This window comes from Molothrus aeneus, chromosome 2 (genome assembly GCF_037042795.1).
Source record: "Molothrus aeneus isolate 106 chromosome 2, BPBGC_Maene_1.0, whole genome shotgun sequence".
NCBI lineage: Eukaryota > Metazoa > Chordata > Aves > Passeriformes > Icteridae > Molothrus > Molothrus aeneus.
The window spans coordinates 28,187,368-28,243,854 of NC_089647.1; the positions used below are offsets into that span (position 1 = coordinate 28,187,368).

Sequence of the window (56,487 nt, forward strand, 5' to 3'; positions counted from 1 at the left end):
ACCGGCACTACCTTAGTTAAATTCAAGCAGCTACTCTCAACTTATATTTGCTCTGAGATTTCAATTTGCTTCTATTTCACTCTCAGAAGAACTTGTAGACTCAACAGTTTGTCCACTTTTTCCAGCTGGCACAGCTGAACCTAAAGAAAAGTAAAATTCTGGCTTTACTCATAATCTTTTCCCTGTTTTCAGATCTGCAAATAAAAACATAAACAAAGAATATAGAGAACACCTTGGAAAAAAAATCTGCCTTTCTGCACTGCTGCTGCCCAGCAACTCCCCTATCACTCTTCCTGCAATCTCCTGCCACAGCTCTTCTTCATATATTTTTTTTTATTGCCTCTCTGTCTTGCTTTCTATTTCCCAGGCCTTGCTCTGCACTTCCACCAGGACTCACAATGGAGTCTTTCTGATGCTTCAGAGGTTACCAGCACACTCAGGAGATTATCACAGAGCTGGAGGAAGACGTAAAAACAAGAGGAAGGTGTCATAACCATCTTGCACTAGCCACAAACACAGATGACCTGCACACATGGCTTTACTCCTCAGGTGCACCTAAGCCTCTTGAAAAGGCTCACAAAAGTTTATAGATCTCCCCATGGCATGCAAGAGGAAAGTTACACAATCTGCTCATACACCATTTTTTTTTGACCATTGCATTTTACAGGCCCTAGTGGGACTCCAAAATGTGTTTCAAGAAAACATGTTTGTGATAGATGAAAATACAGCTACAGTCCAAATTAGGGTATTAAATGACAATAAAGAAAAGAATAAAAGCTGGAACAACTGTCAACCCAGATGGATATCTTGTCCAGTCAGGCTTCTATTTTTCTCCCTCCTCTTCTCAGTTTTCTCTCAGGTCTGCCTTTCTCTGCATTTATTTATTTCTCCTGAATGCTTTTTAGGATGAAGAAATACAATTCCTAGCCTTCCCATCCTACTGCCTTGATAGTGAAAGCTCTGAGAGGCTGGTAGGGAGGGGGTAAGGATGACTGAAGACTCACACTTCTCCCATGGTTTGGTCCCAGGAGATTTAGAACCTGAAATAATCCAAGTGCTACTTATCAGCAGTGACAATCTTAATGTTCCCTATGCCCCGCCCACACAATTATCAGGCATCATACCAACTTCTGAGGCTTCTGTTTATGCTAGAGCTTTTTTTGGTTTTTTCTGTAGCAGGTTTGTCCTGAAAGATCTAGACCACTTCATGACCTCACTATACACAAGCCTTGCAGCCCACCAGCAGACTGCAGCCTCCTCTAGAGTGAAACACCACGTCTATTTTTTCAACCCTGCATACATAGACATTATAGCAGATGGTGATGCAGAGCTCTCTGTCACCCCAGACTGACAGGAGTGGAATTTGCTGAGGCAGAGTTATTGTTACATAGAACCCTGCATGCAGATTAGAAACAGTCATTTAACAACAAATTAAAAATAATATTCTGTGCTAGAGAAAGCCCAGCCCAAGAGGCCCACAAGTCTGTAAAGAAGATAATAGAAAAGATAGCCTATGGGACAAAAGAAACTATAAAGATGAAGAAGGGAGTTTTAAAGGAGGAAGAGGAGAAAGGTGACAAAAGGATGACTACTTAATACTAACACAGTCTCTATGAGAGAAACACAGAAGCAATAAGAGACAAAGCACCGAAGGGCATCAGGGGATGAGAATCTGGACAGGAAGATACAGCAAGCATATTTTGCTTCAAGCAATACCTTTAGATGGAGCAAAAAAGAGTGAAAAAGCAGGAAAAAGACTTCAGTAGATGTCAGAAAAGGCAATGGCTTCTAGATGAGAACAAAGCTCTTGACTAGGACATTTTATTAGACAAGATAACCACGGAGGCTTCAAAGAGCTACAGGAGGCAATTAGAGCTTTGGGAGAGAAAGAATGCTGTGAAAAGGTCTGGGATGAGGGAGGGAGACTGGAAGAAAAGACAGCTTTTATAGGAAAAGAAAGAAATAGATCATGGACTGAGGCTTGAACAGCAGCAAAAGATAGAATTTTAAGCTGTGCAGAGGCACATATTAAGCCAGGCTGGATATGGAGACACAATGGCAGAGAACTCTCAGAGGACACTTGAAAGAAGGGTTGAGTTCACAGCAAAAACTAAAAAGAAAAAGGCCAGAAAGTTTAAGGGCTTTCATCATGGAGAAATAACAAGATAATATGATGATATTCAAGTGGACATGTACTGACTAATACTAGACTGAGTAGAGCAGAATTGACAGAAACAGGGCAGATTTTGAAAATCATCAGCTTTTGATAACTCAAGAAGAAAGAGGCAGAATGGGGAAAAAAATCTCACAACTGGCATCAGATAAATACTTACAGGAACACAAGGACATGAAGGAGCCATTGAAGCAGATGTTGGAATAGAGGAATTTGGAAGGAAATTTGAACAGATCAGGATAGGGCAGGATGGCAGTGCAGTATGACATGATATGACAATATGATACGCCATGACTTGGCAAAAACCAAATGAGCTTTAAAGGGGCGGGGTTATGTCCCAGTTCCAGAAACAACCTGACTGTGACAGTCTGCACAGAGCACCATGTCCATGTTGATGACACCACCCAAGGTAAATTACTTGTTAATTCAAGGTTGTCTTGTCCTATATCACAATGTGGTCACAGGATGGAACTGAGAGCAAAAATAACAAGCAGAGAGACCTAACCCAGCAATAAGATCAAGACATAAACTCAGATGAAAGAGAAGACAGCAAAATTTGGTTTTATAAAAGGATCCAAACTCATTCAGTACTTTAAAGTGAATCTGACTGTCTTGGTGAGCTCTCAGGTAAACACCACCAGGCTTCAAAACTCAAAACAGAACAGCCTTTAGTAGAATAAAAATAAGATTATTTGATTATTTTAAATAGAGAAAACTTCAAGCATGGAAGTCAGAAAGCACAGAAATGAATATATAGTCTACGCACAACTCTCCCTCACCCACTATGACCTTGGTTGCAATTAAGTTGATGACCTTCTGAGCTGCTAAAATTTTGTGCTTACACTCTATTGCCTAGGAGATTGTTTCCATATCTCCACAGCTTGGATGCCTCCTCCCTTACAGCTGCCCCCTTCTAAAATTGCAGCCCTCAATTCCCTTGGTGATTCTCTACCCTACAGCACCCTGTAGCTTCTATTAAATAATTTCTTCTTTTCATCTGCCAAAAGGCATTCCAAATGAAGAGGTGTATTACTGGTGGGGTAGAAAAGTGAATGTCTCATCTTAGGATAAACCAAGAACAAACTAAATAGGCACAGTGTGCATGCAAGTACCAAAAGAAGGAAAAAAGCAATTACAGAAAAGTATTAGGCTGCTGAGAAGGAGAAAACTTTTTCTGACTGGATTGTGCATCCAAAAGCAGCTAAAGTCCATGAGAACTAGCAAACACTCAATTAACTGATTGAAGGAGATTCAGTGGATTTCTTATTTTCTAGGAGAATAATTTTGCATCACATTCTCTGATGTAGCCAGCTTGAAGATATTTTTAGCAGAAAGGACGAAGGAACATCTAGGAAATACAGGCTTTTCTCTAATGATCAAAACTTATTAAGGATACCTCTAAGCCAGTAAATTTGTTATTATTCCAGCACAGAGAATTTGTAGCTTGTGCCTTTCTTCCCCTTCTCCCTGTGGATTGCTTGTTGCACAGGTCAAATGAATAATTGCCCATTAGATCTGTCAGTCATGCTATGACTCACAGCCTGACCAACACCATGAGGGTGGAAAGAAAGAGCACTGATGAGCTGTGCAGATCTGGCCAGCCACAGGCTCCTGAGTTTGAACTGGATTTGGCTAATTTCAACTGGAGAATGAGGATTCTTATGTAAAATGTGGCCAACTATGAAGATGTGTGGCCATAGTTGAAAGGTTTAGGAGGAGGAACTGGCTTGTGAAGGGAAGATTTTTGGGAAAGTTTCAAGGACATGTTTGTGGTGTGCATGAGTTGAGGTTGGTCAAGAAGAAGGAACATGAGTATGGACAGAATACTGCAGGAGGCTATGGCTAGGATTAGAGATATGCAAGAAAAATAATTTCTTTTTCCTGATATATGTTCCACTTTCAAATGCCTGAAAAGTAATTTATCTGAAGCCCTATGATCTATGGATCTCTATGAGACTGAACACATTGCCTATTTTAGGGCACTTGAGGAGCAGACTTGTTGAAAAGGACAGTCCTAATTTTTTTATGTACTGGAACTAGTGATCAAGAAGCTTGATGCAAGGAAAAAATTAATTTTCAGCCAGGTCAGCTCTTCATTCCTGCTGATGCATGGCCATGTGAATGTCAGTAAAGAAGGGATCAGGAATACACCTAGAAATGAGAAAAGGTTCAGTCTTTTCTGATTGCAACAGAACCCTCATCCACCATAAAAATTTTCTCAGTAACACTTGGCTCTTGCTTACATTTCAGACTCTTGACATGGTTAGAGCAAATGCTATGAAGTGCTTGCATGAGCCATGGTTGCTAAGTACAAATTGTTGGCAACTCTGGCTTGTCCTGTCCCATCTCAGACAACTGAGATACAGGATATCAATAGAATGGCTGTAGCACAGATGTGTTATCACTACCATTGAAGATTTTTTTAATATACTTATTTACTAGGACAGTTGTAAATCCTGAAAAGTTTTGACTAAGGTTCCTCTTTTCCTTCTCCTTCCCCCATCTAAATGCAGATACCCATACAAAAACACTTAACCTTCCACCACAGCAGGGGTCTTGCCTGTTTTCCATGAAACAATCCCTGGTGGTAATACGAGATAAAGACTAAGGTAAACAGAGGAAAGATAATATTTCTCTTGGCAGCCAGAATAATAAATCCATCCCAAATGAGGGCAAAGAAATTCCCCTGCAGCAATAACCTTTGCTGTTATCACTGGCTGCTGATACAGGGATGATAGTGAGAGTCAGCATGACATTCACTGGACTCCCTCCCTCTTCTGTCTTCTAGCCCCTTGCTTTGACTTGCAGGAAGATGCTGGGGGAAGGGAAGAAGAAGTGCATCAAGCAGGTGCATCCAGGTTCAAGTACCGGGCCACTCTTTGGCCTGAAGGCTGCAAAAAGTCTTCTCTCTGTCAAGGTTTTTAAACTAGAGCTGCTGCACACCTATTAGCAAGAGCCAATTTAGATTGTCACAAGGGGGAAAATGTGCAAGAAGTACACCAGGGCTACAAGGGGATACAATCTCCAAGTGTCAAAGAGACAGGTAGCTTAGTATATTAAGCCCAGGACAAGACAAATCAGCAGAAGAAATTGCAGGACATTCCCCTTAAATGGCATTGTGTCCCAGGGCTGGCATTTAATGTCCATGACATCTAAAAATATTAAACCTGGAACAGGAGTCCAGTAAGGGGCTATAGGTTGACACTGGAAACTATTGACCAAGGTCAGGAATGGTGGAGAGATAATGGTCCAATGAAGAGGAAAGTGCTGAGAATAAATTGTGGAAACTATTCTTACTTTCACTTATGTTGGGAGCTGAAATTAGTTCTACAAGCTGCTAAACTCGGACAGTTCAGGAGAAATTACAGATTTTTGGATGTTGTGTTTGTTCAAGACCATTGCTCTCAGTCCTGCTCCTGCATAATTAGATGTTCAGAAACAGCAGCAATGCCTAAGAGTACTTGCCAAGCACTGCCCTTGGTCTGGGGTGGACATAAAATTTTTCTTGTCTATATCAGAGCCAGATTCTATTCCACATTATATTTATAGTATATTTTGAAAGGAATAAGTCAGTAACAGAAAAAAAAAGAAAAGAGATGGACTTTGTGAAATGTTTCAAATCCCACTCGCTCTGGTGGGTTTTCTTGCATCAGGAAGAGAGTTGTTGCTCTCTGGCAGGTGCACTGGCTGGGCTGGGGACATTTACTTAGGAGGAGAAGGACAGAAATGCCCCAGACCACTGTTTTTTGGGCACCATGAGGACCACAAGCTCACACAAGTCTGCAGGCTCCTCAGACCCATCATGCTGACAGACAAGCTATGCCACGTGCTGAAGACTCAATGTTCTGGGAAGAAGATGCAGCCAACCCTTGCCATGGTAGCTTTCAACCTGCTCTTCATCAAAGAGGAAAGGGATGCAGAGGGTATTGCTGTGGTGCTTCCCCGTCCCACAGGGACCACAGTTCTGGCTACAGAACTTGCTGGTAGAAAGCACAGCTGGCCCCAGTGGCTCCACCACTGCCAGCCAACGGGTTCCTTACCCTCCTTCCCTCTCCCTCCAAATAAAACTGCTACAAATGCCATCATTAAATCCCATGGGATGGCAGTGAGGTCTCTGTCGGGGCAAGGTAATCTCCTTGCTCTGGGCAGGAGGGTTCTCCATTGTCTTCCTGCAGGAGATCTTCACCAATCTAACTGTACTTTGTGGAAGGACCATGAACAGATGTCTGTCTGTCTATACAGTTTCATACTGAGCTTTGCCACACAGATCATTACAGACCTGTCCTCCCTTGACCTATAGTCTTTTGTGCTGGGGAACATGATCATTGCCCTGAATCAGCTGCTGAGCATTCAGATCTGCTTAGAAATGCATTAACATCTTCAATATCTGTGTTCTGATACCAGGTCTGAAACATCATTTTTATCAAGATGCCTTCCTCTGCAGTCCACAGTCTGTCCACAGGAGGATCTGGACCCAGCTTTGAATTTTTCTTACAGAGCTGCATTGGAAATAAGAGGCAGATCTCACTGCGAAGGCAGGAGGTCAGCACTCTCTAAAGGATTCCTAGTACACCCTCCAACCTGATAATAAGCATATCACCTGCATCCTGGCAGGGGACAGCACTCATGTGAAGGATCTGAGGCAGACTAAAAAAGGACTGAGGACTTTTTGTGTGGACCTGTGTAGCCATGATATTTTCTGAAAAATCCTTTCCTTAGGATTTTTTGTCCTGAGAAGCTGAGAGGCCTCAGGAATGAAATGTAAACAATGGTTATCTGCTGCTGTGGAATGCAACAGGTGCATCTGTGATTGGTCTCATGTGGTTGTTTCTAATTAATGGCCAATCAGAGTCCAGCTCTCTCGGACTGTCTGGTCAGTCACAAGATTTTATTATCATTCCATTCCTTTCCTTTCAAGCCTTCTGATGAAATCCTTTCTTCTATTCTTTTAGTATAGTTTTAGTAAATAATTTTCTTTTAATATAATATATATATAATAAAATAATAAATCAGCCTTCTGAAACATGGAGCCAAGATTCTTGTCTCTTCTTGCATCCTGGGACCTCTGTGAACACCACACGTTCTCTTTAGATACCAATCTGGTATCCTTCAGTAACCTTCATATCTTCTGGAAATGTTTCACTTTTTTGAACACTTCTCTTAACAAACTAAAGAGCTTCTTTGTTTTAATGTGGCTTTCCATTTGATCCATTCTAGTTAATGTTTTAACCCTTGCTGTTTCCATGGGGGCATTGACTCTAAGCACATTGTGGTCACCATGAAGTAAGTAGTGGTTTCAGCTAAGAAGCTGAATAATTGTATATCAGGTTCAGCTGCAATACTGTTATGGAATCAGTTGTGTCAGTCCTCCATATTCAGTAGCAAAAAATTATCAGCTGGTGATTGGTCATTCTCTTTAGAGAAGATCCATTTACCACAGGACCAAACACACTGATCTGGAAAAGTGGAAAGAAGAAGAGAGAAGCCGACACATAGAAAAAAGAGTTGGGTTGGAAGCAGAAATCACTAGAGGTTCTGAGAGTGAAAAACTTTGTGGAAGGATTTGGAAAGGGTATCTTAGCATATTCTGTTAATCCACTACACTATTATTACACTACTTATTTGCTACATAGCATTCAAGTGGTTCCCCCAGTGATGGAAAAGTAAAAGAGAATAAAGATAACATATGGCAGCTCAGGGCTAGAACTAGTGGGGAGTGAGGAGCCCCAAGGGGAAGGACTACTCCTTGTAGGTATTCTGACTCTTTCTGAGGCTTGCATTGAGGGGCTACTAGTGGAGCAATATGCTGTACCTGAGCTCTGCACAGAAAAGGCTGCCCGTCACACTGTGCACCTGTCTAATCAAAAGCCAGTGATGCATCAGGCCCTGACCTTCTTAGTCTCCCTTGTTCCACATTTCCAGACAAAGTGTCAAGTCTAGTCTTTTATCTTTTGGTATGAGGCAGTTATAAGGAAAAAAAAAGATATTTTCTAGGGTCATGGCATAAGAGTAGTTGGTACTGTTTTTGAAATACAGCTGGGTTAAAGAAGAGAGAACACACAGAGATTCAAGATTTTTCAGCATTGGCCTGAACTGTTACAGCTGTCTCAAAACTGAGTGCCATGAAGAAAGGATGGTCGTATTCCCTTCCTTGCACCAGCTCTGATATGTCTGTCTGAGCATTGTGAAAGGTAAACTGATGGAAAACACTCATGTCTTCATGCAGTTAAGTGCTCAGAGTCGTGCTCTGAGTGAGTTCACTGCAGGTCAGGGAAGCAGCATTTAAGAACAAAGCTGTTCGGGTGGCTGTCAATAGATCATGTCAGCCAAAATGTACATGCACACATGCAGCACTAAAATACATGTGTAGGCAAGAGAACTTTGCTTAGCCCTGGCTTCATCTTCCCAAGAGTAAGATTCCATTAATCTCTAGAATAAAGATCCTACACCATGCTGACTGTTTCTTCTGCCACTACCCTGTTGCATAGCTGCTGTGTGTTTAATCCTGCTTTTGCCTTTCCCATTCCTGGAAAGCCTAGGTGAACCTGCAGCTCTTTTGCCCTTTGAGCCTGGAGCTTTATGGACTTCAAACTAATGGAAATGAGGTTTCCAACATGCCCTATTTCTATATGGAATTGGAACTAAAAGCAGCCTGCCCTCAGTACCATGTCCCCTATGGTTGATAACAAACTCGATGCCAAGAAGAATTAATATCAAATACCTCTCTGGTCTGGATGAGGGCTCACAGGGTGCTAGTAAGCTATTCAGAGGAATAAAAACAGACTGGCTGAAGAATTGTACAGGGCTTTAACAGGATGATTGAGCAATAAAATTACAGATGAAAAGTCACAATAAATCTGAAGTGATTAAGGAGGAACAGACATTCTAGCTTTGCATATACAAGAACTGTTAAACCATGTAAGCCCTCAATATGTAAGAATAAGACCTTGGGGTTACACTGAATGATCATAATGACCTCTTTAGCATTTATTTAGAACTATCATTAAGAAGTAGGATAATAATACCTAATTAACTACAATGTGCAAGTACATCTGAATAATGTTTGTTTTCTCTTTCCCCAAGTCTCAAAAAGAATACAGTAGAACTGGGAGACTTTTAGTGGATGGTCAAATAATGGAATAGCTGCTGTATGAGGAACAGTTAAATGGAGTAGAACCTCCCAAGCTGGAAAGGACAATGAGGTCTGGAAAATATTGAGCGGTACGAAGAAAATTAACTGGGAAGGTTAATTTGGCTGTATCTCAGGAAGTAGGGTCTTGCTCTATTGAAGTCAAACTCCTTGGAATTTAGATGCAGGCAAACAGTTTTAATTTGCTTTTCTGTAATAGAAGTAAATGACAGTTTTGCGTGAGTCATTTAACAACAAGGGTAGATAACAGAGTTCATTACAGACAAAGAATTAAAAATACATTCTGTGTCATATTTAGAAGACAATAATCTTGTAGACCAGTAGGTAATTTGCACTGCTGTTCCTCTGAGTACTTAAGTTAATCACAGAATTACAGAATATTTGAGCTTTGGATGGGACACCCGCTGTCTTGTCCAATACCATGTTCAAGCCGTGTCAGCAGGCAAACGTTGCCTTGGGCTGTGTCCAGACAGCTTTTGGATGCCTTCAAGGATGCCACAATCACTCCAGGCAAACCTATGGCAGTGCTCAGTCATGCAAAAGCCTCTTTCTTTGTGTTCAGACAGAAATCCCTGTGTTTCAATTTGTGCCCATTCCGTCTTGTCCTGTGACTGGGCTCAGCTGAGAAGAGAATGGCTCCACCATCTACAGTCTACCATAAGATAAGAAGACCTCCCCTGAGTCTTTGCTGAACAATCCTAGCTCTTACAGCCTTTTCTCGGATGTGAGATGCTCCTGTCCTTTCATCATCACTGCGGCCTTTTGCAGAACCATCTCCAGTAACTCCATGGATTTTATGAACTGGGGAGTTCAGACCCAGGCACAGGACTCCAGGTTTAGCCTCACCACAGCTAAGCAGAAGGATGTGCTGCTGATCACAACCTTTGGAGCCCTGAAGTTCAGCCAGTTTTCAATCCACTGCAAGGTCCACTTGTCCAGCCTGTACTTAATCAGCTCACTATGAGGATGTGGTGGGAGACAAAAACATTGCTAAAGTAAGATAAACATAATCCACTACTCTTCCTTCATCCACCAGGCTGTCTCACCTGATCACGGAACTGTATGTTGGTTAAATGTGATTTTCCCTTCACAATTCCTTGCTGGCCACTCCCAATCATGTTTCTGTCCTTCATGTGTTTGGAAATGGTTCCCAACATGAGTTGCTCTATCACCTTCATGGGGATTGAGCTGAAGTGAGTCAGCCTGCAGTTTGCTGGACTTCTTGCTCCTTTTGAAGATAGAAGGGACATTTGTTTTTTTCCTGTCCTCAGTTACCACTCTGAATCCCTATGACCTTTGAAAAATTAAATAGAGAGTGCCCTTGCAATGAGATTGACCAACTCCCTCATGCTGGTGGGTGCATCCCATCAGGTTCCATGGATTTGTGCATTCCCAGTTTGTTTAAATGTTCTCTGACCTCATCCTCCTCCCGTGAGAGTCCTTGCTCTCCATCATCTTCTTTAGAATCAATTTGCCTTGATTCTTTAGAAGAGGGCCCACGTTTTCCATTGCCTTAATTTTGCTGCTGACACCTGTAGAAGCCTTTCTTGTTGTCCTTCATGTCCCTCACCAGATTAAACTCCAGATGAGCTTTGGTTTTCTTAACCTCATCCTTTAAAATGTGGCTGGTGTCCCTAGAGTCCTCCCAGGTCACTTGTCTGAGTTTTGTCAGGATCTCCTTCCTAATTCATGCAGACCTCCTGCCTTTGCTTGATTTCCTGCTCATAAGGATGGATCATTCCTGAGCTTGGAGGAGATGATTTCTGTACAACAACCAGCTCTCTCATACCCCTCTTCCCTTCAGGGCCATTTCTGATGGGATTCTTCCAATAAGATCCCTGAAGAGTCAAAGACTTCTCTCCTGAACTCAAGGTTTGAAACCTTATTTTGAGCCCTCCTCCCTCCTCAGATACAGAAACTGTCCTGGATGTTTACATCTCTAACCTGTCCTTCCTCCTTTTCAAGTATCAGGTCCAGCAGAGCACCTCCTCTTACTGTCTCTTTGATTATCTTGTTATGAACTTGCTGGCAATGCACTCCAGAATCCTTAGGATTGCTTGTGCCCTGCTCTTACTGCTGCAGCAGGTTTGCTTCCAGGGACTACAAACATGACCTCTTCCAATGGTCTGAAGAAAGCATCGTCTAATTCTGAAATCTGTTTGCAGGACTGTGAGTAGTCCTGGCTGACCATACACTCAAAAATGGATAGTTATTTTTCTGTAGCTGTTAAAAGCAGTGTGTTCCTCCTCACAGTTAAATACTTTATCAGTCTCTGTGACTGGTCTTCAGGCAAATTGTCTCCTCTTCAGTGTCCCAGTAGAGATGTGGGAAACTCCAAGTCTCAGGATATAGATATCTATAGTCTTATAATAGTTTACATGTAATCAAAGGATGTGTATGCCAGGCTACACACAGGTAAGACTAGTTGGACAAACTTCCATCTGAAACAGACTTGAGGGTGCACAAAGTAGTTTCCTCATGGCACCAAATCACAAAACAACATATTACATGTAGTTTGTCAGAGTTTTTAGAGCTATAGGTATTTGACTTCCTTTGAAAAACTGTAGGTGACGCTCACACTCACAACAGCACTGTGCAGTAGATGAAGGTGCTTTGTATTTTTATGTGCTTCTAGAATCCACTCTCAGTGCTGAGAGATGATGGGCAAACATTCCTGATCCATGACCTTTTACAAATATGTCATGGAAGTGGATGACTAACAATCCCAACAGCCACTTGGTTCCCTGAAGAATGAGTAAGAATCAATTTCTTCACCAAGAGGCAGGAATTTGTTCAAGAGATAAATGCCTGAGTTTTAAAGATGTGAGCAAATCCTTTAACTCTGACTACGTCTTATCAAGGTCCAAAGACCAAAGTGTTTGTTGCAGTCACAATGTGTGGAGGATCTCTCTGCTGCCTCTATGTTCAGTTCTGAGAATTGTGTGATTAACAAATACAAAAACATTATATGCCTTCCCATGCAAAGAAACAGCAATGAAATCTGGTTCCATCAAGAAATTCTATGTCAATTAACAGTAAATATGAACACTTAAGATAAGCAGGTTCTAAGAAGGTAGTGTCCAGCACTATTAAACTTCTGTCTGTCCTGCCTCTGCATGAACAAGTTAACAGTGATCATTTTATCATACAGGTACATGGAAGCTCTTCCATCCATACTGACAGCAAAAACTCCCTGCTACTTTGCTAAAGTAAACACTGACAAAATAACTTATTTTTATGTCATGTTTACTGCCAGCTTCTCTTCTGCATGCCCAGGTTCTCTGCTGTGATTTTGTGGAGATTCACAACAGTAGCTGACTTTACCCTGAGGAGTTTTATTTGCTGTGAATTTCGGTATTGATCAATTATTTCTCATCTACCATACTTTGTATGCCACCTGCTGTACAGCTGGGGCACTAATCTCTGTACTCCACTTGCACCTCTGTTGCCATTGTTGAGAATTATACTAGCAACAGGTCTGTCTTTTCTTAATGTCAGGAATTCTTGCACAAGGTCTTCCCACACATGTACCCCCTATCCCAAACTTGCCTGAAATAATTGAATCAGCTATATTGCCAAAGCAGCACGCACCAGATGACAAAGCAATCATGTATTTTCTTTGTCCATATAAAAAAAGCTTATAGCATGCAGCTACCCTATTAGGTTTCACACAAACGGGGGATACCCCCATGTGCCATTTACACATGAACTAGTTTTTTTCCCTTCTACAGCACAAGATCAATGGCAATGTTTAGACTGATTGGCATGCTGCCAGCCCTTGGAATTTATTTCTTTGGCCAGGAGGCCTGTACAATTCGTGGAAATGTAATTCTGGACACCTTCAAAACAGAGCCCAATACCTGAATTATTTTGGAAATGGGTTTTAAAAAATGCTTTTCTGCAAGTAGCAGAAAAGGCTCCTTGCCCTCCCTGCCAGGATGATGCAATCCAGAATGTGGTGTCTGCAGGCAACCTGCTCCTGTGGGGCTGTAGCTGCTCCCATACCAGGACAATGTGGGCAACAGTCAGGCAAAGTAAAGCCTTTAGTACCATTTCTGTTGCATGTGCTACTGTTAAACTGAATTTTCTCCATGGGAAAGGTGTTTAAGTCAGGAATATATAGCACAGGTGTGCAGTTGTGGGTGTCACCTCAGGAAGTCTTGCTCGGATGGTTGTCTGGAGAAGCTGAAGGAGCAGGGTTTATTCACCCCAGGGAAGAGAGGTGCAAACAGCAAATGCCAATACACCCAGAGGGAGGGTGTAGACAAGGCAGCACCAGGCTCCCCTTTGAGAGGCACGAGGAAGATGCAAGAGCCAACAGCCATGACTTGAAACAAGGGGAATTCATAACCAAGCAGGGGGCTGGACTGGATGCTGCCAATGTTTCCATCATTATAGATCCTTTTGTGATCCTTGTGGTTTTGCTTTGATGGCAACAAAACCAAAATACTGGCAGGCAAACTTCAATTATTAATAGAACGATGGAGACCAGACCCGCTAGCAATACAAACTGGAAATGAGAAAATTTCCTCAAGAAGCTGCTAGTTCTCACAGCAGAGCTTAAAATCACAGCAAAATATAGCAAAAATTCCTATCCCCATCTTTTAAACAGGTAGGGTAGCCCTGAACATCTCTCCCATGCAGAGACTGAAGGAGACTGAAGGGACTGAAGAAAGAATTCCTTTTTTTCTTTTCTATTGTCATTGTCTGAAGCCTACATCTTGCCACATACAACTTGGCCCCATGTTCATCTGCATCTTTTGTGCTCTCCAGCTTTGGAACTGGCAATACAAATCTGCACAAGTGATCTTTCTCATGACCTCAGTTCCCCAGATCTCTTCTGCCTTCTAACATTACTTTCTGTATGATTGACAACACCTTCAAAAATAAAAAGAGGAGAGGGGAGCTGGGGAGAATCCCCCCTCTGCCTTGGGACAGCACAGGGAAAGGGTCACATGGGATATTTTTAGAACAGAATCCAATGGCAGTGATGTGAGGAAGGCACAGAGAAAAACACAGCTGTGAAACCTAACACTCATGTGTACTGAGAGCAAGTGGAGCAGAGAAACAAATTGAGGAGACCAGCAGAGCACAAGAGTGAGGAGAAGGTATGTGAGAGCAACAAGAGAATGGTAAAAGAGTAAGTGACTAAGAGGCATGAACACCTGGGAAACAAATAGTTAAAAGAAATTATTGGAAATGGCAAAAAAAAAAAAAAAAAGGAAAAGAAAAAAGAAAAAAGAGAAAAAGCCAGGAGCAGAAAAAATTAGTAAGATGGCCACAGTATATAAACAATAACAGATACTTAAATCATAGAAGGGGCTTAAGAACAAGAATTGGTCAGTTGATTCATCAGCATGCTCATGTAGATGGTTTGTGACCTTGAAGGCTGACCAGCATGACCAGCAGCTACCTCATCTACCCTCTCTCCTCACCCCAAGATGTACAGGCTTCATAAGTGACTTTGCCCGTGGATTGTGACACTGCAATAGATTTTCTAAATCAGAGGAAAATAGCAGTCATTCCTACAGTCTTTGGAGCCAGGCAATGACCTACTGTCTGTCTTTTATGACCAAGCAGCATGCCCAGAGAGCAGTGGTAGCTTTATGTCTGAAAACTGATGTGTGCAGCATTAGTTCAGAAGTGCTCTCTGCTTCTGTTCACTCACCAAACAAGAACGAACCAACATGACTGAGTACATGGAGTGAACAGATGTAATGCTGATACTTGAGAGGAGCCTGTTCCTAAAGATAGCATTTTAAGGTGTAAATTGCTAAGATACTCAAGTCCTGAGAGCGTCTGGCAAAAACACTTGAGGCAACAACATCCAGAATTACAGTCCTTTTTTAAATTGCTACATAATCCTTATAAATGTTCTTAATTTTGCTTGTTTTGAGAAATAATTTATCTTCAGTTGAGATTAGTGATGCAGTGCCTTCTTAGCACTAATGCCTGGATTAGATCCAGCAAATAGCTGCTCCAGTAACTAGCTGCTACTCTGCCTAGGATCCCTAAGGACTTGGGTATATATGGTCATTCTCAAAGAATTCCTAACTTTAGAGTCATCTCTAATCAAACAGGTCCTAGCATTGCTGCCCTCTTATCAGGGATGGGGATGACTTGAGTTCAACAAAGAACTAGTCATTTGGGATTTACCTTAGCAGGTACTCAAGGAATCAGACATAATTTATTACACAATCCTGTCCTGTACGGAAACCTAGAAGAACTCTCAGAGGCAAATATATGGGATAAATTTATGAATTAATTAATATAATGCAATACATTGTATGTCTTTCTCTCACAAATAGCTATTAAGTAATGGACAAATATTTTGTCAAAGATTTGCCTTAGCTCAAGTTATACGAATCATGCTCTTTGAACTCAAGAAATCTGGTGCTAGCTGTGTCTTCCCACAAGCATTCAAGAAAACTCTTATTAGTCTATTTACTCTGATTAGTCTAGTTTTACACCAAAAACCTAAAACTGAAAATTGTAGAGATCTATGAGTTTGTTATACCTGCAGAAGAAATAGAGCCATTTTATCCAAGTAGCATACTCACTTCTTCTGCATCTTGTGCTGTTTCATGCTCTCTTCCTTACCACTGCTTTTGTTTGGGTTTGTAGTATTTCCTTACAGTTCAGTACCTCATGCAATCATTACTTGTCTGTTTATAGTGCAAACAATAAAACAGATCATGGCAATCCCTTTATGTCCTATATTAGGCTCAGCCTCGATGCTCTACTGTTGATACGACTCACTTCTGACGTTTATTTTTTTATATTTGAATGCAGAAAATCAGGCCAAGAAAGATTAAATACATCCTAATCCTTCCACTGTACTGATTGGCTCTTTTGGCAATGTTAATACTTGATATGTGATAAATAGCATTCTTAAAAAACCACTGTTGAGTTGAGGGCGTGTGCTTGTGATGTGCCTACGTGGATCACTGAGAAATTTACCTTCATTGTGTAAGTCTGGATTTGGAAATTAAGATTTCAGTCATAAAGGGCTATATGATCACACTGAAGATCATACAGTCCTCATTCATCTCTAAGGTACTCTGTCATACACATAAGCAGTATTCAGCAGCAGAATGTTTTTGACTAAAAGCCATTCTCCAGTTCTTCACCTCAGCCCACTGCTCCCAAATATCATCCCTTCCTTCTCCATACCTTCTCCTTACTAAACTAGGTGCTCTAGAAACAAAAACCAGAATGTGTGGCAACACCCTGCATCCAAATACCTATAAAACAAAGCAGTGCAAGACCCTACTCAGATGTGGTCAAGAAATGCCAGAAAGAAACATGTAAAAAAGTCTCTATCTTTCTTTGCAGCAGCTCAAAGAAGATGAGATTTATTTTTTTCCCCAGCCCCAACAGAGTCTTACATCTCTCTAAACACTGCTACCAAAACTTTGCATGCCCAGGCACAAAGAGGCTACTATTCATTTTTAAAGGCTGGGATATAATCCATGGTGGTTCTTAGGCACTGTGGACGGTATGATGCTAATTCTCACTTCAGGGACCAAAGGAAGAAGCTTTTTAGGCACAGGACAAACTGCTACCTCCACTTGTCCAGTAAAGTGTGAGGACTCACAGACATGCAATGAATCACATTTCTCCTAGTTAGCTTTTAAAGTAGCTAAAGCAGAAAGAGGCTCAACAGCCTGCATCCAAATACCCATAAACAAAGCAGTGCAAGACACCACTGGATGCTCCCAAAGGATGCCATAGAGCATCATGCTCCATGTTCTTACAGCACCTGTAGCCACCACTATGGCAGAATTCTAACTGCTTCTTCTTGTAGGAGCTGTAACAAAGGGCAGGGAATGGCTTCAGTGCCTTATCTGTGGTTGTCTTGATAAGAGAAACCCATTCACAACCAGCAGTTGCATTTCTGTGTAGCTCTGCAGACTCAGCTCTGACTCATGCCAGCATTTTTTAACCTGCCTGGTGTTGAAAATTTTTCACCTCTGAGGATTAGGAATTCAAGGAGCACATGGGCACATTCTCCCTTGAAGGAAGCCACTATTGGAGCATGTGCTCAGGCACATGTCTCAGGTAGTTTGTCTAATGCAAACAGGGAAAGATATTTGTAGGCAAAGAAAGTTTTCAGGCCCTTAAGCAGAGAAGGGAAGCCAGCTGTCACATAGGAAACGTTCTGTGCTGCTGCAGGTATCGTACTCACCAGAGTTTCTTGGTATCGGAACGCTTTCGTTGGAGAGGCATCCCCAGTCATATCCCCAGAGACAATGTCCTGTGGAGCAGGGCTTGTTCAGGGCAATGTCCTCCTGTCTGCCCTCCCCAGCAAAATCATGGAGTGGAACAGGCACAAGGCTTCAGCTGAAGTCCCTCAGAGCACCCTGAGAGAGAATGTTACTGGTGAGGGAAAGCCACAGAGGGAGAGTGTAACCAGAGACTCCCTGCCCCCTCCTGTTCTGTCTGCTTCCCTGCTTTAATCTCTCTCTGCTGTCCTGGCAATAGGACAGCTCAGTAAATTAACAGGAGGTAACGTTTCCTCCTCCTCTCTCAGGCAGTGTCATTCTTCACTCCATTTGGAAAGGGTGGGGAACCACAGAAAGAACTGGTACTGATGGCAGAGAGAGACTAAGGAAGAGAAGGGTGGAAATGACAAATTACCAAAATCACAGACAAGAGAACCATCCTGCAACTTTGAAGAGGATTATTTCCACAACCTCTTTCAGGGACAATTTTGTGAAGTGTCAGCATCTGAGAGAGGAGGTTCTCTAGCAGGCCTTGGAAGACAATTCGTTATATGAATTACTGTTATGCTGTCCTCACATTCAACATAATTTTTCTTCAAGCATACCCATTATTGCTGTTTTTTTTTTCTTCAAGCATACCCATTATTACCTCACCACAAGTAAACATTACTCCTTGCAGTTTTCGTACCTTCATGAACCTTCATCCACTGGCATAGATAACACTCAGGATCTTTTATATCCAGAATCACAGAATGGCTGAGGTTGGAAGGGAGCTCTGGAACTTATCTGGCCCAATTTCCCCACTCAACCAGGGCCTTCTAGAGCCAGTTGCTCACGACCATATTCAGATGGCTTTTGAGTATCTCCAAGCAAGGAGACTCTGCAGCCTCTGGACAACTCCTTCCAGTTCTCAGGCACCCTCATGGTAAAAAAGTGTCAGATGGAGCCTCCTGGGTTTCAGTTTGTGCCTTAACCAAATTTCTACACATAAAACCAATTAAATCTGCTCAACAGCATTGTCAGGAAGAGTTTGTGGGCTGTTGAGGATCCTGGAACATCTGTAGGGGTGCAAAGTAGAGAGGTCTTGCCCCCTGCCCTTTTATGTGTCTGGGCCCTTGCCACAAGAAAAGCAAGAAGGAACTAAGAGTGTAGAAAGGACAAAACCAGGGTGCTGCTGTGGGTTACTGCCTTGAGAAACAGAGCACTGAGCAGCTGTGGCAACAGCTACGTCCTCAGCTGAGTCACAGCTACTGTCTGCTGTACCCTGAGGCAGCAGCAAGCACAGAAGTTTGTGGGGAATGGAGCAGATAATATAGGCCACAGTTCTTTTCACAGACAACTGTTTTTTTTTCCTATCATCTGATATCTGTAAAGCTTTTCATTGAGGGAAAAAGAAAAATTCTATATCTAGGAAAGCAGTTACTTAGTGCAGCATCATCACTTCCTAAGCTGTTTCTCCCACTAAATAAAAATGAGTTATGTAAAAGCATGTGAAAGGTGAAAGTGATGCCTTTATTAAGGTTATCCAGTCAGGGAGCTTTCCAATGCAGATGGGAAGCCAGAAATAAAACCACCCAGGACTCAGGGACAATGGGGAGCAGAGATCACACAAAAGACCAAATGTCTGCAGTCACTGTTTGACAGGCCATTAATAAAGTACATTCACAGCTTTGGAGAGGACCAGCTTGGAGTTTGTAACTATTACAATGAGGGAAACAAGGAACATAAGGATTTGAACTTGGTCTGTGGAGCTATGCAAAACTTGTTAAGGAAGATGGCTGGGGAGGAATAATGAGGGGAATAGATGGAAAAGGACAGCCTTCATGAAAACCAAGGCTGGTCAGTGTCTGTCCTATCTTCATTTTAAATGCTGTCTTAACTATCTTTCCATGAAATCTCATTATCCCACGTATGTGAGTGCTGTAAGTTTGAGGTGCCAGCAGCTGGTGAGACTGGCATGAGTGAATTTGGCCCAGCAATTACAGTCAGATTGGGGTGCAGACTGGGGACAGGAGCTGAAGCAAGTGTGGCCTCAGCAACAGTAGCTGGAGCAGCCACAGCTCTCTGGACCAACTAAATGAGTGCGTGGCATGCTGCAGCTCAGACCTGTGTGAGGAGACTTGGCACCAGGAACTGGTCACACCAGGAGTGTTGGCACCCTGGTCTTAAAAACAGGAGTGGAGAAGTGTCTGCTCCAGCCTCTAGGCTGGGACCAGCACATGTCCTGAGTCAGCTGCTAAGGCATGGAGCCCAGGGTTTCTGGGCTGGCCAGGAGGAATAACCAAGCCAGACTTGCAAGAGGCAGTGGCAGTTTATAAAATTCCTTAAGTGTTTATTTCTGTGTGAATCCATTTAGAAAACTTAAGCCTATGCTCAGTGTGACCTTTCCCTCTCATTCTTTAAGTCACTTTACAAGTGACTGAATACCAACAGCTATTAAGTTTGTGTTTTTCTTTACCACCTGAACCTAACAAACCCAGATCCAGATCCAAATCCAAATCCAATTATTTTTTCAATTCAGTGTGAACTTTACCTTTGTCAAAACATGGTTTCTATGGCAGGTGTTACTGTTGCTCCTTTTTTTTTGGCAGCTTCAAATAAAAACTTTTAGGAGTGACAAAGGAAAATTAAAATTAAAAACCAAAAAACCACAAAAAAACAGCCTAAACCACAGCAATTCCAGTGACTTTTCTAAGTCAGAGAAATCTGAGTGCAACTCTGAGCTCTTTGAAATATGTAGTAAATTACACAGATGTCATCTTCAGAATTTGTGCATGCAGGCAAAACGGTTTATGCAAAAATACAGTCTGAAGACCAAGTTATACATAGCAGTCCCATAAACAAGTAACAAATGCAGATGAACAGAAACAAAAGAATATCAAACTTCAACAGAAAAGTATTCTATGAGAAGCGGCAAAATCAGCAATAGCAGGCCAAATTGCACTGAGTAGGACATAGCTCTCATTCCTAGTGAAACAGACTCACCAAAGCTGCTGATCCTGTGACAACAGTTGATTGTAACTTCTCTGGAGATTTCCATTTCATTCCCTTCCTTTTAAAGAAACTGTTCTCTGTATGCATACGCTGATGACATAACCTATTACATAACAGTATCTTCTTGCATTTCCTTCTCCTAACTTAATAATTTACTGGGGTGATATAGTGAAGAATTCTTATACCCTGAGGGGTAAGAACAAATTATATAAGACAGGTGAAGTCCATGTCAGGAGTCTCACTTGGCATAAATTTTATATGATGTATTAGAGACGTTTAGCCAACCCTTCTGATGTTTTGGAAGCATACGCTCTCTTTCAATACCATTCTGTATATCCTAATTTTTAAGGGGACTAATGACTACTTGTACAAAATCAAATCTTTGACTATCTATCAGTAATCACAGATAGGGAAACAAAACCAGTTCAGAATTAAAATTGTATTAACTGAATTGTGCTTTTAATAAATGTGATTCTCATGCAACTCAAGATTTTTAGGATACATTGGGTTCACTGTTTTCACTCCCCATCTCAAATAAAACCCTCAACATTATTCTTCTGGTTTCCAGACAAAATGTGAACCTGCTAACATTGCCATGCTATCCCAGCTATTAAAAGTAATTCCTTAAACTATGCTAGTAGCTCCAAACTTACCAATGAAAATGCAAACATCTTGTTTACTTCATCTTCTGGCCTGCTAGAATCACTTTCTGCACAGGTAGATGTTGGTCATTCCAGTTCTAATATCATACTAGATTTTCTGTATCAGAATTCTATATTTTTAATAAACCAATGTACTCTTTCACCAAAAAGAGATCACAGAAGACAGGAAACAACTCTTCAAGGTGTCATGGATGAAACAGGGTAAATGGCAACCTCTAGTGGATCTGGAGGCTGGGGATTATTTTTAGAGCTTACAAGAACAGAGCTTCTACCTTCTTATTTCACACTAATTGACTTTCTCACAGGTGCATTACTTTGATCTCAGCTTCCCCGCCTAGCAGTAAGATCATGGCTTGTTTGTGAAGGGGAAAGAGAAAATTCTGTGTACAGCTGCTACAAGCCTTGGGCTTTATGCATCAAGCCTCTAAGCATTCTCTGGGATTCCTTCCCATGCAGCTTTCTGATCCCCTGGACCTTCCTCCACTTCCAGAATCTCTCTGACTGATGGGATCTTCACTTTCTTTTCAGCCTCTTCCTCCAAGGCTCCTTTTTTCCAGGAACTCTTCATTTTGACACCAACTTTTCCTTCAAAAAGACCAACCCCAAATTTTCCCAAGGTGAGTATTTTATCTGCTGAAGCACAACAAGAGCCTCCTACTTGGTGGTTCTGCCTCATCTCTCCTTATTAATGTATCAGTCTTTGTTTGGCCAGGGAGTTACCAAAATTCACAAGCAGCTCATAGTGGTTGCAGCTGTAAGTAGCAAGCTTCTGCCTGAGAGTTCAAAACCCCCTCTGGGATGTCCTATCTCAAGAAATGACACAAAATTCTGTTTATGTAGAACCTCCATTTCTGCAGGGGTCTAATTCTCCAAATGGAAGACACCGCGCAGATTAATCAAACAAAAATTCTTTATTTTGACACCTCAAGGCAGTAAAATACAAGTGTACAAAAAGATATATAAAAGTGGCAGTGATAATGCAACTTGATGCAATCCTACAGAAATTTAATCCATCAGAATGGACTGCTTCATCAATAAAGCTATCTGTAAAATATTGCACCACTTTGTAGAGGGAGCACTCAGGAAGACAGTGTTTATACTCCAGGGAGGTACACGAGCCCCTAAACTGGTGTATTAGACTTCAGAGTAAGGCACCAATTGGCAAGTATGATTCTTGTTCTGTTCATCACATTGTGTGTAGGATAAATGCAAGATACACATTAATGCTGCACCCTTGTGAGCTGGAGGAAACACAGCCTTCATTTACCAGGCAGAATAATAAAAAGAGCACATGCCTAGTTTTCCAGCCTCCCTCCATTTACCTTTGTGCTTCCCATTCATAATTCTATCCTGAAAAATATATCTTAAAAGCCATACTTACATTAAAAAAAGCCAGGAACTATGCCAACTTAGCGCTACAAAATGGAGAGACTGAGACTGAAGTGAGCCACCTGTAGTCCACATGTAATCCAGTATCTCAGGATTTAGGCTCTACCACAAAAAGAGAACAATGCCCATCTCCCACATCACATCAAGTGGGAGTAACTGCAATTGGACACAGCAAGACACAAATTACAGCATGAAGAGACTGTGGAAGAAATTTCCAAAAGAAGTGCTAGTTTATGCTTTTAAATGATCATGGATTAATAAAGAAAACTCACAGAATAGGATAATAATATAAAACTCTTCCCTCTCATTTAAAAGGGAAAAAAACTGCAGTGATAAATAACCCAAGCAACATGCTCAGACTGTAAAGAGCTGCCTTGAATATTTTTGTTAATTAAAAAGATAAAAGATCCTCATGTACAAGGCTGTAGAGCTTCAGGGCTTTAGTTGTACAGTGCAATTTATAAACTCCTGAGAAGCTGGTGGAGTGAATGTCTGTTGTGACATGTAAGTACTATGGTAAACAAATTCCTCAAAAGGAATATTCCATGCAGTTGTTCACTCTTGGGACTAAGGGAAGTTAATCTAGAATTTCTAGATTCAAAACTATTTCTGGGGCATTTTATGCAGGCATATTTTTCTGAGTCTCTACATGTTTTGCTGATAATCTGGGATATATTAGAGTTCTCTTGATAACTTGGCTATAGAAGGAATGTAGAAAAATAGACTTGTAAGTGATCAAAATGGAAAGTGTTGAGTACTGAGAACAATAACCTTCCATTTTAGGGAGGGGGAAGATCCTCCTTCATAAGAAGCCCTTTTCTAATGTGCAGAGCAGTCGACTGTCCTGGATGAATAACCATGCAGAAAGTACTTAAAATTGTTGAAGTACAAGCATAAGATAAGTAGCATCTTTTGACTGATTTTCCTTTCAGAAAGGCTTAACTTAAAAACTGTACTAGTAGTCCATTTCCATTTTCACATTCACTTTGTTTACAAATGTCCTTATGTCTTCTTCCAAAGGATGTTCCCACTTCTTTCCAGTTCCAGTGCTGATCCTCTTTCCATCACTTTCTATACATACACACCCAATTGGGATATTAGAATTTTAAACCCTGGACTGAGTCAGGGTCAAGGAGAGCTGCCAGTTTATTTTAAAAAAGGACATAAAGAATTAGACTGGCACGCCTTGCTTGCACATCTGATGTCACAGCTCATAAGAGTGAAAACAGATATCCACAGTTGAAGTTCAGCTTTGGCAGTATCTCTCTTCAAACAGAGCTGGCAAGGTTATTTTCCTGGTAGATAGCCAGGAAACAGGTAAAGGTCCCGACAGAGCGTGCTACAATATTCCGACATTTCCTTGCAGCGGTGGAATTCCGTGCCTGGGGCATAACCTTCTCGTTGCTTGATTTGCCTATTCACCTAGGTGTGAGAGTAAAGAAATTCAAGTGACTAGAAGGATTTAAAAGACACTTTCTGCACTCCCAGATTTTTCTGTTTAATGCATTAAGTAGTCCCCTAATTGTAAGAAGGATAAAGAACTAGGGTGCAGTTCCACAGCAGCTCAAGTTGCTGTGGTTACATTGTTTTTTTTCACTCCCTCTTCTCCACTTTCTCAAACTTTACTTTATATGAGTATTGCTGATTTTGCAGCTGTTTTGTGCATGTTCAGGGAATGAACTCACCTAAAAAAAACCTATTTCTATAGAAGAAAACTAATTCTTGCAAGCAATATGAACTCTACTCGCAAGTTCACCATGCGACCACACCAATGAAACAGAAGGAGTCAAAGAAACAGCATCGTTACTTGGTTAAACTCCTATGGAGCTGTATATAAATAAGTAAATAAGAATGAGGAAAAAATTGTAATTTTGCTACAAACAAGGCAAGAATAAGTGCTTTAATAGTACTAGATTAATCCTAGCATTCTGAAGCAATGGAAGGCCCTTCAAAACCCAGGTAGGAGTGGGAGAGTAAATGCCCTTCACCTTCACCAGCATGTCAGCCACGTGGGTGTGTCGGGAGTCCTCTGCAAACACCGAGGTGAGAGCCTCCACGTACCAGGAGCCGCGCTTGGTGTTCCGCATAGCCACCGTGCCTGGCGAGAGAGCGCCTACCATGAAGACTTCTGGGGAACGCAGACACATGAAACCTCCTTATGCCCAAGCAATTAGGGGCCCAAACAATTACCTTTGAGACAAGCATATCCACAGATCATATCCGAGCACGTGGGCAGCCGCAGCTTCAGGCTTTCTTCCTTGTTCGCGTCACTTTCCTCACAGCCTGGAGAATCTGACCATCCTTTGCCATCTCTTTGATCCACTCCCTGGTCCAACTCATCTGTGGTGGCAATAAACGAGGAGAGGAAGAAAGGGAGAAGAAATTATCCTGAATTACTGGATGTAGCTTTCCTGTACTTAGTTTTGTAGTCAGCAATGCCACAATTACTGTCAAGCAGAAAGCCTCAAGTTAATGCAAAAACTTTCTCAGCTGTTCTAAATTCATCTGAAAGTTCTTCTGCACAAACTAATGCAGATACCAAAAACTGCTGCACCTGCTTAACCCGACATGGTCTGCATGCTGATTTCTGCTCCCGCCTCTTCCTGCACAGATCATGAGATTACCATGAAAGCAGGGAAGTTTCTGGTAGTTCTCCACTATTCATGGAAGGATTTGATGCCACCCATGAAGATTTTATTTTCCACTCATACCTACCTTGGAAATATCCAAAAATGTCTAGTGCACTTTGCAATGCTAACTGTCTATTTACTGCAGAACTCAAACAAGAGCTGTAATTTTAGTTGCTAAGATCTACACCCAGGACATGTAGAAAACCCAGACAAAGTATTTCACCTAGTTCTAAAACCTGATTACCATACTGCTTGTTACAATTAAAAGCATAAACTGTGCAGCAGAAAAATGCAAAATAATCTGAACCCAAATGTGAGAGAGACCTACAGTCCATGGAGATTAGTTTAAAACCTGGAGAGCATTTAATGTTCTTTCCAGGATTCATTAGTGTGTATTACACAAGTGTAGATATTCTCAATTGGTTTTCTGCATGATGCAGAGCTTCCATTATAATCTCAACTAATGGCTTAGTGGCGGTAACTTTGATAGTCCAGCTGTGTTGCAAGAAAATTAAAATTACATTTCACAGATTTTCCATACAATTTTGCCTTTTTGTTTCCTTTTGTTCTAAGATGAGAATCTAATATTCTTACTTCCTAACAGCAGAATCAGAGTCTAGTGTTACAAGGCTTAAGTGTCCACTTCAGAGGCTTTCCTCTTAAGATGTTTCTCAATTTTTATTGCTAGCTTATGCCTAAATAATACATTTGGATTTCTAACCCTTTAAGAGGCAGTGGCACAGGTGGCATCTCGTAATTATGCTCAGAAAGTGGTCAGTTCATAAGTCAGCAACATTGTTCTTTTCCTCTAGAAAGAAAACAGCAGTGGGAGGGGTGTGATTGTCTGAAACAGCCTAGAATTAAAGTCTCCATAGCTCAGAATTTCATAATTTCATAATTAAGTTCCTTTCTCATCTCTTAGGGTAGCAATGCATATTTTTTTCATTTTTAACCACATTTTTTTCATGCCTTCATCACCCTTCTCAAAATCCTTCCAGTTCTCTGTCTTTTTAAAAATTTAGTGTACTGTTCACAGTGCATTTTATTTCAGAACACTCAGGTAATTTTACTGTCAAACTCTATTATTCACACTGTCATCAATCCATTATGTATAAAATCAAAACTTTCTTGATTAAAGCTTCAGAATTACAAATCTTCCTCATGCATATCTTCAAACACCACTCCTATCAACTTAACTAAAATGTGTAAAGCACTAACCCTTTGCGTACTTAACCTCTAATTTACAGAACCACTGCCAGAGATTGTCTGTTTAAATTATACTGAAGCTCCCAGACAGCTGTTCTGCAAATTAATTTAAGTAACTGCTAACTATCCAGCTTTTAGTATAATTTTTCACTCTTTTGAATGGACTACATCAAATGCAGATTCTAAGCAACTTCAAAATTTCGTTTTATGCCACGCTGAAACTCTTCCCATTGTTTTCTATTGCCAGTGGTTTTTGATCCATGACTGCAGGTGGACTACTTCTTTAGTAGACTCTTGCCAAAAGTTCACTGGGAATTAGGACTGTACCAATATTTCTTTGTCTACATTTTAAAAATGTGTCACTAATAGAAGACAGAGCAGGCCTACAATGTAAGGTTAGAGAGGAAGAATAACTTATGTATTTCTCACCTTGTTTCAACTAGTTCCAGCTAAGCTGCATGGCACAGATAGATTGACTACTATTTCAAAGTTGACAATACTATTTATACAATCCTTTTAATGCTGTCTAAAGGGTACACATTTTTGTTGACAATTCAATTACTTTGTAACTGGCTTTCCCCTCCAGCTATTAATCAAGGTTTAAAAGAGGTTAGACAAGGCAGGGTTTTGTCTTCTTTGCTGTTTTTTTATTAAATTGAGATTTTCCTTCCAGTTTTTCAAGTATCTTAATCCTTTGTCTATTGCAATATCCTAGTTCTAAAGCGTTGTGCACAGCAAGCTTTACCATTCTTCCTTAACAGCAATTTTTTTGGGAATACAAAGGCCAAGCAAGATTTGTTAGTCTTAACAGACTCCTTATGGTAACATTACAGTCAAATAAACATAATTACCTAATGAGGTCAGCTGAAAATTATGGCTAATTACACTTATTTCCACCCTGAGTCTGCACATTCACATTTGTTCAAGAAAAGCAATCAGATTCAATTCATATTGTAAACATGCATGTTACAATATTCCCAAATGATTAAAAGGATCAAGTATTTCTGATCACTGAAATACTTCATGTAGACTTTGGGCTTTTCCCTGCATTGGGATTAAAGAAGAGTAGAGACTAGAGGACAAACTGTAAAGCTTGCTAAAAATGAGAAAGAAGGGAGACAACTGTGAGAAACAAGGGAACAGCAGGGGGGAAAAGCATACACATGAGGAAAACTCCTCTATCACAATGGCAAAGAAGAAACTATAAGACAGAGCTTCACTTTGGAATAGCTGCAATTTCACAGAGTCCAAATACTTGTGGAAAAAATTTGGTCATTAGCAGATCTGAAAGGTAGCAAGTTACAGATGTGTTTGTTTAGTTACAAAAGGGAGGAAAAGGAATAGCAAAATTAAAAAAAACGTACACAAAGCACAGAAGAAGAACAAGTCTATAAGAATCATGAAAAGAGTTCTGTACAGCAGCATGTAAGATTCAAACATCAGTATGTGGAAAAGGGTGCAAGGAAAGGTCATCTGAGGCTGAAAACAGGCTAAGGTAAAGGAAAAAGACAAGACCCTAAAAATAATTGGAACCAACTCTGACAGCTCAAGAGACCACCACAAGAGACACAACACATCAAGGATCTAGAGGAAGACAGGACCCAAGGATCTAGAGGAAGACAGGACCTCAGCAAGACTCCAGTGCTAGTGTACTGCTCCATGCTGTGCTGCTATTTGTGCATCATGTGCCCCACTCCCCCTCCTGCAGGCACAGCACAAGGAAGCCTCGGGGTATGAGTGGGATATGACAGAGTTTTATGTCACTAAGGTGCTCTGGGGTCTGCAAGGTAATGCACACACCTCATGCACAGCTAAAGACACTTACAGAGCAACAGATGCAGTGGCAGCAGCAGGGCAGAGGGAGGTGAATATGGGTCCCACTTACACCTGAGAGAAGCAAAGAGGAAAGTTGACAGCAAGTTGAATGTGAGGGTGTGCATGTGTGCAAAATGAGCCTTAATGGCATGCCAAGTGCATGGCTTTCAGTGTTTGGGCACTCACCTCCCCGGCAGGCCTGAATAAAGAACATTTTGGGCTTATTCTGGAGATTTGGGCAGTTTGCATTATCAAAGAGCCGGAAAGCCTCCTGCAACTGAGAGAAGAAAGAGAGGAAATTTCTTCACTGTAGCCTTCTGTAAGCCAAACCCAGTCTCAACCTTGCTTCCCTGTCTTTTGCTTATTACCTCACCAGTCTTGGTAATCCTCTCCTTTATCTGCAAACTCAGTGTGTGACAAACACATCCCGTTCTCCACCCTCTCTCCAGGTTCATGAACTCTACCTAGTATTCATACAGAGAGATAAATTCTCCTACTTGCCATTTTTCATTTTCTAGACCTCCCCCTGTCCTTTTTTCCCTCCAGCCCTTATTTTTTCTGTTTTAAAATATGTGAATCCTCAATCTTTTTTTTTTTTCTTTTTTCTTTTTGAACATTGTTACTTTCCTGGAGATAACCTACAACAAGAGATCGGGACTCAGCAACATACCTGTAGTACTTTGCCATCACTGCCATAAACCCCACCCTCCACACCATGGGAAAGCAGAGCTATAATGCAGGAATCCACATCTCGATGATCTCGCAGCTTGGAGAATCTCTCCAATGCATTCTGCATCTCCTAGAACAGGAAAAAAAAATTCAATGTTTTCCAAACTTCCATAGGGAAAGTGAATCAATTTTCTGGGAAGAACACAAATGGCTTTCCTTGTAACAAAGAAAAACCCCTCACCCCTCAAATTTACATGAAAAACACATGTACTATTAAAAAAAAGGCAAAATATTCTTCTTTTATGCAATATTCAGTCCTAAATATAACACTGTAAAGCAGGAATCACTTAGGCCAACAGAGGAAACCAAGCGATATTTTGCAGAGTGATATTTTACAAGTGATATTTTACACTGACACTGGAATCTGGCTGGGATGTTGGAGCAGCTTAACAGATACATTCTCTGGGACTTAAGGCATTCAGACACTAGTGGTCAATTCAAAATTTAAACTGGAAAACTTAAGGAACTGACAACATGACAGATGCAAATATGTTCTATCAATGTTGCAAAAGCTCTGTTCTTGAATAAAACACTCTTTAACAGGTCCTGTATCACTTGAATTCATAGGGATTTAAAAGGACTAAGATCAAATGATGCTGGAGAAGACAGCAATTGCATTCCTAGGGAGAGTGGCTTGATTAAGTTAGCCATGGAACACAACCAATTTTCCTAAGTGAAAAATCCAGCATCTCCACATACACGTTTTTAGTGAAGACTGAAAGAGTGGAACTGAGCTGCACAGACAGACTGATGAATGGGATGCCAACTGACTTCACCAGTGAAAGGACATGAAAACATCACAACAGCAAAGACTACATCAATTATTTGCAAAGTTTAACTTTTAGGAGAGAACACTGGAAAAGTCTATCTATAGTAAATTGGAGACTTCATTAATTTGTGTTTTTAACACACATGCCAGGAGTGGTCTCAAAAGTCTTCCTCCTTGCACTAGGGTCAGACTAGAATAATACCTCTTGTAGTTCTTTGTGATACTACTATCCACTGGAAGAGCTCAGCCTTCCAAGCTTTCTCATGTGGATCAGTATGAGGGCAGATATAATTATGTTCAGCCCCATTTTCTGTTCTTAAGTGATAATTCATATCTTCAAAGCTCAGCTACGTACCAGAGGGAATCTCTTGAGACAACTATGACACAAACCCTCAGGCACACCAGTTGTGAAGTACTGGGATCACCCCCTTACCTGTGCAGTTTGATCATGAAGAACAGTGACTCGATAGCCGAGATGCCTGAAGAGCATCTGCAGGGAAGCGCAGTCCACGTCTCCCCCGGTGCGATATTCCAGGTCCTTCTCGCTGCTGAAGCGGACATTGCTGAGGATCAGCGCTAAGCCTCGTGGCTCTGATGTCAGCTTGTATGCCTGCAAGGAAGATTAAAAATGGGTAAATTTAGACTACCCAAGGAAATAATGGTGTGTTAGAATAGAACAGCAATCATTCCACACTAACTTGATATGCCTGTGCTTGCCAGCCTCCACAACGGACAATGCTACAATACTATTATTAATAAGTTAGACTGCCTTGCCTTATTCCTCATTTCAAAAGAAACACAACTTATCCATTTCAAACTGTGAATTAGATATTGGTAACTTTCTCCCCTTTCCTCACCCCAGCAGGGCCCCATATATTTTTGTGTCACCCCCAACAAAGGACAACACTATGCAAAATTTAGTTAACATTTCTTAATTGCTGTTGGGATCAGAGATGTAAAATACCAATGAGTGTCATTGCAACAGCAAGGGACTGCCAGCCACTGATCTTCAAAATTGTGCAAGTGGCAAAAGAGGTTAACAGGAAAAAAACTAATTTAAGAGGGGTGCCTTCAAGACAGAGAAGTTCCCTCTCTGTCCCTACCATTCCAACAACAACAAATCAATAGTAATTCACTTACTAACACGCCTGCAAATTGGAAGTAAAATTTAATACCAAATGAGAATATCAAATAAGGTGTATGCAGGCACAGATGTAAAAGGAGCCTAGTCAAGCTCACACTGGCACTGCTTATTAATCAAGTCACCCCCACAGACAGCTCCAAAAAACCCAAACCCAACCCAAACAAAAACGAACACACAAACAAAACCTGTTTCATTACACATAGAGCCTCTGACATTATATAACCCTAAGGAAGTGTTTATCCCACAACACAAAGTAATTTTTCCTTAAGCCCATCCCACCAATCTATTTACAGACAGAATTAACAAAAAGGAATTAGATTACATATATAACTTCAAATACTGCAGCAGAAGATTAGAAATTCAAATTGTTCTACCCACAGGTAGAATTCTAGCACATAATCCTGATCTGGTTCTTAAGCCTAAGGATTCTATTGGGTACAGCTGACATTTAAAACAGCCAACTTACCAGCTGAAAACACAGTTCTACTATCTTACAGTGATTTAGAGGGTTTGTCAACTTAGAGAAAATGAGGACACAGAAAAATAAACTTGAGGCAATAATACTGACAGCTCACAGAGAGCAATAGTACAGAAGTCATTCCACCAAGCTCTTCATGATCAAAAAAAACAGAGGCAGAGATTTGTTTAGAGTTACAGAACTTTTCGGGATCTCTTGACACTTGTAAATGAGAATCACATCAAATGGAGCACGACTGGTAACACCTTTCATTTACACAAATAGCACAACTCTGATCTGCATCCCAGTGAAGCATTTCAACCCAATTTTAAGTGGCACATGTTCAGCTGATAGATCCAAACATCTCACATCTTAAAGACTTTCTCTGCCAACAACTTACCAAGTGCTGATGATTGTGATAAAATTCAGGAGTGCAATACTTCACTGGAGGAATTGAGGGACCATCTCCATTATCCAAGGAATGCTCTATTGGTTCTGTGCAAAGCCAAATATATTAATAAAAATTTAAAATTTCAGACACAAAACCTCTGTATTAAGGTAGTAACTTGCATATCCTCAACTATATTCATTTATGCACATTTTACACCTCCAAAAATTTTGTTTTATCAGGGCCTACTGACACAAAATGAAACACAGAAGAGAAAACAAAGTACTGTAACAGTATACTTGCTTTATTTATTTTAACTGACAGCTTTTATTTTTGCTTGTATGTGGGTTAGCCTTATCTAACGCCTAGACTACAGAGTATGAAAACAGAATTCTCATCTAATTTAAGATCTTTGTGCTTTCTGCTGTTTTGCACAGTATGTTCTTACTTTCAGAGTTTGGCTGACGAAATGTTGCTAGAAAATTTCAAACAGAATAGTTCTTTCCTGTCATAAAAGGCCTCCCATGCTGAACACATGCATAAGTGATCAAACGAGACAATTTTAACTTTCATAAAGTGCAAATCCCTTTTCTTTTTTTAATCTGCCTCTGAACACTTTCCTCTGGATAACAGCAGATGAGGGGAATGATAATCAGCTATTTGCCATTTGCAGACACTCACTCCTCTGTACCGAAGAAACTGAGCTAATGACATTCACGAGCTCTTCTGAAATCCTCTTTCAGCCTTTTGAGGCATGGCTTTCCTGGTTGGAGGAACATATGCTCTAAAAAAATCAAAACAACCCAACCTAAAACCCTTGCACATAAATAAAAAAAGTTTCCAAAAATTAGACACTTGTTCTTTAACACCAGAGAGAGCTCCTAGTAACCAGCATAAGGGTAAACCTGTGGTTAGGGAAAAAGTACTCCAGGCATTACCAGAAGCAACATAAAACTAGCAAGGAGATTCATTCCAACCAATGTTTGTTAGACTAGACCCCTGGCCTAGGCTGGAAATGCATGTTAAGGAGAAGCTGATTTCCTGCACTTGACGGAAGCTAAAGAAAAGCAAGTTGGACCCAGATAACACATAAAAGGCCTTAAACTAATTTTTTAAGAAGGAAGTCTTGGTTAAGAAATACTGCCTGAAGTCAGTATCTTATCAGAGCACTAGCTCAATGAAATTCTATTACAAATCTTAAAGAAAATCTTTGCAAAAACTAGAATTTTACTGACATGTACTGTTTTAAGCAAAAAAGTGCCCCCTAAGAATAAATAAAGCTAACAAGAAACACGTATTGGTTGTCTCTTCCCATATGCTATAAAGCACCCTCTTTAATTATAACATAGTTTACTATCAAGTTTGCATTCCTGGGATGAGCAAAGTGGTGGCAAGCTTATTTCTACCATCAAATTAAGACAGTATTAAGAAATTGCCAGGAGCCAACAGGTAGCAAATCACGTACAACTCACCAAGCCAACGGGGTCTCTTTGAATTACAGGACTCACTGGTAGGGTACGGAAGATCTGACTCATGACAGTGTTCAAGCTACAAGACATCAATAAATCCATAAAAAAAGAGTAGCATAAAATAGCTTTTTTTTTTTTTCTCTACAGTACAAAGATGAAGGTATCATGGAAGAAAAGATACATGCATTTATATACACATAAAAATGACTGAATTATAATATTCTGGTCACTTCCAAAAGAAACATCATGACAGGACAGCAGTAGCACTTCCTCTCAATGCAAGACTCCTCCCCTTCTTTGATCATCTGCACTTCTACCCAAATCCTCAGTTTAGAATCTTTACACTGGGGTCATCTTAGTTTTCTCGGTTTTAACAAGAACTTGAATTGTCTGGTGATTCCTCTATTTTTGTTTGCTGTCAAGATTTGATTGATTGTATAGTAAAGAAAAATGCAAAACAAAAAATTAAAAGGGTAGTCTAATAAATTTTACATTTTAATAAGGAAACACTTGTTCAGAAGTATTTGCTCTCCCTTCCTTTGTATAAAATATGTTTACTGAGAGTTTCCATCCTTGCCAATGCACTAAGAACATGGAATCTTTCCCAAACTCTTCCTTTAGTACAACACTAAGTACACAAAGTGAAAAGGTGAAAAAAATAACAGAAGAAAGAAATACAAGTATTTGTTTCCTTAAGAGTCTACTCAGACAATCACTGAAAACTAAACCAAAAAAGTTCAGAGAAAAAAAATACTTCCCTTTCAATTTTTGGATTACTGATTACACATCCATTAAGAACTTGTTGGATGTAAGAACAGTGAGGCTTGAAGAACAAGCCTCATGCAGTTCAACAAAAAGAAGTGCAAGGTCCTGTGCCTGGGGCACCAATATATCCTGGGGGCCACCCAGCTGGGAAGCAGCTTGGCAGAAAAGAACTTGGGTGCTGCCAAGCCAAAGAGGAGCCAGCAGTGCACCCTTGGCACAAAGGCAGCTGGTACCCTGGGCTGCATCAGGAGGAGTGACGCCAGCAGAAGAGATGAAGGGAGGTGATCCCTTATCCCACTCAAGGGGAACTTATCTATGTGTATGAATACCTGAAAGGAGGGCACAAAGAGGACAGAGCCAGGTTCTTTCCAGTGGTGCCCAGTGACAGACCCAGAGGCCATGGGCACAAACTGAAACACAGGAGACTCCCTCTTAAACATCAGGAAATGCTTTTTTATTGGGAGGTGCCTGAGCACTGGAGGAGGTTTCTCAGAGAGGCTGCAGTCTCCATCCTTGCAGATATTCAGAAACTGCCTGGATGTGACTCTGGAAGCCTACTGAAGGTAATACTTGAGCAGGGAAGTTGCAAGAGATGACTTCCAGAGGCCCTTTCCAACCTCCACCATCTTGTGATTCTTTATGAAAATTCTCTTCTTCCCAAGTTTCTTCCTCTCTGCTTTTGCTAGGGCTACTACAAATTTCAACTTACAACCAAACCATTCTATCCTTTGTAAACAATTGAGTTTTTCCCATTTGATAAAGCTCCTTTTGTGCCCAAACCCAATCTGAAATGCAAGCCATCCATCCTATTTTTTAAAAACTGCTGTACCCTTGCAATCTCGTGGCTCAGGTTGGACATTGTCTTCAGGATCACTGCCTCCAGATGCTGCTGCTGGGTTTCTCTCAGAGCTTCACAGAAGGCTGAGAAGGCATTAGGGCCTCTCTTGGGCAGCAAATTGAGGAATTCCACGTTTCGGTCAAAGCTCCCAGACTTGGCCTGAACCCAGAGGGAAAAAAAAATCAAAATCCATACTCAAGTAACACCAGACATAATTAACTTGCAATGAATTATCAGAACAACTCTTTTTATTTCAGAAAAACATTTCACCACTATGCTTAGCTGTGCTAGAACCACTATTACACTCTTCCTAGTTGATTTCATTCACACTCCTCTGTTCCAATTTCCTCAAGAGTATATGACAACGCAACAAGCCAGCAACTCACACATGACCACACACACTAATACACCATATTATCTCTAAAATTTTACTTCCAGTTACTGCTGGAATAGTATTGACTTCTCCTCACTGAATACACAAAGTCAAAAACATGCTCCCACTACTGTCCAATAGTTTATGGTCTCACACAGATAGTCAAATCCTCCAGAAAACATTAAGTAAAACACTATATGCAGTCAGTTCCAGAATGGCATTTCCTATGTACAGATGAATACTTAGACCAATGCAGCAATATACACTAGTATATGTGAAAAAGTAAACATCAAAAAATGAAGCAGTGCCAAGAAGTTCTAATTGTTGGAATATTAACAGGTATTTCCCAACAAAATGTGTAATTTATAAAACAATACCCTTCCCTGTGAAATCTAAATCACACCAAAAATCACGTACCAAAATACTAGATATCAGAAATAAATTTTATTTATTTGGAATTAATCCTATATTGTTTTAATTATCACTTAGATCCAAGATCTCTCCTTTTGGTGGGTGATTGGGAATAGCTGATGAGTTACACATAATTAAAGCTTAACAATACAGCAATCACAGGAAAATAAAAAAAAAAAAAAAGAAGCCTTGAGTAAATGTGGAAATCTTCTGTTACAAAAGATATCACATCATCTGGTTTCATTCATAATTATCAAGCTCAGTGTCAAACATAGTCTGGTTTTTGCCCTAACACATCATTTGGGAGGATATTGCAAAATCTTGTTGATCCAATGTTTATGAATCTATTTAGAATTTCAGACCTATATTCATTCATGACTAAGAGCATTTATTTTTATCAACTGTTTCCTGACTTCAGTGTTCTGTCCTTTCCCTTATTTATCAAACTCCTTTCTATAAATTGGTCTTGATTTGCTACAGGAAACAAACTTTCTTCCATAAATGGCCTCTTTCCCTTAGCAGTGTATGTACCTTTGCCTATTCCCACAGGATCCTGAATTTCAGAATACTATTGACTAGAATTGCCAATAATAATGTTTTACTTGTGCCTTCCCAGAAGTATGAAGGCTCCTTTCTCCTGGTAACACTGCTCCATTAGTCGTTGAAAATAACCACCTCCATATATTTGTATCTTGCTGTAAGCTCACTGAATTTTATTGTAACTAGTAAAGTAGGTTGAGACTTGTTTTTTATGTATCTAATGAATTTTTCTTCCTTTCTGCAGCTGTTTTGGGTCATTCATCTTTTTCACAGTCTGTGACTCTAAGCCATAAATGATAGTTAAAATATAAGCTGACCTCAAGAACCAGAACATTAGTTTTACTGAAAAGTTGAAGAATTTCCAGAATGTTCATATTCTGCACTTTGTATGCACAGCAGTCAGCTTTTAGCAGTCTTCTTCCTTAATGCTTCCTTAAACACTTAAAGGGCTGTGCTTCCTGATATGACTTCATCTTCAATATCACATTTAGGTTATGCTAAATAATGTTCAGCAAACATTCAGAGGTTAATAAGACACTTCTTTCATTTTATTTCCCAATACATCCCTAATTTATTTCTTTCCCCTCACAGATGGGTTTGATAATCTACATAACAGAAACTAATTGTAAATAAATTCTGAAGTCCTGTCAAAATTCCATATTAGTCTTATTATACACCTGTAGAATCCATAGAAAAAGCATATAAAATTGATAAATGATAAATATCCTAATCAAATTTATGTCACTTGTCAAAACCTATGATCCCTTCATTACTGTCTACTGATCAACAGAGTATTTAAATCTTTTTATATAAAACATCTCAGTTTTTGATTACAGTACAGAGTACTCAACTTGTTTAAAAAGCAAGAAAGCTCTTGCTACCATATCTGCAATTTTAAAAGTCCATCTCAGAGCTCTGGAAGAACATCTGATGCTCCAACAAGCATTTATACAAGTAGATGTTGGAGCTTGCCTTAAAAACAGCTGTTTCCACTGTCCCACTTCACTGCCAGAATAATTTTTCCCCTGTGTTTGAAACCCCCCTCTTCTGGGTTTTCACCTAGATAATCATAACATAATTTTCACAACAAAGCAAACACAATTTTTTTTTCTTTACACTTTATTGAAAATGTATACTGTGGAAAAAACTTCACACGGTTTAGTATCTTTCTGAATGACCCAATTTAAATTCAATACTGTCAGATCCTACTATCTCCCCACATTTCAGACATCAAAGGAAGCAGCTTCTATTTGCTGATTCTTCTCCAACCAATGCTGTACACCTATAAACTCTCTACTTACTCTTCATATTCCTTGTGAGCTCCTCATCCAGTTCAACCACCTTTGCCTTCAGTGGCTCTTTCTGGAACACACTCCCCCTCCCATCTTTTTCTTACTTGTGGTAAAGTTTCACTGGTTTGACACCTCATACTTGGAAAAAATGTCATGGTTCATCTCCCTGAGCTCCTTGATTTACTTCACTTTCCTTAGATTACAGAAATTTATTTAAATGCTCTATTTTCAGAATTTTCTGTTTCCAGAAAATTTTCCATTTTCTTCTTTTGTTTAGCTTAAATCAAGCCAACAGAACCAGTGTAACTGTTGTCTTTTTAAGAAAAGATTATTTAGAACATAACTATTTATCATAACTATTTATCCAGATCTTGATTTCCTGACTTATTGAGGGTGCAGGACGATATATATAGAACCAGCCAGTTATAATATCCAGGAGAATCTATTCTCTTTCATCAGACAATGGCATTTGGCTCCTCCTGTTTCCATTAAGGTACCTGGCAATCAGCATCACAATACATTTACAATAACAGGCTACTTAACAGCACTTCTAAGACCTGTGCTCACATTTGCCAGAGACAGGAAGAATATTAAAAATTCACAGACCTACTACAGGAAGATCAAAGGTAAGACAAAGTGTTTTCCACTCCAGTGATTCTTTTGTTTTTTTAATGCACTTTATTCTTTCTCCATAGCACTGTTATGTCTAGGAGTATTCAGTAAACATTCCCTTCATTTTTATCCTTCTAGTACAATCCATATTCTGCAGATCCAGCTTTCCTTCTACCTCTGCCATATTTCTATTTTTGTTGCAATTTCCAGATCAATGCCCTGAAACAGCAGTTCAAGTCACTCTGCTCTCTTGCTCAGGCTGCTACTGCTATTTATATGCATTTAAGCACTTAGTTAGGTGTGCTTATTGTATTAGGCATAATATTTCCACCAAGCTATTACTCTTTACCTGACTTATCCATCATAACACCTTTCTCCTTACTGATAATCCATTGCTAAGTATTGTTGCATTCCCTTTTACTCAATTACATGTGGAAGGGAAGATTCCTTTAGGCTTCCTCTCTTCTGTCTCGGTTTAATACTTTTAACCTACAACAGCACCTTGCCAAAAAGAGTACTTTCCCTGCCATTACCTTATGTTTGAGAGGATTTTTTTTCCCCTTTTCTTCTCTGCTCCCCCTTGGGCGACCGAAGTGCAGGCCACCAAAAGCCCAACCCCTACTCACCATTCACACTTGAGCAATGTTGTTGCTTAAGCCCTGTGGGCTGCTAAGCATCAGACACTCAGTTACCTCCTCCCCAGGTGGAATGGTGGGGAGAATCCAAAGAATAAAAGTGAGAAAAGTCCAGATAAAGATGGTTTAATAGGTTAAGCAAAAGCCACATGCACGAAGCAAAACAAAGAATTCACCCACTAATTCTTGTTGGCAGGCAGGAGTTCAGCCATTCCAAGGACAGCAGGACTCCATCACTCACAATGGTGACTTAGACTCACAGAATATTCTGAGTGGGAAGGGACCCACAAGTACCATTGAGTGCAACTTCTAAGTGAATGGCCTGTACAGGGATTAAACCCAAGATCGTGGCATCATTAGCACCATTCTCTGTAACTCAGAGTTTCCCCTTCCTTCTTCATCCCCTACCTTTACAGGCTGACCACGACACCAAAGGGAGTGGGATATCCCTTGGGTCAGCTGTCTCGGATGTGGCCCCTCCCAGTTTCCTGCGCACCTCCAGCACTGCTGGTGGGGTGGGGTGAGAAGAAAAGGCCTTGGCTCTGGGTCAGCACTGCTCAACAATAACTAAAACACCTCGAAATCAACAACACTGTTTCCAGCACAAATCCCAAACACAGCCCCATAGCAGCTACTATGAAGAAATTAGCTACTCCAGCCCAAACCTGGAGAAGTCTTTGATTCACTCTCTGGCTTGCACTGTTTCATGGTATCTTTGTTCTCTTCCACTAGGGATTGGAGCTATTTCAGGTGAGACTGCCTGGAGCTCCCACAATTCAGCATTGATATCCTTGACAGGCCCCATGAGGCATCTAATATTATCTTTGACACCGCGTCAAAGTACGCAAAGTGATTCACATTATCTTTGATAATGACTCAAAATTACTCAGGAAGTTATCTTTTCACTGCTATCAAAACCTTATCAGTCTCAGGTTTACATTTTCTACACTCATACCCAGAAAATAGTTCATAATCCTATTTTTCAGCATCCATTCTTTATTATGGGATGATGAAGTTTGCTAGGGGACTAAAAACCCCCTCAGATTCCTTACTTGAGCCCTGACACGCACTTGTGCATTTTCAACCTCTTCCTTTCCAGCCTGCTCTCTCTGAAGACCTGCAGCTCATCCTGCACAGTGTTCTGTGCATTACCATCCCTCTGGCCGGAATCCCAAGCTATTTCCAATGACTTCTCCCCACAGCACCCACTGCACAGAGTAAGTAACAGAAGCCTACAAACAAGCAGCATTTGTTAATTTGACAGTGAGCCTTGAGCCTTGCAATGCAATTCACGCAATTCACAAAAACATACAGGAAGCACCAATTCTTTATGTGGAAGGTGCCACAACAAACCGGTACATAACGTATTAATTTACTTATTTTCACAGTATTATTTTGGAAATACGTATTATTCCCGCTTCTATACGTGGAAGGAAAAAGATAAGCACAAAACTACAATAAAGGACTGGAAGCTACCATCCGATGCACTAAATGCAGCCTGCTGCAACTGCACACCAGAATGCAGGGAAACCTCAAGAGGAAATGCACTTTGCCTTTCTACAAAAGCACCTTACAGCTCTCCTGCACGCTGCAGGTCCTCGGAGTGCAATCCCACTGCAAGGTGCAGGTAACAGGTGAGCTTTTCCATGCTGCCGCTGCAAGGAGCGACACCGAGCTCAGCCAGACACAAAGCTCACGGCGCAGGCGACAACCAGCGTACCTGTATCATTTCCACCATCTCCGTGGTGATGATGTCTTTCTCCACCATGTGCTCCACCAGCACATTCAACACCAGCTGCTTGGCCAGCATCACCCGGTTCTTCTTGAGCGCTTCCTGGTGGCACCGCTGCATGCCGCACGCCGCCAGCATCCTGGGAGGAGCGGGGACACCAGGGCCGAGCGCCGCGGCAAGGAGCCGCCCGTGCCCCCTCCCGACTTTTGGCTCGGGAGGAACCGGCGGGACCCCGCGGGCCGCAGCCTGACGACGGGCGGGCGGAAAGGAGCCGCGCGCGTCCGGCTTTCTCCCGGCGGCCCCCGCGATTCAAACGGCGGGAAGCGCTTCCCGCCCTCACGTGACCGCCGCTGGAGCGGGAGCGCCTTCCCGCCTCTTCCTGCGCCGGCTGGCGCGCGGCCCCTCAGGCGCGCGGAGCTGCGGAGGAGCCGGGACTGCTGCAGGGTGCAGTGGCTTTCCCGGGAAGTGCACCGGCTCTGGGTATTTTTTTATTTTTTATTTTTAACCTGTTTTAGTTCCTCTACCTCTGCTGAGATGGGTTTCTGCGGCAATCAGCTGCAGGCAGAAATGATAACCTCTGTAGTTAACAGGGAGGGAGGAATGGTGCAGAGAAATACGGAGGGAAATACAAAGGGGAAATCAAGCGACCACCCTAGGGAAAGCAATTTCACAGCTCTCATTACAGAAGCACAGAATGAATTGGAAAAATCAGTTGGAAAAGACCTCTGAGATCACCAAGTCCAACCTTTGACTGAACAGCACCTTGGCAACTCGACCATAGATAGCACTGAGTGCCACGTCCAGCCTTCCCTTAAATACCTCCAGGGACGATGACTCCACCACCTCCCAGGGCAGCCCATTCTCGACCCAATGCTCGACAACCCTCCCGAAAAGAAACTCCTCCTGGTGTCCAGCCTGAACCTCCTCTGGCACAGCTTGAGGCCAGTTCCTCTGGCCCCGTCACTGGTAGCCTGGGAGAAGAGCCCAAACCCCACCTGGCTGCAGCCTCCTTTCAGGGAGTTGTAGAGAGTAGTAAGGTCTGCCCTGAGCCTTCTCCAGGCTAAACAACACCAGCTCCCACAGCTGCTCCCCATACAACTTATAAAAACAGTCCTATAAAGCTTCAGATGGCTTCTGCACATTATTCTTTAGCACATAAGATTTTCCTGTGTCCTGGTGCACAGGAATTCTATCTGCTAAAGCTTAGCACAAGTCCAAAGTCTTGACAACCTTTACAAATGTTGAAGACAAAATTGTACTGATCATAACTGGTGACATTTTTGGTCTTTGTTGTGGCTAGTTTTTAGTCTGTGCTGGCCACCTGAATTTCTTCCTGACTCCTAGCAATTTGATGCACTCAGGCAAGTCCTGAGTTGCCCAGTTTAAGACTCAAAGTTTCTATGCCTGTGTCACATACCCGTGACACCTTTTGGTAAGGTATTTTTCTTTTCTGCTGGCAGATACAGGAGGGGAATGCAAGGAGTCATTGACATTAAAGAAATCACATTGCCTTAATCAGCAGTTTGTCTCTCTTAATACTTCCATGACAGAGGTATCATAATTGCTTCATCAGTAATGATAATAAAGTGATTCAGCTGTTGATTCAGAAATGGAACTCCTCTCTCTTTTCTAAGCCAAGATTATCAAATAAGCAGAATGCAAGCAAAAGCATGGCTTTGTGGAGTGCTTCTTTTGAGAGGAAAAATTAATGATGCCACCAGGAATTTTTAATGCAGTCCTATTTATTTATAAACAACATAAAAGGTTTATTTTTTCTCCTTTGAAATATAAAGAATCAAACAATAAGAAATAATTTATTTGCTTCTAGCCTTTGGTTTGATGGTTCCTCATATGAATTAAATATGCAGTCATGAGCAAGGCTGGGATGATTGCTGCTCTCCTTCACAGGAGATTCGGACCAGCATTTTTATTTTTTAATGTGGATATTCACCAGATGCAAATGCATCTCCTTGCATACTGCAGACCACTTTGACACTGCAGAGCTGATCAGTTTAGTTCACCCATTTAAAAAGGCACCGCATCACTGACCAGTGAGAGCTAGAACCTGCCTACAGCATAGAACCGTCATGATGAAGGCCAAATGCGTCTTGGGACTGTTGTCCTCTGGTGCTCTGCTGCCTTGGCAGACAAACGGGATATTTCCAGAGCCCACAGAGAACTGGAGGAGCTTTGGCCTTTCTGTGCATGATGACAGTAAAGTGTCTCAGGCCATCTGTTAGAGTACATCTTTAATACAGCAGACATAAACCCTGCTCTGGAGCCATGAAGTCCAAGCAGAGGATGCTTACATGTGTATATATCCCATCGCTGGCCTCTCTTGCAGGGCAAAAACTTATCTCCCACTTGTCCACCACTGGCTGTGTGGGATGAGAACTTTGTTAACAACAGAAGTCACTTGATGCATACTATCAGCTTTTCAACCCTAAGTGACAGGTATCAGGTGGTACCAGCTTCCAGATCCAGTCAGACTTCTCCCCTCAGTCACACTCCCATGTAGCACAGTTGAGGATGTGGAGCAGGTGTGGCAGAGGGACAGTAACAAAAAGCTCAGGCCATAAATTTGTGTTGCTGCGAAACAGCAAGGTGAGGAGTGCAGGCTTGTTCTCTCTGTGGGGATTTCAGGGTGGCTGAAGCCACACTAAGCAATATTGCTGTTTGCAATGCTCAGGCAGAATGTGCTTAATGTTGTTTCTATTCCTCCCCTTTTCCAGGCAGATTGTTCTGGCTGCATTCCTACAGTCCTTCTTCAGGAGTTTTTTTGGCAATCTCATTTCTTCTCAGGATTTACTTATCCTCTCTCATAAAGGTGTATCTCCAGTTTGAGAATGTTGCCATACATAACACAATTTTCCTCACAGTGGTTTTATGTATCTGCCAAGTCAAAGTAGTGTGGCATTGCATTGATTTCTTTTTTGTGCAAAAAGATTCTGGTAACATCAGAAGCTGTGTCTGTAGTTCAATTCTGGTTCAAAGAATAGTGAGACAAACGTTTAGGCAAAACATTATCAGCCGTTTTACCATCCCTCTAGGAACATCCTGTATTGGGGTGAGGGTTTGGTTCTGTATTCACGGAAGGTGAAATCAATCCTAACACAGAGGGCTGGTGAGCATCTGCAAAGACCTCATCACTGATGGCAGTCTCATAAGCAGGTGGTGGGGTGAGTGGCTCCAGTGGTTCAAACCTTTCTTCAAGGTCTTTGTCCTCATGGATGTCCGAAACAAACCGCTGCAGTCTCGGGGGCAGCACCAGCTGCAGCTGCGTCCTGGAGCCCGTGTCTGTGTCAGAGGTGTGCGCTGTGTCTGGTGGCACTGGCCCTCGCAGAGCCTCCACCATCATCTCCTGTTGGGCAGAGGATTCAATAACGATGTTGTACGGGGGAGGCTCGCTCAGCGGCGAGGGCACGGAGCCCGGGTTGGATGTAATTGTCCATATTGCTGGTGCTGGAGCTGACATGGTCATCACCTCCTCGTAGGTGGGTGCTTCATAGGCGGCATTCACCCTGTGCCAGAGAACAATGCCAGACACACTCGTTGTTTTAGTGCATAATTTGTGTTTGTAGCGCAGATCATGGACTATAGGGACCATGCTACAATCAACAAATGGGACTGAGACAGGGTACCTCATGTGGTATTGCTGTGTAGGATATTCTGCCCCTGGATCAGCTCACCTCTCCAGCCAACTGAATGTCTTTCTTACTGGGATAGAAAATAGCTTGTCTGACCATTCTCCCACACTCCCCAGAGTCAGTGAAGCTACCCACACTGTTCAGTTCGGTGTCCTAGGCTTAACCCAGTGTCCTCCTACAGTTGAAATTTATCACTAAGGATTGCTAACTACTAATTATCTCATGGAATAAAGAATCTAAAATGGGACCTATTTTTTATTATATTAGCTATTTTATTTATTATATTAGCTCATCCATTTTTAAGAAGTGGAGAAAATTAAGTAGTTTCAGTTAGTTTAAACAAGGACTACTTATTCCATGTTTAAAAGAACTATCTCCAAAGAAAAAATGTTACATTGGAGACATTTTCATTTTCAGGTTGTATTTTTAAATAAAAGGATACTACTTTTCTTTAAGTATGCCCCCAAACTAGCAGGGCCCAATACAGACTTCTTTTTTTATATAATCTTTCTAAAAATAAACATTGTCTTTGGGAACATCAAGTCATTTATGCATGTGGATAATGATTATCTGAATTATACAAGGAAGTAAGGCTACAAGTAGAGTTAACCTCTTCAATGACAGCAGGAAAACTGGGGTTAAATTAGCTGACGCTGAAAACCTGCAAGTGAACGTGAAGCCAAGAAAACGTGGGAGTATTCAGAGTCTCTAAAAATCAGGGGTTTTATTAGCGTCAAGCAGGAATTTTAAGAGTGGAAACACACCCAGTTACAGGTTTCTTTCAAAGTTTGCCAAGAAACAGTTGCTCTAGAGATAAGGTTTATAGAGCTAAACCCAAATAAGATTTAGTATTGCTTCAACATTTTTTCTTTTTCCTTGTCTGACTCATTGTTTGGCAAGCCTCGATTACTCAAAGAAAAAATAAAATGGGCCTGGATTGGTTTAACATTGGCAAGTTTTAGTGGATCAGTTCCCAGGGGCAAGAAAATACATATTATAAAAGTTACAGGACATGTGTGGCATTGACATTTGCAACCTCCACATCAGTAATGAGGGAAAACAATCTGAAAAGAACTTTTGCCTTTGGGAATGGAGCCTGCATTTTGTGCCTCAGGGGAAGGGCAGCAAAAGAGTGTTTAAAATGGCCATGAGTGAGGTGAGAGAGTTAAAGAGGAGCAACCAGGTTGCTGCTTACCCTGCTTGGCTTTGCCTGTTTGGAGGTATTTCATTTGCGTCACGCCGGTGTTGATTCCTCAGGTAACACTCGACAAACACACTCAGCAAATAGCCGACCAGGCACACTCCCCCTACCCCGAGGAAGAAATAGCCCACTGGGTTGATGTTAGAGGAGATGGCCAGCATGGTGACCCCGATGAGAAGAGCAGCGGTGAACAGAAGCAGCAAGGTTTGGCGGATGTTCTTCCAGCGTGTCTCTAACAACATGGCAGAAGGGATGGTGGCGGCAGGCACTTGAGAACAGATGGGCACTTAAAGGGACAGACATCTGTGGAAGATGGAGCAGTTTTTTCAACGTGAAACATGAGCATATAAACACATTTCTAAGTATTGTGACTGAAGTAAAAACCTAGACACTCAAATATGTGCACATAGTTCATAAGCCTGGGAAGTCTGTGCACACCAATGTAAACATATTAGAATTTCCTGTGTGTGTGCATATTGAATAGTTGGAATGCTTGGACACAGCTGCAAAACATAAAATGCATAAATGGACCATCAGTACTTATTACCAGACATATCTAAAAAGGCCTGGCTTAACAGGAATGCAGATTGAGGTTACTGCAAAAGCAAGACATGGAATAACCATAAGGGTTAATTCTGGGACATTTGTACCTTGCATAATCAACATTCAAATACTCGTTCAAACACCAGAAGAAAAGCATTATTCAATAGCCCTGTCTGCCTTGACAAATTGAGCATCTTACTTCAGTGTAGCACTAGAGCAGTAATGTACCTTTAGGTTCTGGATGTAGCTAGGGTATGTGTGCTTTTGTAAAATGTAGGTGTTCATTTCAGTATTTGCCTGTATTCTCAGTTCCTTCTCGGTTGATGTGCTTTTTTTTTTGCCTCTTTTCTCAGACAGAAGAGTCTTTCCTGTCCCCCATTTCAAACCCCATTTCTGTGCAAGAGACAGCAGTTGTCACTGTGTGCAGTCAATATGGAATGAATACCAGGGATCTATGGTATTCAAGAATACCATAATTAAGGAGCTGTCTTGCACATATTATACTAACTTACATCTATCCCACTGTTTGGTGAAGACCTCTTTGAGGAAAAAAGCATGACACAAGGGGCATATTTTTTATGAATGTGCTTCTCCAAACAAATAAACAGTTTTATATTGCTCCATATCACATTGTGTGCTTTCCCCTAATTACAGAAAAAAAATAGTTAAAGGCATATAAGCAGAAGAAACACATTTGTTTTAGCATCTACTTACCAGAAAGAGGTTTTGGTAGGTACAAGCAGTCATGTTTTAACTTCTCTCTTCATCACAAGGAAAAATGTGCACTGCTGCTTCCCGTTCTGACCCAAGGATAGAACACCTCTCCCTTCCTCCTTTTGAATATTTTTGAGTACTTTTGAATACCTCCTTTTGAATACCTTTTGAGTTTTTTGGTAGGGAAACTGTGAAGATTTCTTTCGAAAATAAAAGAAGCTAGTGAATATGGGAAGATAGCAACTGATGGGAAGATCCCATTGTAAAAGTTTTGGGTAGGAAAGTAGAATCTCTGTTTTCCAGGTTCTGAATCCAAAGCAGTTTCTAGACGATCACACACCTTCTACTCTTTCAGCTCTTCTCGGTCTGTCCCACAAAAGCAGGAAACTCATTAGGAAAGAGGGCGGAGTGAGCAGTGGGGGAGTGCCTACCTGTGTCGTATCTCTTTGGTCTGCTTCACCTCAATGAGAGAAACTGCCCTGAAAATTCTGGGATTTTCTCCACGTAGCAAAGGAATCTTGATCTCTGCCTCACAAAGCAGGAACAACTGCCTGCCCAGCCCACATCACGTGGCCCACATATAAATCTATTTATGACTTCTGTAAAATGTAAATTCATACATTTGTCCTGGTCGACTTCTGTTTGTCAAATGTTGTTTTATGTCCTCTTTGATTTTACAAACAGAAGGGAAAAAAAAGGGGGGGGAAAGGTTATTGTTTCACAGAGGGCTGACTTAAAAACATTTTTACTCCCTGATGTATCTGGAAATGGAATGAGAGGTAATGATAAGCAACAGAACTGAATTAGGTACTGAATTACTTCTGTTATCTGAACCTTTAGTGTGTGTCTGAAAACTGGAATGGAATGGAATGGAACAGAACAGAATAGAATAGAGTAAAATAGAATAGAATAATTTCAGTTGGACGGGACCTACACCTTCCCCAACTCCCCACCTGCTTCAGGGCTAACCAGAAGCTAAAGCATTATTAAGGGCATTGTCCAAATGCCTCTTAAACACTGACAGGCAATCAAGGGGTGGGATTATTCTGAGCAGCCCTTGTTAGGACGCACATGAAATACAGTTTTGGTCCCCCCAGTTTCGATGTGGTCTGAAAAATTGGATATGGTCTGGTGAATGCCTTGAGGGTTGGAGAACTCTGACAGCTTAACAGGCTGAATTTGTACAGCTGAGAAGTGAGAAGGCTTGGGCAGGTGGAGAGTGTCTGCTCAGTTTTCCAACGGTAGTAGCTAGTTACAGAGAGGAGGGAGGGAGTTTTCACGAGGGTACATGGTGACAGGATAAGAGGCAACAGGAAAAAGGGTAAGTGCCTCTAGATATAAGAAAAACAATCTTTAATGTAAAAACAGCAAAATGCTATTACTTGCCCAGAGAAATGGAGGAATCCTCTCGGCTGCAAATATTCAAGACACAGCTGAGTTCAGGGCCCAGCTTTCAGTAAGAGGTTGGACCAGATCATCTGACCTTCCAGCCTAGACTTGTCAATGTTTCTGTGTTTTGAATATTTTCTCCTTATAATTGCCCTTCTGGCTGCTGACAGATAAAGGACTTTAAGCCTTGATTGTTATCCATTCTTTGCTTTCAAGAGAATTCTTTTGAATATGACAGACTAACGCCCACATTAAGGGGAGAAAGTCAGGATTCTGGTGTGTAGCATGTAATTTTGCAAGGCTATTATTTAGATGCAAAATATGATTTGCATTTTGGGGTTGCCTGGTGTTGAGAGCACCTTAACTTCTAAGGAAGATTTGAGAAAACTGTTTTGACAGCCTTTTTACACAGGCATCATGACTGACCCGTAGTGGAATCTGCACATGTCAGTACAAACAGCAACTGCTTTCTAACCAGTGTAGCTGGTGGTTGTTAGAACCATTCCTCAGAGATAAGATTTACATCCTACTGATTTGAGGAGGTAATTAAAATTATCCTCCTGCCTGTTCCCCATTTCCTCCTGTCTTCCTTGCAGTGACTCAGTGCTCAGGTGATCTCTTTCTGAACCAGCCCAGCTGTCTCAGTGGGAAAGTATTTACATTTTTCCAAAGTGAATTTAGTGGGCTTAATCTAGTCCCTAGAGTATCATCTAACCATTAGTTCTCCATTAAAGGGAAGCAATAGGAATGCAGAGCCAGAGTGGTGGAGGAGAAGGGAGGAAGAGTGGGAATAATTTCCAGGGCTGTCATTTGATTGACTTGGCCCAAACCATTGTAGCAGAAGGAAATTCTTCCTTCTTTGATGGAGTAAGCCCCACAGAAAGGTGTAGAAAGAATATAAGAGCCATTTTTTACCCAGCAAAGCCTGTTAGATATATCATGGCTTACTAGCTCATGGTGACTTTAGACAACTCCCAGCTCTGGTATTTACACTGACTACTGTCCAAAGGCCTCAACAATTTGACCACTGTTGAATCCCCTTTGTAAGTTCTTACAGAAGGTACTTCAGCTGTGTGGAGGGAGCTGTGGCATTTTGCACATCTGCACATTCTCCTGTGCAGATTCTCCCCAACTACTTTGGGGTTGGATCTTTTTGCTAAGTTAGTAGAAAGTTAAAAAGGTGAAAAATTCTTCATTATTTGGACAACTACTTCTGGGACTGGAAATTCTGTATTTGATTTGTGGATAGATAGAAAGATGTTAGTTTTGCTGAAAATCTGTATAGCAGTTTTGATTGGTGCACCATTTTTAAAAATAGTCTTTGGCATAGTTATGAAATACCGTGATGAAAAAGGCTAGAAATGGTAGGTCTGTGTTGAATTGGTTTTTGCTTGTATTGGTTGCATCAGTTTATTTCTGTTGAATTTCAGGGTTCAGTAACTCCTGTAGATTTTACCTATGAAGTTCGTGGATAACTGCTGAATCTTTAGGAATTATTTTTATTTACAAACATGCATAAAACAACAATACTTTATGATGCAGCTGTGACTGCATTAGCTGAACATGTTTATGAATGTGATACATACTGCTTTGTGAGTCTAAGGATACAAAGCAGGATGAATTTCTATGAACTAACCTTTTAAATATGTTTTCTAGCAGAAAAGTGCTTCTACATGAGGCCTCTTAGCGTTTCTGAAGGACTTCTAAAATTTTTGTCTCTCTGCTGTTTTGGTTCTCTCCACAGTCTGGTTCAGATTGTCACTGGCATCCATAACAAAGAAAAATTGATCAGAAGCTGCATCAAGAAGTTTTTGGTGATTAAAAGGCACAGAAAATGCAGTGGGGCTTGGGTAAGGCCTGAGAGATATCACTCTGTGGGCTTTGTTAAACAAGGTGTTGAAGCCTGGGAGAGTAAACAAGCACATTTATCCTGCCATGCTAAACTGTCTCCCTTTCATGTGCAGTACAGATTTTCTTATTTACAGAAAGCTTTCTGTTCTCTGTTGTTCGGTCATACTGTGGGAACCTTCATTAACAGTATATTTCTTTACTTAGGACTGTGAATTTCCTTTTTTTTTTTTTTTTAGTTCTTTCTTTGTTTCTTTGTGTATCTCGTTGTCAGCCTCTAGGAAGCATTTCACCTTTCCCCTGTTTCATCTCACTATCTACTCAACCTTCTGCCCCGACTGCTACTAATTAACTTAGTACCTACAGTGAGCTCAGTTATCAGCTCGGTATGCAGAGAAGCTTGCTTTATTCCCAAGGGCTTGTGACGTGCACACCATGGCACGATTAATCTGACCGTAATCGCCAAGCCTATTCTTCCTCATAACCTCGTCCTGAAGCAATTTCTGAGAACCTGAGCAGGTACTGGGGACAAAGTGTTACTGAATCACCTTTTCCAGTCTTGTCTGCCTCTCCTTTTGTCCCCCAGGTTTTGCACAGTCACTTTTGTGACTAAGCAAATTGCATCACTGCATTTTATGTAGAGATCATGGGGCAATGATGAGCTCTGGTTGATGTTTCTGGTCAGTATAATGTTCTAGGCAGGAGAAGGCAAAACCCCAAGGAAAGCGAAATGCCTCTACTTGGATATTCAAAATATGTGTGTAATTTGAGGAAAATTATTTGTGTTTGACCTGCCAGAGCTTAATGGTCATACATTTCTTGGGAACTGGCAATCTCTGTTTCCTTCCAGCTTATTCCAGTTCTTACAGGACAATGGTTGGAAGTTATATGTGTAGTCACTGTGGGGTGGGTTTTTTTGGCATGTTTGTCTTCTACCTGCAGTGGCTTTTCTCTGTAGATCAGGGCCGAGATGTGGTGACAGAAGGACTGATACAACACAAAGAGCTTCTACTGATACTCCTAATTCCTCAGCTGTCTGAAGGATGCCTGAAAAGCATAAATGTACAGAGATTGAGTCAGAGACACTTGTTATGTTGTGCAGAACTAAAGGATTTCTCTTTTCTGAAAATGGGGAGTCACATTCGAAACATGAAGTGTTTTTCAGGGCTGTCTGCACGTGTAAAGTTCCTAAGTATTTAAATTTAACAAAGCAGCACCTCCTTTTCGTGCCAGGAGAGGAACAGAAAAATAATAAGTATTTACCAAGGTGATATGAGGGTCTTTATTTCCTCTTACAGACTTTCAAATTCACATACATCAGGTATGTGTTTTGCTTTTTGTCTGGGAAAAAAAAAGTGAAGGCTAGAAGCTTCCTCATATTTTTATTCTGAGTTCTCCTTAGGGCAAGCACTTTAAATTTGTGAGATTTCATTAGCACTGGCAAAACTTTCTGCAGCTGATTTAGTTTAATGATAGAGCCCAGCTGGGTCTAAATTATTTACTTTTTGCCAGAAGACTTTCTTCACTTGTGTAGAATCTCTGCACACTGCAGTACTTCAACTGAGATGTTATTCTATGTGGGATGTAAATTAGCAGTATGCACTTCTCTGAAGGAATCCACCCTGGTGACTGAAATGCTACTAAATGGGACACTACAGTGACCTCTCCTCTTTTGCTAGTTTAGAGCACCTAATGTGGATTAGACAGAGGAGGAGATGGCCGTGACTAAATGTGAAGAAGGAGGGCAGTTAAGATCCTACTGCCAGAATAGGGTGAAAGAATCACGTGGAATACTGTGGAAATTTCCATAGTGTGGAAAGAGCAAATGAGCAGAAAGAAATACTTGTAAGATGAAACTAAGGACTCAGTTGAGGATAGTTAAAAGAACCCAGGAAGATAATTTGCTGTCATTCTAGACTGTACTAGGTTTCTCTGGAAAAAAGAGAAAAGCAGACCTATGTATGCTGAGCAGCTTTACTATGGAACATTCCTTTTCTCCAGACATAATTTCACCATTCTAAAATAGGAAACTTTTCAGCCAAAGGACATGAGATGCAGTGAGAAAAGTTAATGTGTAATTGCCACAGAATTTCTGTTCCTTATCTTCCTCCCTGGTCCTAGTGATATATTCTTGCTGCTTATGTTGCCAAACCTGTTATACACTGGAGCCCTCCCTGACATGTTCTGAATAGTTAACAGGGCATAAACAAGTAAAAAAGAAAAAAGTGCTATTTTCTCTTGTGTTAATACACTAACAGTCACAGAACCATGCAGGAAGTGCCTGTATGGCCACAGGAGAGAAGGGACCTCATAGCCTATTTCTGCATTGAAGAAAGGGGGATGCCCTTTTCCTTTCAACAGCTCTAGATGGTTTTGCTAAGGAACCACACCTGAAATAGTTGGGAATTACCACCCAACAGTAAAATACAGCCTACTTGGGTTGGAATTCAGCATTTGTGCAATCCACTTTGGACTAAAATGTAATAGATGTGGAAAGATGAGAAAGAGGTTGAAGTGCCTGTAGCAGAATATAGATTCCTAAGCAGGAATTTGGCATTGTTTTGTGCTGCTAGTGAGCCCTACGGTGTCTCTCCATAAGGTGCTCCTACTTCCTACTGTATAACATTGCACTTTCTTCAAATTCTTTTAGTAAATAGAGGGGTGGGAGAATGGGGAAAGTGTTGCCAGACAGAGAAATCACTTAACCATTTTATTGATGAGTTGTGCTCTGGAGAAGAAGAGGACACTGCTGTTATTGGTACTGGTCCTTCTCTGAGTGCTGTGCTTTGTAGCAAGTGAAGCACAGAATCCCACATGCTCCTTGATGCCTGTTCTCAGCCTAAGGTGCTCATAGTCTAAAGCTAGTGTGACAAAGCCCCAAAATAATTTAGCGATGGAAGACCAGAGATAGATAACTTAGTATGAAAAGAAACTCTAAGAAAGAAAGAAAAAAAAAAAGAGTAAAATCTATTTTAGTAAAGATACATTTTGCCAGAAAACTAGATCTGTAACTGGGATCCTCTTTTTTCCTTTGTTAGATACTCTCCACTCAAAGGCAACACTGTTTCAGCCTAGTTCTACCACTAGTTTTTGCTCCAGCTACGTGCCATAAAGGCAGCACACCTCAGAGGGAGGAAACTCAATCTGGTTCCTTTTTCTGCCTCAGGAAAAACGGGTGTCATATTTCAGTTACATCCCTGCAAACAGGCATTCACAGGCGTCAGTGAAAGAGCAAATATGTTATTTTATGAAAGCAAATAGTCACATGAGCCGAAAAGAATGTAGTTTTTATCTTGGCATGGCTCCTCAGTCTGAGATGTCAGTTTATTTACTGATACAGACAGGTTTTGTCCAGTTCTGACACGGATTTGCATTCCTAATGGACACTGCCAAATTAGCAAGAGCACATCATAATGCATTTCTGGTATGTGCCATTGTCATGCCTCGTAGTGTTGCAGTTTGTATGGCATCTGCATTGTCATTCTGGTACATTCTAGAATGTCATTGTGATGATATTTTGGATGTTTGTTCCTGTGGGAGCAAATGACTGCTTCCAAGGTCAGCCACCAGCTGCAGGGACAGTCTCATGAAAGCACCACGCCACATCACTGCCAGCTCAGCCTGCTCCTTGTAAACGAGCACTGTGAAAGCAATACACCACCTTCTGCTTCCTCCTGAGGCGGCAGCAGTAGTGACACTGCAACTCCTATTGTTTGTGAAGGGGAACTCTGCCTTATCAGGGCTTCTGCTGCTGAGAGATAGCTTTCTTGTTCACTGTAGGCAACAAAAAACCAGGACACTCAATATGTGGGATTAACTGCATATCTGGTTGAAATGACGGCTTTGAGAATTTATTAGTGATGATGACTGTGCAAGTTTGCTTGTTCCACATTGTACCTGTTTCAAGAGCAAATGTTGATGGGTTGCAAAGGGTCTTTCTGTGAAAATTAGAAGATTGCCATTGAAGGCAGAATTTCAGGGTAGAACAGTCATAGTTTACGAACATTTGTGTTGAAGTGAAGTCATATTTGATGCCGAAGATGATCCTTGTGATAGTGCCTCTGTTTCTTGAGAAGAGTTTTTAAGTTAACTCGCTATTGGTGACCTCTGATTCATTTAATTGTTCTGTGAAATCCCTTGCAGATGATGAAAGATTCATGAGAAGGTGTTAATTATTTGAAAAGCTCTCATTGACGCTTGGGGCATGAGAGATCATAATCTCAGCTGAAGAGATTTCTTTGACTATATTGGAAGTAATTATGAGGTATATATTCTTGTCCACTGTCTCCTCTCTTCCTCCCTGCTTCCTCCAAATACTGTCTTGCTTGATCAAAAAAAGAGAGAATAGTCTTTTATCAGAATCACCATTATATGACCTTTACTTCTCACACCTGAGTGTGTGGCAGTACGCAACACCCAGAACTCTCACAAGTTTCCAGTCTACACCTGCTTGAGATCCACTGATATTGATGAAGTTTCCAAGTCTCTGATATACGGTGGTGTTCCTTTTAGCTGGATTCTCCTGCTCATGAAGCTACTCAGCAACAACTTTGACCATCACTATGACTTCCTAAATTTGTACTTTAAGCATTCTTATGGCATGAATGTTGGGCCATCTGAAGAAAAAATAAAGGGCCTCCATGATGAGAGCTGACTCCTCTGCTTCCTTGGCAATATTATGTTCACCTGCTGTTTTTAAATGATATTTGCAAAGTAAGGGGTCAAAGCAGAATGAGAACTGTATGGAGGTGAACTGATTTTCAATTTCTTATGACCACTGTAAAGGTCAGATGATTTTTATTTATGCAAAATCCCTGACAATTGTTTACTTGTCTTGAGGACTACAGCTTTCTGCATGTCCTGCTTCTGCTTTCTGCTTTCCTCTTTCAATCCTACCCTGAAGTGTAGTTCCATGGCAGCTCACCTATGCTGAACTTTGTTGAGCCTGTCTTGCAGTTTCTAAAATTCTGAATCTTAAGTACATGAAACTGGCAATACAGTATCTACCATGTCAACATTATGGGGTTGGAGAAGGCAGAGATATGTTAATTTCCATTCAAAGTCTTGTTTCAGAGATTCTTTTTATGCTCCTATTTTATATTTTGTTAATTTGGAGGCTGAATATTTTTTCTTACAAGTTGTGTTGAAACTGATAGGTCAAACAAGCAATGTGGAATTTGGCTGTAAACACGTTTCCAAACAAAAACAGACAAAAATCAAGGCTTCTTGTGAATTGTGGCCCTCTAAATGGAGAAGTTTTGGCTCGAAATTGCCATAGTAAGAGGATTTTGGGGTAGGTCAGTAAGAGACAATGGAAGTGGTACAGCTTGAAGAACATACACAAAATGGTGGAAAAATCAAACCTGACATCCTCTAGATTAATACTGGAAGTATGCTCTTGAATGAGTCAAAGGGAAAAGAAATTACTGGTTTGGGGTCATAGATGAGATACTGATATTATAAATAACCAGGCTGTCGTTAGGTGATTCCCCACATTTGACATGCCTGTGCATGTCTCTTGCATGTCACATTTGACATGCCTGTGCAAAACTCTTCAGGATGAGAGAGTTGTTGTTGCTGATCCTAAACTCTCTGGTTTAACTGTTCACCCTTCTGAGTTATCTCCAGCATTCACACCAAGCCAGCTGGGCTAGTTGGTTGAGCACTAACAAAGTGTAAATATTTACTGCCTAACAAATCTAACTTCTCTCATTTTGGTAGAGTCCCATGATTGATTACAGCTCTGCCTTTCATTCTGCAAATATATTTACATCAGTTATATAAATACATTTATCAGTTCTTAATATTCTTTTAGAAGGAAGTAAACATCTTGCCCTCCTTTCATTACATTTTAGTTTGTGCAGCTCTACTTGCTCTTAAAAGATTGCTGGATTTTCCCTGTTCCCAGTTTTATGTCACCAAAGTATTGCTGGCATTCTTTATTTCAGGCCTACAATATATTTAAGACCACTTCCTTCCTGAGAATGCCTGGATACTTTTTATCCCATGCTGTGCTGGTTTGGCTGTGGTAGAGTTAATTTTCTTCAAAGTAACCGTGACACATGATGGAGCCCTGCTGTCCTGGGAATGGTTGAACACCTGCTTGCCCATGGAAAATGGTGAATGATTCCTTGTTTTGCTTTGCTTGCATGTGCAGACTCTTCTTTACCTATTAACTATCTTTATCAGAACCCATGTGTTTTCTCACTCTTACCTTTTTGATTCTCTCCCCCATCCTACCACAGGGAAGAGTAAGTGAGCCAATTTCACTGCAACTTAATAGAATTTTTTCTTCTACTCTGGCAGTTCAACTCCCTGCAGTCTGGGAATTATACTTGATTGTTACTAACCAAGGTGCTCAATGCAGGCTGATTTTCCAGTGGTGCTTGTCCTCTTAGTGCTATCCAGGCCACTGAGGTGCTTAACAAACTGGCCATAATTTTTTTTGTGTGTGTGTGATTTAAGTTTGATGTGGAAACACTATTTTGTGAGACATATCGTTTGATAGTACTCCAAAATGTTTAGTGGGCACTTCTCTGTAACAAGTAAACTTGAAGCCATAGGTTCCATTTTTACTGCATGTCTGATACACAGAATATATGTATTTGATAAATGTGTGTGTACCTATAATGCACAGCCCACACATGCCATGTAGAACTGTATGTAGTGTGTAATGTGCAAACACATCAGGATACATATTTAGTCATTCACAGAAGCAAAATGTTCTCCATATTCTTCATTAACAGA

At 41.1% G+C, this 56,487-nt stretch overlaps 2 protein-coding genes across 2 annotated transcripts; both read right to left on the bottom strand.

Moving 5' to 3' along the window:
• Nucleotides 1-22,096: 22,096 nt before the first annotated feature.
• On the bottom strand, nucleotides 22,097-40,662 carry CASP2 (caspase 2). The gene is made up of 10 exons (XM_066572229.1): nucleotides 40,387-40,662; nucleotides 34,795-34,962; nucleotides 33,204-33,279; nucleotides 31,744-31,838; nucleotides 30,176-30,352; nucleotides 28,915-29,043; nucleotides 28,431-28,521; nucleotides 24,784-24,933; nucleotides 24,582-24,691; nucleotides 22,097-24,015 (listed from the first exon to the last, which is right to left on the bottom strand). The coding sequence occupies exons 1-10, from the start codon at nucleotides 40,534-40,536 to the stop codon at nucleotides 23,881-23,883; spliced, it is 1,281 nt and encodes a 426-aa protein (XP_066428326.1). The 5' UTR covers nucleotides 40,537-40,662; the 3' UTR covers nucleotides 22,097-23,880.
• A 2,782-nt stretch (nucleotides 40,663-43,444) lies between these two features.
• Nucleotides 43,445-45,488, bottom strand: TMEM139 (transmembrane protein 139). The gene is made up of 2 exons (XM_066572233.1): nucleotides 45,241-45,488; nucleotides 43,445-43,919 (listed from the first exon to the last, which is right to left on the bottom strand). Exons 1-2 carry the CDS (start codon nucleotides 45,486-45,488, stop codon nucleotides 43,445-43,447), a joined length of 723 nt encoding a protein of 240 aa, XP_066428330.1.
• Between the last annotated feature and the right edge of the window lie 10,999 nt (nucleotides 45,489-56,487).

Bases quoted from the DNA above. Each gene is read 5' to 3' on its own strand.
- CASP2 (XM_066572229.1), bottom strand. From the start codon at position 40,536: ATGCTGGCGGCGTGCGGCATGCAGCGGTGCCACCAGGAAGCGCTCAAG. The intron at 29,044-30,175 runs GTAAGGGGGTGA...TTCCTGTTCTAG, and splicing joins TTCATGATCAAACTGCACAG to GAGATGCAGAATGCATTGGA. The intron at 24,016-24,581 runs GTGAAGGGCATT...TCTCACACCTAG, and splicing joins TGGCTGACATGCTGGTGAAG to GTGAATAGGCAAATCAAGCA.
- TMEM139 (XM_066572233.1), bottom strand. From the start codon at position 45,488: ATGTTGTTAGAGACACGCTGGAAGAACATCCGCCAAACCTTGCTGCTT. The intron at 43,920-45,240 runs GTAAGCAGCAAC...TCTCTGGCACAG, and splicing joins AACAGGCAAAGCCAAGCAGG to GGTGAATGCCGCCTATGAAG.